The 54,998-nt window shown below is 40.2% G+C and overlaps 3 protein-coding genes across 4 annotated transcripts; 2 read left to right on the forward strand and 1 right to left on the reverse strand.

Annotated features, from left to right (window-relative positions):
* Positions 1-2,461: 2,461 nt before the first annotated feature.
* On the reverse strand, positions 2,462-10,070 carry LOC308410473 (olfactory receptor 6N2-like; the record flags this gene model as incomplete). Its single annotated transcript, XM_080903809.1, has 2 exons — positions 2,462-2,677; positions 9,147-10,070. 2 exons carry the CDS (start codon positions 10,068-10,070, stop codon positions 2,462-2,464), a joined length of 1,140 nt encoding a protein of 379 aa, XP_080759935.1.
* Positions 10,071-20,144: 10,074 nt separating this feature from the next.
* On the forward strand, positions 20,145-21,074 carry LOC308410474 (olfactory receptor 52D1-like; the record flags this gene model as incomplete). The annotated part of the gene is made up of 1 exon (XM_080903810.1): positions 20,145-21,074. One exon carries the CDS (start codon positions 20,145-20,147, stop codon positions 21,072-21,074), a length of 930 nt encoding a protein of 309 aa, XP_080759936.1.
* Positions 21,075-25,910: 4,836 nt separating this feature from the next.
* LOC308409683 (MAGUK p55 subfamily member 4-like) lies at positions 25,911-51,513 on the forward strand. Of its 2 annotated transcripts, XM_080902604.1 has the most exons (21): positions 25,911-26,038; positions 27,497-27,554; positions 28,504-28,625; positions 28,713-28,790; positions 29,600-29,683; positions 34,869-35,000; positions 38,576-38,657; positions 39,136-39,221; positions 39,537-39,608; positions 39,862-40,058; positions 40,364-40,422; positions 40,764-40,781; positions 42,282-42,323; positions 42,437-42,457; positions 47,456-47,494; positions 47,788-47,955; positions 48,496-48,576; positions 50,012-50,105; positions 50,285-50,393; positions 50,520-50,654; positions 50,819-51,513. In XM_080902604.1, the coding sequence occupies exons 2-21, from the start codon at positions 27,533-27,535 to the stop codon at positions 51,002-51,004; spliced, it is 1,827 nt and encodes a 608-aa protein (XP_080758730.1). In that variant the 5' UTR covers positions 25,911-26,038; positions 27,497-27,532; the 3' UTR covers positions 51,005-51,513. The 2 variants fall into 2 exon arrangements, with proteins under 2 accessions (XP_080758730.1, XP_080758731.1); XM_080902605.1 differs by lacking the exon at positions 40,764-40,781.
* The last annotated feature ends 3,485 nt before the right edge of the window (positions 51,514-54,998 follow it).

Raw genomic sequence — 54,998 nt, forward strand, 5'->3', positions numbered from 1 at the left:
GCCTACGGGTGGTGGTCAGAGGGCCCGGTGGCGCCAGTGTCCGGCAGCCTCTCAATCTTATATAAACAAAAGTGTCCAACACAATCTGAGTGCTTGTGGGCAAGAGTTTGTGTGCAAGTGGGTCGGGGGATTCAGTGAAAGGGCAATGGTAGAGCTCCAGCGAAGCCCCCATGATCCTCTCTGCTGCTTTCTTTCTCTAGAAGGTTTTGATCATGGGGGTTGAAGTTCTTGCTCTCCTCAGTTTGTGGAGAAAGTAGAGTCGCTGCTGGGCGTTACTAACCAGTGATGCTGTGTTTTTTGGCTAGGAGAGATCTTTTGAGATGTGCACACCTAGGAACTTTGTGCCGCTAACCCTCTCCACAGCAGCACCATTCATGGTTAGTGGGGTGTGCAAGGTGTGAGTTTTAGTTGTGTCACTTGCAAATTTGATGAATAGGTTGGAGCTGTGTGATGGTGTGCAGTCATGGGTCACCAGAGTGAAAACAAGGGTCTCAACACACGTGTTCAGCATTCTAGTGCATGAGGTGTTGCTGTCGACCTGTACTGTCTCCTGTCTTCCTGTCAGAAAATTTAGTAGCCAGTTAAAGAGTGAGGTGCTGATCCCCAGCAGATCCAGTTAGTGAATGACTTGCTGGAGAATGATTATGTTGAATGATGAATTGAAGGCAAAAAAATACTGAATACAATTCTAACAAGCTTGAAAGTCAATATGTGTTCAACACAGCTTGAACTCTTTTGAGCAATTTTTACTGAATTTCTTTAAATAGTCTTCAGGAATAGTTCTCCAGGCTTCTTGAAGGGCATCCTAAACCAGTAAGATTGAGGTCCTGGTGCTGTGGACATCAGTCCATGACTGACAGTGTTAAGCAGTGTTGTTGTTTTTTTCGTTGTTGTTGTTTTTTAAATCCAGGTTATTGAAAGCCATTGCTAATTAGATATTTTCTAAATTATATAAGATGGTGGATCAAACTCTGACATAACTTATGAAAGTGACCAACATTATTAGAGACAAGGAAACAGAAGCAGGGCTACAGAGTCAGAATACAAACAGACTAAAGAAGTCTCTCCATAAACAACCACTGCCCAGTATTTACATCATAAGTGCCAGAATGCTCAGAAATCAAACAAATAAGTTGGAATTTGTTTGATTCCAACTCATCCCCAGCAGATCCAGTTTGGAAGTCGAGGTATACCATCAGCTCGACTTCCTTCTTTTCTTGTGGCGTTCGTGTCGCATATATATGATGTCAGGGGACATTTGGCGACATCGCTTTTATGACCCCACTCGGTGGTACTCAATTTAAATTTAAACAAGCTGAGTCAAGTTGAGTTGCCTTGAGCTGATCCGAGTACTGTATGTACTGATTGAAAAGGGGTATTACTGTGATCTGTTTACACAAGAAAACATAGAGAACTACACAACCACTCTCCTGTTTTATATAAAGAACTGTCTGAATAGTGTCACTATTGATATTCTCCTGATAGAAGATTCACCATGGGCGTCTGTACCATGGGCTTGCTTACAAATCCAGGTCTTATGGAAATGTGGAAATTCTTAAAGGGAGATAGTATGTTAATCGTGTAGTATACCCTGAAGAACCTGGAGAGGTTAATTCTCAAACATCTCACAACTCTGGTGAGTAAACTGCTGGATCCCCTGCTGGTCGCTTACTATCCTAGTATTGGGGTGAATGATGCAGTCATGTACCTCCTGCACAGATCACTGTCACACCTGGAGAGTACTGGAAGCACTGTGAGAGTCATGTTTTTGTTTCTCCCTTCCTAACTGCCACCTCCAGAAATTCTCTGATGATACAGTCATTGATGGATGTCTGAGGGGAACGATCTAGAGTATAGGAAGATCATCACCGACTTCATCATCTGGTGTAAACTCAACCAACCACCATCCATCGCACCAGTGAACATCCATAGTTTGGATATTGATGTGGTCGACACATACAAATTCCTGGGTGTTCACCTTAACAAGTTCCATCTGCTGGGCAAGCTGAGGTATTTTGGGTTATGCAGGACATTGCTGAGGACCGTTTATGACACTTTGAAGGCTTCTGCTACCTTTTATTTTGTTATCTGCCCTGGAGGTGGTAGCACAGAGAGGGACAGGAAACAGACTGATAGACTGGTAAAGAGCGCCACCTCTGTCCTGACCACTCCCATAGATCTCATAGAGGAGGTGGGTGAAAGGAGAAGCCAAGCTTTGCCCATTGTGCACACTCAGCCCATGCATGAGACTGTGGAGGCCCAGAGCACCTCCTTTATCAGTAGGCTGTTACGGACACAGAAAAATATAAAGAGATAAGGAGAATCTTGGAGTATTTTATTGTATAAAGTAACCATCTGTACATAGTATAGTACTTGGTCTTTTTTATGTTTCTTATTCTTTTTTTCTATTATATTGTTTTCTAGTATATCTGTAATTCAGGGAACATTATGTTGCACATTATCAGGGAATACAGTTTCCATTAAAGGGTGTACAGTTGTCCCTCACTATAACGTGGGACAACTGTTTTTGCAGTGTAATTATCCTCTGCACAGCTTTCCTGTTCTCAGTAGTGGCCCCTTTGTACCAAACACCCAGGGAGTAGGAGACCACGCACTCTACTGAGGGGTGGTAGAAGGCCAGCAGCAGCTTCTGGTTCAGGTTATTCTTCCTCTGGTCCTGGCAGAATAGGACCAGAGGCATTGAGGCATTTGGGATGTTTTGATGGAGCCAGGATGGAGCCAGGATCCAGGATTCAGTTACAATCAGTAAACGACACTCATAGACAAATCTGTTATAGTAGGTTGTGATTGTAGCTCCTCCATTTTCTTTGTGAAGGATCTTGCATTGGTCAGGAAGATGAATAGATACATAACATGCAGGGGCCTGTCCGTCAATGATGGTCCTTCTCCTTGCTCCTCTTCTTTCTTGGGTTTCTGCTCCCTGAGGTATTCAATAAGCAGCTGTGAGTTGTGGACATTAAATCAGGAGAAGGAGCTTTCTTGTCTTGATGTTAGTGGCTTCTAGTTCCTTTTTTGGCTAGCTTATTATCCCAGCAGGGTATTTGATCACCAGCAGACAGTGTTGGGAAGGTTACTTTAAAAATGTATTCCACTACAAATTACAGAATACATGGCCCAAAATGTATTTTGTAACGTATTCCGTTACGTTACTCAACGAGAGTAACGTATTCTGAATACTTTGGATTACTTAATATATTATCATGCTTTTTACAACTACACAAATGTACTATTGCTGTGTGATTTATTACTAATACTGAAGGTTACTCGCCATATCAATACCAACTAGATTTTCAAATCTCAATATAAAATGAGTAAAATTAGGTAAGGCTGCACTTTTTGCAGCAATCTAGTATATAAAACTATTCCGCGCATATATAAAACAGGTCAGCAGCTCCAAACCGTAGTAAAGGGACCTCTGGCTAATATGTCGGGTTCCATGTCGGGGTCATAGCCAAAAACCTTTTGGTGGCAGTGGTTATTATTATATTCACATCTCCATCTCCCGTTTCTGGTCGGTGACAACTCGTACTTTTCGACTCTCCTTCTTCTCCCTCCCTCGCTCACAGAAACATAACAGGTATGGCAGTCCATTCTCCCTGCAGCATGGACTACACTGCCCATGAGACTACCTTCTTTAGGGCTATGTCTGCAACACTCTGCCTATTGCCTTCGTATTAAATTATTTTGAATAATAATTTTAAAAAATATTTCTTCAAGTCATTAGGCGGCCGCAAGTACAGGTGACATGGGGCGCGAGATTCAGACACAGGCATTAGAGCCTCTTAATGCGTGCTTTCTTTGGGTTTCCACTGGCGTGGAATTACCAAAAATAGAGAGGGCATAGCCTAATATATGAAACAGGGAAAGACCGCCGTGTAATCCATTTATTTCAATAAGGTAACTGTATTCTGAATACCACCTTTTAAAATGGTAACTGTAATGGAATACAGTTACTCATATTTTGTATCTTAAATATGTAACGCCCGTACAATTATTCCATTACGCCCCATCACTGCCGGCAGGGTGCAGGTGTTGAGTGGCCAGATGTTGTTCTTCCCATTCAACTGACTATTCAAAACTTGCTCTAGCTTGAAGTTGGCCTTTAGTGTTGTTCTGTCATGGTTGGCTGTGTGGCAGGCAGGCAGGAGTGGTGAACCCAAAATGCAGGACTCTTAGGAAACGAGGTTTAAACTGAAAATGCAGCTTTATTGCTGGAACAAAACTTCAACATAAAATAAAACTCACAAAAGCAAACAAAACTCTAACTGAGGTGCAGGAGGCCTGGAAGTCATGAACACACAGCAAGTTGAGGGTACGACAAGACAGGGAGCACAGGAAAACACAGGGCTTAAATACACAGGGGAGTAATTAGGAAATGGACAACAGGAGGGAGACACAGCTGGGAGAAATTAGGCTAACGAGACAGGAGAGAGGTAAAACTGAACACATTGACATGAGACATGAACTTTCAGAATAAAACAGGAAACTAACAGACACAGAGAACCAGACAGGACACTGAACTTGGCAGGCAGACTCACGAGCAGACACAGTGACACCATGGACAGACAGAGGGAACACAGGCAGGCATGAAACAAACACACTAACACATAGCAAACCTAAACAAAAGACAAGGCAGAATAAACAAGAATATAGAAGAATATAAAGAAACACAAAACACAGAGTCCTCAGACTCAGGACCATGACATGTTCGCCACATCCCCACTGAATTGAAGGCTCTTAGCATTCTATGCATTCCATTGAGTCAACGGCTTTCATTTTCATTTTTCTCCTTGTGTGATTAAGTCTTACCTGTAGGCCATTCTGTGGATACAGTGATGTTAAGGATCTCTGCCTGTAAAATCTCCTCAAACACATGCATAGCAAAGTAGAATATTACCAAGCTCTCAGAGCTTCGCGATTAATAATCAATACTCTTTTGATGTATTTGTTTCGCAACTACTTTCTTCTCCTTTCCCCGTTTGCCACTGATGAACTGATAACACTATCGGAGTTATTACTGTACAACTGTGACATTTAAGAAATCAAAATATTCATATTTTCATTCATTCTTGTGTGTGTGTGTGTGTGTGTGTGTGTGTGTGTGTGTGTGTGTGTGTGTGTGTGTGTGTGTGTGTGTGTGTGTGTACATGCGCACTCGCATATGCCTTAGAAGAATGAAAAAAGGTACTTCAAACTGTATGATGCAATTTACTTCATAATATCAACATGGCCCCTTAAGGCGAATTCATGACTTTAACATTTGGCTACACAAAGCTGCCCCCTGGTGAGTAAGGAGCCGGCTCGCGTTGTTCACTTCAAAGAGTTGGCTCTAAGAGCCATTTTTGTGCCATTTCGTTCGCGACCGACACGTCACTAATTTGTATTCAGCCAATCTTGATATCTGATCACTCAGATCACTGCAGCGTTGACCTGCCCCACACTAAGACTAGGGCCTCAACATAGTCAAAATGAACATACTGTCATGTCTTAATTTCCTTTTATTCATGTTGCCACTTCTCCCTCCTCTGTCTTGCTTTAAGAATATACACTCTGTGGTGTCTAAATTTATTTGGAATGGGAAAAGGCCATCAACATTGCTACAGTTTTACTACTGGTCATTCAAAATCAGGGTGCTTAGGGGGTTGTTACTACCAGAGATGGGCAGTAACGCGTTACTGTAATCTGATAACTTTTTTCAAGTAACGAGTAAAGTAAGGGATTACTATTGCAAAAACGGTAATTAGATTACCGTTACTTTCCCGTAGGAATGCTGCGTTACTGCGTTACTAAAACCGTGATTTTTTTGCGAGAATGTCTCATGACAGTGACGTAAGCGAGTGGACGTTCGTGACAACAGCTGTGTGCAGATCAATGGATAATATATCGAGTGTGGGAGAGAGTATGAGCATGCAGCGTTTAAAGCGTGGAAGTACTGACCTTACTTTAAGTTTGATTCCATAAAAAGTGACAAAAACATTAGTGTCCGTTGTGCGTGGGAAGAAAACTTCTTTTTACAGCGAAAAAAACCTCTAAACTTCCAAGCAAGCACCAAGTGCGCTCCGACGTAATGGGAAACTCACAGAGAAACTCGCGGATTCTTCCACTGACCGCTGCGGCACACCTGCACCAGGGTAAACCTCCGCCTACCCTACTCCTGCTTTACAGGTGAAAATAGAGCAACAGGACCGCTGAGTCTCTGACTTTATTTATTTTCTGCTGTGTTTTACTTGCATCTATTTGAAAGAGTGAGTGTAAACACACAAAAATATTTTATGTGCTGGAATGTGCAGAAAATAGGTTTAAATATTAAACAAATTTCTTCCAGTCAGAGAATGTTGCATATAATTAAATTTTTGCTTGATGCATAAAGTTAAAAGATTAAAACTAATAAAACAAGTTTTAAAAAGAGACTTTTCCATTTGATTACATTTTGTATGATGGATTATGTAGAAAAAGTAGAATTGGACTGAAAGATCTATCACTTTATCACCTATTCAGGTTGTAAATCGTGTTTTTAAAAAGTAACTAAGTAATTAATTACTTTTGAAAATAAGTAATCAGTAAAGTAATGGGATTACTGTTTTGGGGAAGTAATCAGTAATTAGTTACTGATTACTTTTTTCAAGTAACATGACCAACACTGGTGAGGAGTAATCCGAAGCGAACACAGCAGCCGCCCTGCACAGCGCTACCCTTCCAGCGCGTCACACAGACCCGCCGTGTTCCCCCGCAGGAAACAAGCATCGAAGGCGTTTGGAAAGGGAGGGGGATAAGTGTGTGTGTGTGCGTGTCCATAGTTCGCCCTGCCAGGCTAAGTAAACAGTCTACCAGCCAACCCAGGTGGCCTTGTATGGAGTGGGAAGGAACAGACTAAACACAGTCGTTATCAGGGTGTTTTTGTTCGGCTCCAGCCTTGCAGCTGGCGCCAAAGGGGCTATCCGCATGAAGTGATGGTGCTTTTTACTTTAGTGCGAACAGCTCATATGAATTTCAAAGCAGTTCTACAGTCCAACACTGGTCTCTCAATCTCCCGTTGGAGAGCCGCGAGCTTCGCCATACTTGCGTTCTTTGATGTTGTCATTTCTTGTGCTCATGATGTTGGTTTTGATATCTGTTGAGAGGGAAACATGAAGATGAAACCAGAAGATGTCCTTAAGTTGTCATGTGATGTAAACTGTTTAGAACTCATACATATATACCAACAAGACAGTGTACATCACTGTCACAACAGCATTTGTTGTCATCCAAAGGTTTTATGGTTTTTCCTATAATACCTTGTGGCCACTCTCTAGGCAAAATGCCCTGACCGATTTTTTGTCCCAGTCCAGCTGACCAGGTGGTCAAGGTGCGGCCTCATGGTCTCTTGCTTCTACAGCCGAACAGAGCAGGCGGGCTAAAACTTTGTTATCGGTAAGCTGAAGAAATTAATCTCTAACGAGTTAAAATGCCATCCAAACTGATAATGTTCACAAAGTATAATTTAGCTTACGGCGGTAAGCTAAATGTGGCTAATCAGACACGTGATGTGCGGAGTGTGGGTACAGTTGTTGGGTGTCTCTGAAACGCACTGTTGATATGCTAGTTAGATCGTTAACCAAGTCATTAACATGTGAAAAGCTGTAAATGGTTAAAACAGCTGAAAATAAGTTTATGAGAGATAATTGTAAGCAGACTTTATGCTGCTTCCTGCTTAATTTTTTGATGTCAATCATTTGTTTTACAATACAGTGGAACCCCGACTTAGGAATACCCCATTTAATGAAAAATTCAAGTTACGACGGCACTTAACGGCAATATTTCTGCCCGTGTTATGGCAAAATGCCCGTGTAACAAAATCCACTGTCTCTGATTGGCTGAGCCCAGAATGCCTACAATGCCCACAATGCCTTCCAAATCATGTGACAACCCCCTTGGCTTTCGTACTTGAGCTTCGCTGTTCCACTTGAACGACGTATTGTTGTTGCAGTTAGCAATTAGCCTATAGCCTACCATTCACTCAAAAGGCGCGATGGGTGCTTCGACTTACGAAAATTTTCGACTTCTGAAAGACCCTCGGGAACGAATTAATTTCGTAAGTCGGGGTTCAACTGTACTCAGTATTGAATACTTGGAGGTAATTTTTAGTGTATTTCCACTTGTACTAGTAGGCCTATGATACAAGCGGGATTAAGCACATCTATTCTAATACTCCTATTCGTGGACTGAGTCCTTGTGTTTACATGTTATTGAAATTATTTGCACTTTGTTCGGTTTCTGATAAGCGTTTGTGTATTGCTCCAACAATGACTTTATATCTGATGGATCTAATGAATGTTTACCATGAAAAGTGAATTATATGGTGACTATAATTCCTGAATGTTTGAAGCCCTGTAGATCATCTTTAACATTGCTGCAGGTTACAACTTCAGGTCTCAAAGTCAAATGAACACTGCAGCATCACTGAGAGTTAAAAACTGTATAAATTATTTCACCTTTAATAAAATGGGTGTTCTGTTTTACAAAGTGTAACAATTACATTTAACATCCAGGTATTCATGAAAACAGAATTTAGTAAATTTAACAGAGTTAGAAATTAGCATTGAATTTACACATTACACTATACAATACACTATATTATGTTTATAAATAATGAGTTATGGAAAGTTCAAAAGAATTTTTCATTAAAAAAAACTATATATATATATATATATATATATATATATATATATATATAACTGAGAAAACAGAAGACACTGTGATGAATATTCACATGCTTGTCAGCATCAAAGAGAGACTTCTACTAATTGATTCATTCTACTAAATTATTTTTATGTGAATATACAATAGTAAATAATAATCTATGACAATATAGAAGGGAAAATGTGAAATGCAGGCATATGAGATGTTTAGAATTTAAACATTACCAGAAACAGTTTAAGAAATTGTTTGTCTTTGTTTTATGACCATTATGTTGTCATCAATAGAAGAACAGAAATCAACATTTACATAAATGTCATGACATTTCTATAAATTTGATCTCTTTTCCTCTGTCTAGTATGTAAAATCGGAGAAAAGGTACTCCATTGTCTAGTTTGCATTACAATTTCAAATTATATGCCATACATTTGATAATAGGGCAGTAATACCAGTGTTATTAAACTTGACAACAATATTTTGATATGTTTGAAAATTTCATTCATTTTGAGTCCATATATGATTGGATTTAAAAGAGGATGGAATACAATTGACTGAAACATCAATGTCAAACGAAGAGTTTTGGATAGATCAGAATCCAGTCGAACTATAATTATATCAAAGAAAATAAAACAGGAAAAGTTGGTTAACACCAGCAGGTGGGGTAAACATGTCTTTACAGCTTTTTTCCTCACTTCTCTACAACAATGGTAAGATATTCTAAGAATCCTGATGTATGTAAAAAGTATGAAAAGCAAAGGTAGAAGGACAATCCTTATCAACATGACCACACCATATATAGATATTGCGACCGAGGGCACACACTGAAGCTTGTAAAGTGAATTATTACAAAAAATTCCTGTCAGAGAAAAGCTACAGAGTTTGACATTCGAATACAACACACCCATCACTGAGGTTTCAAAAGCAGGTATAAGCCAAGCTAAAATCAGACATACATAAATAGTTATTCTATTCATAATAACTGGATATTGCAGGGGTTTACATATAGACATATACCTGTCATATGCCATTGCTGCCAACAGTAAAAAGTCTGAACCAACCGAGGTGTAATATGATAAACCTTGGAAAAGACAGAGTGGATATGATATCATCTGTTTTTCAGACAAAACATCAGATAAGAGCTTTGGATAGATAATCATGCTGTAAAGAACAGAGTTGATTAACAAAGCTGCAATAAAAATGTACATTGGCTCGTGAAGGTTTTCGTGAGTCCAGATAAGGAAAACTATAGTGGAATTAAAGCAGAGTATCAGAATATAAAGTGTAAATATGATCACAAAATAAAGATACCTGTATTTGTGCAATTCTACAAACCCACCTAGAGTTAACAATGTTACATTTAATTCAACATCCATTCAATTAACAAAAATGTTATTTACTATACAACTAGATGACATAAATGGTATTCATTAAAAATCAAATGAAAAGACAAGTCTTAATGTATTGTAGTAATGCTTTTCCAGCACCGAACTAAGAAGTAATTGGCTCTGTGGCTTTGTTTTATCAGACAACTTCCCATTCTCAATGGGACTCATTAAGTTCTTCAAGAACATGTAAACAATTTCACCAAACTTCATCAGTTGATATTTTTGTCTGTATGATCTGTCATCATACATCATACCAAGGTTATTATTGTTAACAAAAACTAACGTAATAATGAAAACTAGAAGTGAAAAAACATTTTCGTTAACGGAAATAAAAATAAAAACAAAAAAAGGAAAACTAACTAAAACTGTAATGAGTGTTCACAAAACTAACTAAAAGTAACTGAATTTATAGCAAAAGTGTGTTTAGTTTTCATTGATGTGTGCGTGTCATACAATAGTCAAGGGTGAAAATGAAGTTTAGTTTCCAGATTTTTTCCTTGCTGTCTTATTATGCCAGCAGGTGGCAGTACGTTACTCTAGTCGTCTGTGTTGCTGCTCCGTCCACGCGCAGAATCATGTCAGGAAAAGTCGGGAGAAAGCGCCAGAGTCCAATTTGGGATTACTTTGAATATGACTGTGTTTTGGATAAAGCAAGTGTCTTGTAGTGGAAAGAGACAAATCATGATATCAGATTATAATATATGATATCAGATTGTGAACCACAGTGCAATGTGGAAAGAAAACAATAATTAATGCATTTTAGGAGAATTATATTTCTTACATTTTTTACTGTGGAGAGGGGAACACTTGAAAAAGTTAGCAGAAAAGTGTGGGCTTTTGCCACAAAAGAATGGCAAAGCAACAATCCACTCAACTTTGTCACAGATGTCTGAAGTTACAAAGAACCGTGGTTATCTTTGAGATTTCCATTTCATGTTATTCCCTTCTGACTGCTAGTGGCATTGAACAATGTGAAAGACTCATAACAGCAACTTATCTGTCAGACAGTGGCGTGGGCCCTGTGGTCACATGAACCTGGCAGAACATATAGAAGTTGTTGTCTGGGATGCTGCTGCACAGATTTTCTCCAGTGGAAAAACTGTTATTGTTGCATGACCACACCACAATAGTGACAGATAACAACTGAAAGGGAAGGTGTACCTGGAACTTCTTACATGGGCTTTATTGTGTCAACAGCTCAGTGGGAATTTCACTCTCTGGACAAAGCCTTTTCCCTGTTCTTCACATTACAAAAAACTAAGAGCCGCTCTTTGCATCTGAGTCTAAAAGACTCAGTGCAGTCAAATTCCGTCCAGCAACAAAACTTGCAAACCACAAAAATCTTTGATAACTTTCTCAAAAATTTGATATAGTATAACAATTACCAGTGATCAACTAACTGAATTGATTTGTTAGACTTACTAAGACATATTTTGAAAAACTAAATTCTGAAACTAATATTGCAATGCCCTGGCGTAGCGATCCCCAGCTTCCAAGAATAGCAACTGGGATATGTAACGTCACTTCTCTGGTGGGGAAGGAGCCTGAATTAGTGCATAAGACTGAGAGATACTGATCAGATATAGTTGAGCTCACCTCAATGCATGGCTTGGGCTCTGGAACCATTCTCCTGGAGAGGAGCTGGACTCTGTCTCAGTCTGGAGTTGCCCTCAGTGAGAGGTGGCGGGTTTCAGAGATGGCACGATACCACTTTTTTTTATGTCCAATACTGATATCATAATTTTGGATATCAGCCGATACTGATATGAATACGATGCAGTGTATTTTATAATCAATAAAACGTTTTAGGTTTTTTTTTATATCTTGCTGCATTTTGTGAAAGTTCATACTCAAGTTTTAAAAAGCAAAACACTAAAGCTATTAAAAAATACACTGCACCCAAAATATTTCTTTATTCAGCAATACTGATCAGTCTAATAAACTTAAACCTACACCATCCGCTCTAATCTGGTATTTTAAAGAGTACTTAGCAGAAATATTAAACACCCAGCAAAAGCCACCCCCACCCTCCGCCTCATAATGCTTATTATCGTGCGATTGTGGCTCAAGATTTAGGAGTTCGTCTTGTAATCGGAAGGTTGCCAGTTCGAGCCCTGGCTTGAACAGTCTTGGTCGTTGTGTCCTTGGGCAAGACACTTCACCCGTTGCCTACGGGTGGTGGTCAGAGGGCCCGGTGGCGCCAGTGTCCGGCAGCCTCTCAATCTTATATAAACAAAAGTGTCCAACACAATCTGAGTGCTTGTGGGCAAGAGTTTGTGTGCAAGTGGGTCGGGGGATTCAGTGAAAGGGCAATGGTAGAGCTCCAGCGAAGCCCCCATGATCCTCTCTGCTGCTTTCTTTCTCTAGAAGGTTTTGATCATGGGGGTTGAAGTTCTTGCTCTCCTCAGTTTGTGGAGAAAGTAGAGTCGCTGCTGGGCGTTACTAACCAGTGATGCTGTGTTTTTTGGCTAGGAGAGATCTTTTGAGATGTGCACACCTAGGAACTTTGTGCCGCTAACCCTCTCCACAGCAGCACCATTCATGGTTAGTGGGGTGTGCAAGGTGTGAGTTTTAGTTGTGTCACTTGCAAATTTGATGAATAGGTTGGAGCTGTGTGATGGTGTGCAGTCATGGGTCACCAGAGTGAAAACAAGGGTCTCAACACACGTGTTCAGCATTCTAGTGCATGAGGTGTTGCTGTCGACCTGTACTGTCTCCTGTCTTCCTGTCAGAAAATTTAGTAGCCAGTTAAAGAGTGAGGTGCTGATCCCCAGCAGATCCAGTTAGTGAATGACTTGCTGGAGAATGATTATGTTGAATGATGAATTGAAGGCAAAAAAATACTGAATACAATTCTAACAAGCTTGAAAGTCAATATGTGTTCAACACAGCTTGAACTCTTTTGAGCAATTTTTACTGAATTTCTTTAAATAGTCTTCAGGAATAGTTCTCCAGGCTTCTTGAAGGGCATCCTAAACCAGTAAGATTGAGGTCCTGGTGCTGTGGACATCAGTCCATGACTGACAGTGTTAAGCAGTGTTGTTGTTTTTTTCGTTGTTGTTGTTTTTTAAATCCAGGTTATTGAAAGCCATTGCTAATTAGATATTTTCTAAATTATATAACATGGTGGATCAAACTCTGACATAACTTATGAAAGTGACCAACATTATTAGAGACAAGGAAACAGAAGCAGGGCTACAGAGTCAGAATACAAACAGACTAAAGAAGTCTCTCCATAAACAACCACTGCCCAGTATTTACATCATAAGTGCCAGAATGCTCAGAAATCAAACAAATAAGTTGGAATTTGTTTGATTCCAACTCATCCCCAGCAGATCCAGTTTGGAAGTCGAGGTATACCATCAGCTCGACTTCCTTCTTTTCTTGTGGCGTTCGTGTCGCATATATATGATGTCAGGGGACATTTGGCGACATCGCTTTTATGACCCCACTCGGTGGTACTCAATTTAAATTTAAACAAGCTGAGTCAAGTTGAGTTGCCTTGAGCTGATCCGAGTACTGTATGTACTGATTGAAAAGGGGTATTACTGTGATCTCTTTACACAAGAAAACATAGAGAACTACACAACCACTCTCCTGTTTTATATAAAGAACTGTCTGAATAGTGTCACTATTGATATTCTCCTGATAGAAGATTCACCATGGGCGTCTGTACCATGGGCTTGCTTACAAATCCAGGTCTTATGGAAATGTGGAAATTCTTAAAGGGAGATAGTATGTTAATCGTGTAGTATACCCTGAAGAACCTGGAGAGGTTAATTCTCAAACATCTCACAACTCTGGTGAGTAAACTGCTGGATCCCCTGCTGGTCGCTTACTATCCTAGTATTGGGGTGAATGATGCAGTCATGTACCTCCTGCACAGATCACTGTCACACCTGGAGAGTACTGGAAGCACTGTGAGAGTCATGTTTTTGTTTCTCCCTTCCTAACTGCCACCTCCAGAAATTCTCTGATGATACAGTCATTGATGGATGTCTGAGGGGAACGATCTAGAGTATAGGAAGATCATCACCGACTTCATCATCTGGTGTAAACTCAACCAACCACCATCCATCGCACCAGTGAACATCCATAGTTTGGATATTGATGTGGTCGACACATACAAATTCCTGGGTGTTCACCTTAACAAGTTCCATCTGCTGGGCAAGCTGAGGTATTTTGGGTTATGCAGGACATTGCTGAGGACCGTTTATGACACTTTGAAGGCTTCTGCTACCTTTTATTTTGTTATCTGCCCTGGAGGTGGTAGCACAGAGAGGGACAGGAAACAGACTGATAGACTGGTAAAGAGCGCCACCTCTGTCCTGACCACTCCCATAGATCTCATAGAGGAGGTGGGTGAAAGGAGAAGCCAAGCTTTGCCCATTGTGCACACTCAGCCCATGCATGAGACTGTGGAGGCCCAGAGCACCTCCTTTATCAGTAGGCTGTTACGGACACAGAAAAATATAAAGAGATAAGGAGAATCTTGGAGTATTTTATTGTATAAAGTAACCATCTGTACATAGTATAGTACTTGGTCTTTTTTATGTTTCTTATTCTTTTTTTCTATTATATTGTTTTCTAGTATATCTGTAATTCAGGGAACATTATGTTGCACATTATCAGGGAATACAGTTTCCATTAAAGGGTGTACAGTTGTCCCTCACTATAACGTGGGACAACTGTTTTTGCAGTGTAATTATCCTCTGCACAGCTTTCCTGTTCTCAGTAGTGGCCCCTTTGTACCAAACACCCAGGGAGTAGGAGACCACGCACTCTACTGAGGGGTGGTAGAAGGCCAGCAGCAGCTTCTGGTTCAGGTTATTCTTCCTCTGGTCCTGGCAGAATAGGACCAGAGGCATTGAGGCATTTGGGATGTTTTGATGGAGCCAGGATGGAGCCAGGATCCAGGATTCAGTTACAATCAGTAAACGACACTCATAGACAAATCTGTTATAGTAGGTTGTGATTGTAGCTCCTCCATTTTCTTTGTGAAGGATCTTGCATTGGTCAGGAAGATGAATAGATACATAACATGCAGGGGCCTGTCCGTCAATGATGGTCCTTCTCCTTGCTCCTCTTCTTTCTTGGGTTTCTGCTCCCTGAGGTATTCAATAAGCAGCTGTGAGTTGTGGACATTAAATCAGGAGAAGGAGCTTTCTTGTCTTGATGTTAGTGGCTTCTATTTCCTTTTTTGGCTAGCTTATTATCCCAGCAGGGTATTTGATCACCAGCAGACAGTGTTGGGAAGGTTACTTTAAAAATGTATTCCACTACAAATTACAGAATACATGGCCCAAAATGTATTTTGTAACGTATTCCGTTACGTTACTCAACGAGAGTAACGTATTCTGAATACTTTGGATTACTTAATATATTATCATGCTTTTTACAACTACACGAATGTACTATTGCTGTGTGATTTATTACTAATACTGAAGGTTACTCGCCATATCAATACCAACTAGATTTTCAAATCTCAATATAAAATGAGTAAAATTAGGTAAGGCTGCACTTTTTGCAGCAATCTAGTATATAAAACTATTCCGCGCATATATAAAACAGGTCAGCAGCTCCAAACCGTAGTAAAGGGACCTCTGGCTAATATGTCGGGTTCCATGTCGGGGTCATAGCCAAAAACCTTTTGGTGGCAGTGGTTATTATTATATTCACATCTCCATCTCCCGTTTCTGGTCGGTGACAACTCGTACTTTTCGACTCTCCTTCTTCTCCCTCCCTCGCTCACAGAAACATAACAGGTATGGCAGTCCATTCTCCCTGCAGCATGGACTACACTGCCCATGAGACTACCTTCTTTAGGGCTATGTCTGCAACACTCTGCCTATTGCCTTCGTATTAAATTATTTTGAATAATAATTTTAAAAAATATTTCTTCAAGTCATTAGGCGGCCGCAAGTACAGGTGACATGGGGCGCGAGATTCAGAGGCATTAGAGCCTCTTAATGCGTGCTTTCTTTGGGTTTCCACTGGCGTGGAATTACCAAAAATAGAGAGGGCATAGCCTAATATATGAAACAGGGAAAGACCGCCGTGTAATCCATTTATTTCAATAAGGTAACTGTATTCTGAATACCACCTTTTTAAACGGTAACTGTAATGGAATACAGTTACTCATATTTTGTATCTTAAATACGTAACGCCGGTACATGTATTCCATTACTCCCCAACACTGCCGGCAGGGTGCAGGTGTTGATTGGCCAGATGTTGTTCTTCCCATTCAACTGACTATTCAGAACTTGCTCTAGCTTGAAGTTGGCCTTTAGTGTTGTTTGCCACATCCCCACTGAATTGAAGGCTCTTAGCATTCTATGTATTCCACGATCCACGAGTAGGTCATTGTGTCAACGGCTTTCATTTTCATTTTTCTCCTTGTGTGATTAAGTCTTACCTGTAGGCCATTCTGTGGATACAGTGATGTTAAGGATCTCTGCCTGTAAAATCTCCTCAAACACATGCATAGCAAAGTAGAATATTACCAAGCTCTCAGAGCTTCGCGATTAATAATCAATACTCTTTTGATGTATTTGTTTCGCAACTACTTTCTTCTCCTTTCCCCGTTTGCCACTGATGAACTGATAACACTATCGGAGTTATTACTGTACAACTGTGACATTTAGGAAATCAAAATATTCATATTTTCATTCATTCTTGTGTGTGTGTGTGTGTGTGTGTGTGTGTGTGTGTGTGTGTGTGTGTGTGTGTGTGTGTGTGTGTGTGTGTGTGTGTGTACATGCGCACTCGCCTTAGGAGAATGAAAAAAGTTACTTCAAACTGTATGATGCAATTTACTTATAATACTTACTTACTCATAATAATATTATTTACTTCATAATATCAACATGCCCCCTTAAGGCGACTTCATGACTTTAACATTTGGCTACACAAAGCTGCCCCCTGGTGATGTAAGCATACCTTAATGAGTCATTAATGACCTATACTGTGCCTTTGCATCTATCTCACTTGCACTGTGGAAAACAACAGGCCAGGCCTCAGAGGAGTGGCCTGACTACAGCCAGTCTCTAAACCTCTAATTATGACCCAGTGGCAACAGTGAGCTCATGGGATGTTCTCCCATTTACCTCTGTAATTACAGGGATCCAGTGGTATTGATCTAATGTGTTGTTTTATAATAACCATTCAGTACACCTTTGGGTTTTTATAACAGAGAATTTGTGGTGGTCAACAGGTCATTATGTCTTTTGCCTCTAGAGAGCAATTAAAATGCAGCTTGGTATTAACTCTCACAAATACAAGCTCTTCAACAACAACAATAAACGTACTGTTTATAATAGTAGTTTTCTCTTTCATAAAACAAGTAATGATGCAAATGCACCAAAAGTTTAAGGAGTCAAGTAAATGTTTCTGATTTTCAGAAGAGAGTGAATCTTATATTTTAAATGTAGACTTTCCACAGGTCTACAGCCAACATCTCTTTCAGAATTAATAAATCATTCTTCTTACAGGTTGTGTATAAATTACATTCAGCGTTTCATGTTTTTTATGACTTTCAGTCTCATGAACCTTGCAGTTCCTTTCTAGAGGGCTGGTGCTGGTAGGGTAACCTCATACTAAAGATCAGTAAAACTGAAAAATATTATGTTAACTTAACCAGAAAGTATCAGGGGAGAAGATGTGAGTTTTGTCACATCATTATGATAGTCAAAAAAGTCTGAACGAGTCTTGACCACTTCATGTATGCCCAAAGAGATTTTAAAATGTGAATCAGGATCCAGTATTCTCAGGAAATTGCAGTAATTTCACTGTAGTTTTATCGTAAATAAACACATGTGGTTTATACTGTATAGTAAAATTATTATTTTGCTGGACTCCCTTAAAACAGCCATGTATTATGGTGAGCTGTGTGACAGGCAGGGGTTGGACCCAAACGCAAGTCTCGGACACAAAAACGTAACTGAAAGCGACAGCTTTATTGTTGAAAAAACAAACTAAAACAAAAAGAGGTGAACACTAAGGACACTAACAAAAGATACTAGAACTAACAACTGGACGTGACATAACATGACATAACATGACATGGCATGACATGCCGGGAGAACACACAACTAACAGAAGAAAACACAGAGTCTTCACACACTCCCGTTCTCTGTTACCTGGTGGGGGGGGGGGGAGTTTGCTGTCCGATTGAGTCTGGAATGTGGGGCTTCCCTGCTGCTGCGGAGTCGGGGAGGTCTGCTTCTCTCCACCCCAGGGAAGAGGGTAACACCACCTGAGTCTGGGTGCAGTTTCCCCCTCTAGGGGCAAGGGTACCTAGACCTGGGGTATAAAGTACGCTTGGGGAGTGTGATTGTGTGTACAGTGTCTGTTTATGTCTGTCTCCACGTTGGGTGAGTGCTGAGTAATTGCATATGAGAGCATGAGGGTGGGAATGGATGGTTGTATCTGTGTGTGCCTGTTTGTCTGTGTCTAAATGTCAGGTTGGGTATCAGACGCCAGCTCTCTAGGGACATCTCAGGCCCTCCATGGTATGGAGGCCTATCTCCCTCCACCACTCCCCCTGCCAGTGGCAGACACCCTCAGTCATCGGTGCATTGGTGGTTCTTTGTGTCTGGGGATGGGGGTCCAGGTACGCACTGGCTCACTCCTGGTGGCTGCTTGTCAGGGCCTGGAGCCTGGGGCTTGTTCGGGCCCCTTCGGGGGGTGGGATGCCCTCGGCAGAAAATACAGCTAACAGGGAGAATGCAACAATGAACAGAGGGAGACCGAAGACTTAAATACACATGCAGGATAACAAAGGGATGGGAGACAGGCAGGAACACAGTTGGGACTAATCAGACCAGAAAACATAGGGAAGAAGTTAAACTAAATACAATGAACACAGGACAAAGGACTACGAAAATAAAACAGGAACCAAGAGACACACTCTAAGATGTGGAATGACTAAATACAAAGAACAGGGGGGAGCGAGAGACACGACAGGGAAACAGATCAATTAACACAGAAACAGAACTTAACATGCACAAGAGAGAGACTACATAAGCAACAGGGACACAGTGGAGGCACAGCACACTACCATGACTAAAACTAAACACAAGGATATGAATAAAGCCAGGAAACTGGATGAACGTCCCAGGACCGCGACAAATACTAAACAAAACAAGAACCAAAACCAGGGAGATGAACTACATTTTAGAATAATGTATAAACCATAATCTCAAAAAGAAGAAAACGGAAACGACACCATGGAAGAATCCTAATATAATAAATAATAAAATATTAATTCGTCCTGTAGGCCCATCACTCTACAGGAGGAATTAACAGATACTGTTCATAATTTTTATGGGTGTAATTTCTAGGCGTAACCAAGTGGTGAAAGGCTTCCGCTTGGGTGGTCTCAGAACCTTGTCACTTCTATTTACATATGATGTGGTTCTGCTGGCTCTAGGTGGTGGCCTTCAGCTTCCACTGGAGCGATTTGCAACCAAGTGTGAAGTAGTGGGAATGAGAATTAGCATGTCCAAGTCTAAGGCCATGGTCCTCAGCCAGAAAAGGTTGGAAAGCCCAGTCTGGGTCAGTGCCGAGTTGCTGCCCCAAGTGGAGGAGTTTAAGTATCTCGGGGTCTTGTTCACAAGAGAGAGTCGAAGGGATCGGGAGATTGACAGATGATTTGGTGCTTTGGTTGCAGTAATGCTCTGCTGGTCCGTCGTGGTGAAGAGAAAGCTAAGCGTAAAAGCGAAGCTCTCGATTTACCAGTTGATCTACATCCCTACCCTCACCTATGGTCACAAATTTTGGGGAAATGACCAAAAGAACATGATTGTGGATATTAGCAGTGGGAATGAGCTTTCTCTGAAGTGTGGCTGGCCTCTCCCTTAGCAATCTGCAGTCTACAAACAAGCCTATGATCAGAATCCCCAGTGTGTCAGCTAGGATATTAATATGTGGTTCTGAAAGGAGACATAGTTTCAGGAATGCAGCCGCAACACACGACAAATGATCCACTTTAACTTTTTAGGTGGTAGCTCGGAATAGTATTACGTTGTGGCAAGTTAAGAAGCAGAGTTTTTAATTGACATTATGGATAATGTTTCTACAGTGAGAATTTTTAATCTGTTAGCATTCAATGAGACAGCTAATTACAGAGCTGCTTTCTTTTCTGCCACTCTAGTGTGTTACTTTGCAATTGTATTTCTTAATGTCACAGTCATCATGATTATTGTCTTAGATGAAAGCTTACATGAACCTATGTATATTTTAGTATGTGTGTGTTGCATTAATGGGCTTTATGGAAGCACAGGTTTCTACCCCAAGTTCCTCATTGACCTCCTTTCATCTTCACAGGTCATCTCTTATAGTGAATGTCTTTGTCAGGCATTTGTAATGTACTCTTTTGTTTGCAGTGACACATCTATTCTTGCAGTCATGGCTTATGACAGGTATTTGGCCATATGCCAACCACTTCAATACCACTCTGTTATGACAAAAAAGAAGCTCTCCAAACTAGTATGCTTCTCTTGGTTAACACCTTTCTGCATTTTCTCCATTAACATTATGCTGACAGACAGGCTGATATTCTGTGGTACAGACATTCAGAGACTCTTCTGTGTTAATTGGCTGATTGTTAAAGTTGCCTGCCCTGGCATGGACACTCTTGTCAATAGTGCCTTTGCATATGCTACGCTTTCAATTTACATATTTCACTGGATTTTTATTGTTTGGACTTACATCTATCTTGTTAAATCATGTGTGCAATCAAAAAAGGACAAGGCAAAGTTTATGCAGACATGTGTGCCCCATTTGATCTCTTTGGTTACTTTTTTTGTAATTGTGATTTCTGATTTGATGCACATGCGATTTGCATCAAATGATGTACCTCAAAGTTTTCAAAACTTTGTCGCTATAGCTGTTCTCTTTATTCCTCCAGTTATGAATCCTTTACTTTATGGATTCAAACTATCAAAGATCCGTAACAGAATTCTTGTTACACTTCATATCAAAAGATGTTGACTTTTTCTTTTAATCATTATCAGTTACTTGTGATAAGTGGAAGCTATGGAGGCTTTATTAAAACATTTTTCTTAAATTGTAAATAGACCACTGTTTAGTATTACATGACACTGGTAACAGCCTTTGTAAGTCCATTGTATATAGCTTAGTTTAAGATTCTGACTTGACTTAAATTACATGAAAAAAAGAGGTTCAGAGTAAGTGTGTGTGATTTCAGAAAACTTATGCAAAAAAACAAAGCCATACCCTGCGTGTACCACCCTTTATCATTGAGTTATCTTAATATAGGTCACATTTAATCTTTATGCCATAATGTACCTTACATATCATATATATTTTCATAATTTGTGAACAATTGCTTTTAAATTTAAATTTTATTTTGCAAAACATGCCCACTTTAACTTTTTTCCTTGTTGTCCTTTATTGTTTGGTCATTTTGATTTCATTGATTAAAGTTAATTACAAAGAGTTTGTACCTCTATGAAACCTGAAGAGCTGAAAATCTTAAGACAGAAACCAAACTGTTAGCAGAATAAACAATTTGGTTTTAGTGTTTAGAAAATGTGTTTGTGGGTCTTTTATAGTGCAGAAGGTTTTGATTTTCTTTTCCCTTTTTCATTTATTTTGTCTACTTTTATTGTCTTGAATGTTTCTTTTTTTATTATTATTTTATAAAAGGGAGAAAGAAAGAGAGGTAGGGAAAGAAAAACAGCAGGGAAGAGGAACGGTGATAAAGGGCAAAAAACAAAAAACAACAAAACAAACAGACAAAAAATACATATATCAATCACCTGGATCACCTGTTGAGAAAGAAAAAAGAGAAAACAAGCAACAAAAAAAAGAGCAATATAATAAACAACATCATCGTGATAATCTATGTGAATATAACAGTAAATACTAAATAATGAATATTATTGTGCAGCACGTGGGATCGACAGCACACACAGTGTGCTTTGAGGCCCGTGAGCTCCGCCGGCAGCCAGCTGTGCCAGAGTGACCGAGCCCCAGGCCCAGAGGCCGAGGGCACCCCACCCCCCGAAGGGGCCCGAGCGAGCCCCAGGCTTCAGGCCCTGCCAAGCCAGGAGTGAGCCCGTGCGTACCTGGACGCCCATTCCCGGACACAAAGAACCACCAATTCATCGATGTCTGAGGGCGTCTGCCACTGGCAGGGGGAGTGGTGGGGGGAGATAGGCCTCCATACCGTGGAGGGCCTGAGATGTCCCTAGAGAGCTGGCGTCTGATACCCAACCTGACATAAAGACACAGACATACAGGCACACACAGATACAAACATCCATTCCCACCCTCATGCTCTCATATGCGATTACTCAGCACTCACCCAACGTGGAGACAGACATAAATAGACACTGTACACACAATCACACTCCCCAAGCGTACTCTAAGCCCTGGGTCTACGTACCCTTGTCCCTAGAGGGGGAAACTGCACCCAGACCCAGGTAGTGTTACCCTCTTCCCTGGGGTGGAGAGAAGCAGACCGCCCCGACTCCGCAGCAGCAGGGAGGCCCCACATTCCAGACCCCAATCAAACGGTCAACTCCTCCCAGCCTCCCTGTCCCAACAGGCAACAGAGAACGGGGATGTGAGAAGACTCCAAACCTCCCTCCGCCTGCCTGCTCATATGTAGTGTTGATGCATGTGTGTTCTAAGGTGCATTTAAAACCCAGGAGGGCATGGAGCTACCTGCCAGAGAGCAGCAGGTAAGCGCATAGCCCCTCCTGATAGCCCTCAATATATACGTGTATTTAAAAATTGAAAGGTGGGCAACGACGCCAGGGGTGAGGTTGTACATCCTGATGGTCTTCTGGATGCCCACCCCCAAGGTCCTATATGTATGTGTAATGAGAGTGTGAGTAATGTGAATGTCTAAGTTGTGGGATAAAATTGAGGCACAGGCAGCCAGAAGGGGACAGAGGGGGGGATGCCTCCCCTGCACCCTGGTGACATACCTGTTGTGGGTTCGAAAATGTTGAGCAATGGAACAAACCAACAGAGGCCCAGAAAAGTTCAGTCAAACAATGATTTATTGAGTACACGCGTGGGAAGATGTATACTGCCACACCAGCATCGATCTTCCCCGAAAAGGTCTATTCACAATGGTTTCATTCATCAGGGTTACGCCCCTTCATGCGTCACAAATGAACATAATATGCATCAGTTATAGTAAATGGTCAATCTTAAACCCCTAAAATTAGACAAAGAAGTTCCTTTTTCTATCACACCTTCCATACAAGGCAATAAGTTGCAAGCCTAAATGGTCCCTGAGGGCTTGTCCTTTTCTTGACTTGTCTTCTGTCACCTGTTACTAGGCAAGCTAAAAGGCAGTTAGAAGCAAAATGTATCTCAGGCCTTTGGCCTGGAATCAATACTTTCATGTGTGCTTGTAAGCGTGCATGCTTTGAACCTTCTATTGCTCCAAGTCACTTACACCATTGATCGCCTGGACAGTCACGCCACGCGAAGCTTAAGAACTTTAATAGACCGAACATCAACTCTCTAGAAGCACAATCCTGCAATGTGTGTATAAAATGATTATAACTGCACCTGTAATGAAAATGTTAATATGTGATTATGATAACACCTGTAATACAAGTTTTAACATAATGCCAACAGCTTCAATAAATGCTTTGATGAAATGATGATGGTTATGAATAGTAGCAGTAAAATATTTCCCTCATCTCCACACACCTTTACCCCAAGGCCCTGCATGTGTGGGTGATTGTGGTGGAGCGGGAAGAGGGAAGCAGCTGGAGATGGGGAGGGAAGGAAGGGAGGCCCCTCCCTGGGGCCAGCTCCCCGGCTGACCCAGTAGACACCCCCATACCCTGGAACCCACCTGGGCAAGGGGGCCCAGGCCCATCTGGACCATCCGTCTTGAATGTTTCTAGCTAATAATGACTATTTTAAAAATACATAAGCAATACATTTTCAGGAAATAACAAAAGTAATATCTTTGTCCACTATAAAAATATTGTGGAGATTCACAAGCATTCATGCAAAATGAAAATAATTATAAGGCAATGTAAATAAAACAGAATGCAATGATTTGTAAGTCTAATAACCCCATCTTTTATTCAAAATAAGATACAGGCTTATTAGACCCCCCCCCCCCCAAATTAACCCTATATTTTTATTGGGGTGGGGCTATCCCAGCTGTCTTAAGGCAAGATGCAGTGCTAACAAATAGACACAGACAACCATTCACACCCACACCTAATTTTGAGTTTCCAATTAACCTAACCCCACTAACTGCATGTCTTGGGACTGTGGAAGGAAGCCGGAATACCCGGAGAGGACCCTCATAAACACGGGAAGAACATGCAAACTCCACACAGAATGACCCCGGCCTGATGTTGGAATTGAAGTCAGGAAATTCTAGCTGTGAGGCAACAGTGCTAACCAAAATTTCATGAAAAATATTAGCTCATTTTGAATTTGATGGCAGCAACAAGTCTCAAGGAATTTGGGACAGGGCCATATTCACTACTGTGTAGCATTCCCTTTCTATAAACATCTGAAAACAGAGTTTTCAAAACCATCAAAAGCAAGAAAACACATAAGTTAGCTACTAAACAATGGAGTAAGTTGAGAAGGTTAAATGATCAAACTTTTCACAGAGTAAGCATAAACAGTCACACATCCACCTAACAGCATGCAAAGCAAAAAGTTCCTCTGGTACGGGAATGCTTTTCTCCTTGGACTTAAGCACTCCGGCCTAATTGCTAAATAGAATCAGCTGTAAAGAAGGGCAGCGTCTAAGACTGGAAAGACAGCAAGACCACACCCACTGAGTCAAAATCACAGAGGCCCTTATATGGCCCTAATAATCTCCCTTTATCCTAGTCATGACACGAAATCTATATTCCTAATTTATCACTTAATTTATCACTTGATCACGTATTGTTATGTGAATTTTGCAAAGAACTGTAGCTGGTCAGATATTGAGAAAGAATTGCTGGAAAAACATGGTACTACTTTTCCATGTTTTCTTGCATCTGTTTTTGTTATATGTCCTCTCTCTTTCTTTGTGTTTTTGTCTACCACTGATCCTTCAGAAAGCAGAATAATCCTGGAGGAGGTGACCCAGTGACCATTACCCTGCAATAACCCCCAACACACACATACACAAAGCAGACACAGGCTGGCCTCACCCAGATGTTGCAGTGGGATTTAATGCACCAGAAGTACTGTTATTCTTTGCTGCCACTCTGATTCTGGTTGGCTTGCTGACCTGCTGTTTGTATGTGCCAACAGTTATTGTGAGAATCAAGACCAATGTTCCGCTTATGAGGACATTAAAGATAAAGGATCATTTTGTTGATCTTCACATCGTGACAAACCTGCCGCTTGTCACGGCTATTTGAGGCTTTGGGCTCTGTCTTAGGCTTTGATTTGGAATTAAGGGAAGATTAAGATAAAGGGCAGGGTAATGCATTATGCCACAAAGGGTTCTCACAAAGACAGCTATACAAACATGTGTGATTATACTGTGTGTGTGTGTGGGGGGGGGGGGGGGGCTAAAAGCAGTGAAGAGTTAAGAAGCTTTGTGATTTGATGACTTACTTAAAGTGAATGAGAGAGTGAGTTGATGAGGATGGCTGAAGAATACAACGAGAAAGCAGGAACTAGAATAAAAGTGGACATGGGAACACTGACAGGGTTAGCGATAAAAACTTCAAGCTGATAACGAAATGTTTTTTTAAAATATTGCAAAAGTCAGCAAACAGGGAAGAGAGAAGGGGGAGCAGGAGACAGCGCAAGGGAGTGAGAGAGGGAGATTGGTGGTTGGTGGATTAAGTCGGGTCAGAGAGGATTAGTGTCAGTTCAGGTTTGGTAGTAAACTCACATTCATGTTGTTGGCGTTGACTGCTTCTGACACACTCGCCCTACTGGTTCCTTTCAACTGAGAAATCCCACACTGAACAATTGGACCACAGGAAGGGAATGTGAGTTTACCTTTTTTGACACTTCTGACTCTTGTAGTGCAATTGATTAAAAAAAAAATCAGACTAAGCATATACAGCCTTCCTGCTTGCTCTATGGGGCTTTACTTACAGCTGATGAGCAAATAAGCTGAGTGCCTATTTGCTCACTGTACTTTTTATATGCCTTTTTGTGTTTGCTTAGTAGCACAGCATTTGAAATACCAAGAACTTGAGGGATGAGGGATGAAGGATTTACGCACATACAGAATAATCACAAAGAAATACTAATAAATGCTGCCATCCACTATGGGACCCTCCTGGCGATAATGTAGACACAATAAAATATTGCATATTTTATATACAATAGCATAGCAACAAAGTTCTCCCTGGTGTATATAGGTCTGGATTCAATTTATTTTTTAAATGATAATATTTATCTTACATGATTGATAAGCGACACCAACAGAAATAGTCTAAAAGAAGTTCCATGAAACTGTGTAACGAGTTTCACAGAACCCAAGGTTTCGTGACTAATGGAAGCTCTTCCCGGACAGTGTAAGTGGAAACGGAAGTTGAGCCGAGATAAGCAGCTGAAGAATAGCCGTAACCTGAAATTAGTCCACATTTAGTAACCTGCTGCTGTAACAGGAAGTTCTAAAGTAGGATAAGCTGCATTTAAAACATTCACTTCATTCATTGTTTCCCTCTCTGCTGTTCAAAGGAACATAATTTTTAAACATTGCTCTGCAATTTTGATCATTTGTTGTTCTTTTTTTTAAAATAAATTTTAACATTAACATTTTATTTGTAAAATATTCATTTTATGTATTTATTCAAAGTAACCCCTAATAACGACCAAAACTACACAATAAAAAAACAAACAAAAACAATCACAGCATGATTTAAGTTAGTTATTTGGACACCATTTGAGGTAGAATGTGTATTACAACATGGTATAAAGATACACCTATTTTCTACAGCCATAACATTTAATCATAATAGTAAGACTTTGCTATGATCTCTCAAAAGTTACAGACTCTTAACTTTGAAGTACAATTAACTTAAAAACTACTCATTTTATCCAGCTGCAGTCAAATTGTCCAGGGCATCAAGATCTGTTGTTGATCAATTTTGAATGAAAATCATGGTTATCAGCCATAACTTCCAAACTCTGAAGATTATATCCATACCAAGTAGTAATTTTGAGTGTTTTTATGCCTTGAAAACATGAAGATCAACCTGATATTCTGCCTAAGGTGAAATGCTTTTGGAATGAAAATGTAAATGTGTCATCTTTCTTTGTCTGTTGTAATAAAACAAGATGATAGTCACACACAACATGAATTGAATTATGTTTAATAATGACATGGGTACTAACTAAAGATTGTTAAATTATCTAGATTTGTTTTATTTTTAATATGTAAAAAATGAGGTTGTTACATAAATCTGTTTTTTATTTCTTTCTCCATATCTTTTCAGTGGAATAACCCTTTCATTCTCTTCTGAACAATTACCATGAAACAAGCAATGGAGGATGGTGAGAAGCACATACACGTATACAGACAAATTCAGTAGACTTGAATTCATGTGTCTCAGTCATGAGTAGGTGCTTACTTGAAAAGACTTATTATAAAAGAAGGGTCAGGGCTTCTCTATAATGTTAATCCTGTCTGGTTCTGTCGGCTTTTCACCTTCTGCTCAGGAGAAATGTGAAACCTCAAACATCTGCTGTGATATTAAAGACAATTATATTAAAGACATTCATTGGAATCTGTCAGTCACAGTGTAATTAATCATGCGTACCCCAGTTTTAATGCCCCAATTCTAACTATTTCTGACAATACCAAGTGAAAGATAAAGAGACAGTTAAGCAAACACTGGAACAATACAGTAATCAAACCAAATTTGGACAATATGAGAGCACTTTTATTTTTCAATTACTAAAAAACTTTCTCCACTGATATTATTGTACCAATGTGAAATAAAGTAATATGGAAATGTGGTTTTACTCTAAGCACTCGAACCACATTTTAATGTCAACATTTCAGACAATGCAAATTTGTTCCCCAAGCTAACCAACTTGAATTAGCTATGTATGGATCACTTCAGCATCTGTATTGGATAGCAGTATCTCCAGTTTGTTTAAGCAAATATTTTATTTGTACGATTATTTATCTTCTGTGCTGCCTTGACTACACTCTAAAGCCTCACTCTATCCGCCTTAGTGCAGCTGCCGTACCATACTGTGATATATGTCAGCAGGCTCTCAATGAAGTGGTAGAAGGTCAGCAGCTGGTTGGAGTCCAGTTTGCACTTCCTGAACTGCTGCATAGGCATAAGTGCCATATGATTGTGTGTGTAATTTGATGAATTAGTTGCAAGTGCTTTGAGCGCTCAGCTGTGTAGAAAGGTGGTGCATAACTACCAGTCCATTTACCAAGAATTCCCTGTGTCTTCCCTAATTCCCTATGTCATCATTTGTTCAGGTGTCAGTGTGGTATTATCCAGTGTGGTGAAGGATGTTGACCAAGCTGTTAGCAGGAACATTAATGGTGCTCAGCTTTTGCATGAACTACTGAGTGCACCGTGGCTTTGTGCCCTGCTGAAGGTACATGATTCAAAGGTCCTGAGTAAAAGACACACACCTACCATCTGTCTGCAAACTAAAAGTTATCATTTGGTGCTTTGTCTCCAGATTTATGAGTGCCTGTTAAAGTTCCAGAGACTGACACCAAGCCCCGTTTTGCCTTATGCTGCAGGACTCTCACATGAGGTGTGTATATATACAACACAACAAACAAGCAGCCATAGACGAAATATTTAGATCCCTAAATATCAGTCATTAGTGTTCTGTAAAATATCACCTTATCACAGCTGATTCAATTGGAATTTTAATTCTGCATCTTGCAAAAGGTAACAAAATTAAAACTAAGTAAGCCTGATAATGTAATCAATACAGAAACCAACCAGAACATGTCTGCTTTCTGTAAATAATACAAAGCACAACAGGAGACACCCTCTCTACATTTACATTTAGATTTAAACCTTTCCTTTTTGAAAAAGTTTTTAGAGGATGTGGATCAAGTGACCAGATGACTGTGATAAGTCATTTTAACCTCCTAGGACCTGGCGTCCACATATTAGGACATCACACTTTGGGTTATTTAGACCAAAATACTCAATTTTGCTCTACAAGGGCCTGATATCCACTTATGAGGACATTATGCTGCTACTGTTCTTACGAAATTTTAAATGGATATCCTCATATGTGGCTCTCATTTTTCTTAGAAACAAAAATAGGGTAAAACAAAAAACTGGTAATCCTTTGTTTTTACATTCATCGGGTCCCAATATGCCCAAATATCAAAGAGAAATTAAAATGCATGCTCTGGAAGAGTTCGGGTCGTAGGTGGTTAAAGTCATTAAAATTATGTCTGGATCTAAAGTTTCTTCTGGAAATATTTCCATAGAAATCAGTGTTTTTAGGTCTCTTGCTTTCCTTTTACATATGTCTGGTATTCTGTCTTTCGAGTATAATGTAATTTAACATCTGATTCAGGAATCTTCTTAATTTTTCATTAGGTCATAACTGCAATACTGACAGCTCAAAAGCCTTCAGCTCCAGCTAGAGAGTTGTGCAGCCTCCTGAGCTCACCTCATATCCAGGTACATACACACACACACATATATATATATACATATATATATATATATATATATTAGGGGTGCAATGATACACAAAATTCATGGTTTGGTTTGGTTCGATACTTTGGTGTCACGGTTCGATATTTCTTGATACAAAAAAAAATGTTCATGCTTTTTTAATTTGTCATTTATTAAAATTATAAATATATATTTTAACTCAAAAGTACAGTTTTTAAATTTAATGTTGCTGAAACAACAAAGTAATAAAAAAAATAAATCTATCTGATCGAGAAATCACTCATCTTTGGAAAAGAGAGTTTATTACAGAGAAATGGCTCTTTCCAAAATAAAAGCGATTCTATACACTTCTTCTGGGGTATACTTTCAGCAGCATATTAAACATATCAGGTCCCCATAAGGAGAATCATGTGCTAACTTCTGTCTAAATGACTCGGGTAAAGTTTGTAGCATGCGTGCTTGTTGTTTTTGTCTGCTTCCACTTGTCTTTGCACTAGGATGATGTCGGTGTAAATGTGCAGTCATATTCATTGTGTTCCTACTAGTGCTGTCAGCGTTAATCTCGTTGAAATGACCTTAACGCCACAACACACCAAATCTCCGTTAACGAGCTACCGCGGATCGCCCCGTGCGTGGGGCTGGACAACCAACACATTAACGAGCTAACTGCGCTAACGCAGTAGTTCCCACCCATGTAATTGAGCATTGCGTGGCACATCCGACATACTATTTTACTTTTGTCCATGACGCGCTTACCTTCAGGGTCATACGTCACATGAAAACCAAAATAGTTCCAAACGCCAGATCTGAATGAGGGTGGGGGAGGTTAAATTTGCTATGTTGCAATGAGAGCTTAACTTGTGTCTCGCGAGCTTGCCCTGGGCTCAGTGAATCTGCGTTCGACTACTCCGCCTAGGCTGCACTGCTGAGTGCAGATCCACTGAGCGCTCAACACAGACAGCATCGTCAGAAGAAAAGTTGATAAAATAAATTAAAAATTTTGTATTGTTCGATACATATGCGTACCGAACCGAAAGCACTGTATCGAACGGTTCAATATCGATACGAGTATTGTTGCACCCCTAATATATATATATATATATATAGATAGATAGATAGATAGATAGATAGATAGATAGATAGATATAGATATATAGATATATATAGATAGATAGATAGATAGATATATATATACAGTGGGGCAAAAAAGTATTTAGTCAGCCACCGATTGTGCAAGTTCCCCCATTTAAAATGATGACAGAGGTCAGTAATTTGCACCAGAGGTACACTTCAACTGTGAGAGACAGAATGTGAAAAAAAAATCCATGAATCCACATGGTAGGATTTGTAAAGAATTTATTCGTAAATCAGGGTGGAAAATAAGTATTTGGTCACCTCAAACATGGAAAATCTCTGGCTCTCACAGACCTGTAACGTCTTCTGTAAGAAGCTTTTCTGTCCCCCACTCGTTACCTGTATGAATGGCACCTGTTTGAACTCATCATCTGTATAAAAGACACCTGTCCACAGCCTCAAACAGTCAGACTCCAAACTCCGCCATGGCCAAGACCAAAGAGCTTTCGAAGGACACCAGGAAAAGTATTGTAGACCTGCACCAGACTGGGAAGAGTGAATCTACAATAGGCAAGCAGCTTGGTTGTGAAAAAATCAACTGTGGGAGCAATCATCAGAAAATGGAAGACATACAAGACCACTGATAATCTCCCTCGATCTGGGGCTCCACGCAAGATCTCATCCCGTGGGGTCAAACTGATCATGAGAACGGTGAGCAAAGATCCCAGAACCACACGGGGGGACCTGGTGAATGACCTGCAGAGAGCTGGGACCAAAGTAACAAAGGTCACCATCAGTAACACACTACAACGGCAGGGAATCAAATCCCGCAGTGCCAGACGTGTTCCGCTGCTGAAGCCAGTGCATGTCCAGGCCCGTCTGAAGTTTGCCAGAGAGCACATGGATGATACAGCAGAGGATTGGGAGAATGTCATGTGGTCAGATGAAACCAAAGTAGAACTTTTTGGTATAAACTCAACTCGTCGTGTTTGGAGGAAGAAGAATACTGAGTTGCATCCCAAGAACACCATACCTACTGTGAAGCATGGGGGTGGAAACATCATGCTATGGGGCTGTTTTTCTGCCAAGGGGACAGGACGACTGATCCGTGTTAAGGACAGAATGAATGGGGCCATGTATCGTGAGATTTTGAGCCAAAACCTCCTTCCATCAGTGAGAACTTTGAAGATGAAACGAGGCTGGGTTTTCCAACATGACAATGATCCAAAACACACCACCCGGGCAACAAAGGAGTGGCTCCGTAAGAAGCATTTGAAAGTCCTGGAGTGGCCTAGCCAGTCTCCAGACCTCAACCCCATAGAAAATCTGTGGCGGGAGTTGAAAGTCCGTGTTGCTCGGCGACAGCCCCAAAACATCACTGCTCTCGAGAAGATCTGCATGGAGGAATGGGCCAAAATACCAGCTACTGTGTGTGCAAACCTGGTAAAGACCTATAGTAAACGTTTGACCTCTGTTATTGCCAACAAAGGTTATGTTACAAAGTATTGAGTTGTATTTTTGTTATTGACCAAATACTTATTTTCCACCCTGATTTACGAATAAATTCTTTACAAATCCTACCATGTGGATTCATGGATTTTTTTTTCACATTCTGTCTCTCACAGTTGAAGTGTACCTCTGGTGCAAATTACTGACCTCTGTCATCATTTTAGGTGGGGGAACTTGCACAATCGGTGGCTGACTAAATACTTTTTTGCCCCACTGTATTAGGGGTGCAACGATACACAAAATTCACGGTTCGGTTCGATACTTTGGTGTCACGGTTCGATATTTTTTCGATACAAAAAAATGTTCATGCATTTTTAATTTGTCATTTATTAAAATTATAAATATATATTTTAACTCAAAAGTACAGTTTTTAAATTTAACCCTAACCCTTGTGCGTGTTTTTTATTTTGACAGCGAATGCGCACCTGCGGACCACTTATGTGCAGCCCTGGTTATTTAGCTCATCATATTGCAGCCACAGAAATTCTTTTGTCCATGAAACCATAAAGCTGCACTTTCTTTTTGCCTTATAGTCTGATTTGTCATAACTTCTCCGTTTTGTGGTAAGCTTTTCTTTGGCTGTCACTTCTTCACCCTGACCTGTCTTATTTGGCTCAGCAGAACTGAAATGCTTTTACACGCTCACTCACGTAAGCTCAGCGATTCTCTGCGCGATCAACCTCTCACATGTTTAAGCTGCGGGAGATTTCACTTGTCATGTTTGCATAGTAAGCTAACGATTAATAAGACGATGTCAGAGGAATTGGTGCACAAATTATCATCACTCACAGATCAGTGCTGTCGCTCTCTATACACAGTTCGCACGATTGCAAAGTGAAAGCAAAAAAACAAGCGCAAATTCAAACGCGACTTCAATATGTCACATATTGACAGTGACTCACCGATGCCAATGACATAATTACCCAGCTACATTTCTGAAAGAATGCAAAAGCATTGACATATATTTTTCCTACAATAGCCCGATGGGCAGGGAAGAGATAGATTTTGGTAGCCCGACTGAAAAAATCGCTAGCTCCGGGACGTCGGGCTAGCGATATTGCAAGCCCTGTATCTGATTGAGGAATCACTCATCTTTGGAAAAGAGAGTTTATTACAGAGAAATGGCTCTTTCCAAAATAAAAGCTATACTATCCGCTTCTTCTGGGCTATATTCTCAGCAGCATAAGGAGAATCACGTGCTAACAGCTGTCTAAATGACTCGGCTAAAGTTAGTAGCATGCTTGTTGTTTTTGTCTTTGCACTAGGATGATGTCGGCGTAAATGTGCAGTCATATTCGTTGTGTTCCCACTAGTGCTTTCAGGTTAATCTCGTTGAAATGACCTTAACGCCACAACACGGCAAATCTCCGTTAACGAGCTACCGCCGATCGCTCCGTGCATGGGGCTAGACGGCAAGCACGTTAACGAGCTAACTGCGCTAACACACTAGTTCACACCAATGTAATTGAGCATTGCATGGCACATCCAACATACTGTTTTACTTTAGTCCATGACTCGCTTACCTTCAGGGTCATACGTCACATGAAAACCAAAATAATTCCAAACGCCAGATCTGAATGAGGTTCAATTTGCCTGTTGCAAGTAGAGCTTAACTTCTGTCTCGCTAGCTTGCCCTGCTCTCTTCCTTCTGACTATGCTGTCTGTGTTGAGCGCTCAGTGGATCTGCGCTCGACAGTGCAGCCTAGGCGGAGTAGTCGAACACAGATTCACTGAGCGCTCAACACAGACAGCATCGTCAGAAGGAAAATTGATAAAATAAATTACAAATGTTGTATTGTTCGATACATATGCGTACCGAACCGAAAGCACTGTATCGAACGGTTCAATATCGATACGAATATCGTTGCACCCCTAATATATATATATATATAGATTCGTTTTATAGATTCATTTTAGAATCCATGTTCATCATGGCATGCCTTTCTTAACCTCTGGGGGGTCCTAGAAAAATGCATACACTATTGGGCTTAGAGCCACAAATCGACCACGCCATGAAAAGTGCCATAAAATATCTATATATTAATATTTTTTTCCACTTTAAATTAGCCAATCTTTTAGACCTACTTCTCCTTGAAATATTCATATCAAGTTTTAATTACATTTCACGGATTTTAACCCTTTATATCCCGGTTTCGTCACATGGCCGCACTGTTTTTTTAGCCCCAAAAAACAAAGAAATCAAATATTTCCCAAAAGATACAATTCCAAGGCCCGGACTCCCGAGTACCACCAACATTCGGAAGATGGCCCATTATTTGGTTGTAATGACCGTGGAATGGGAAATAGCGTTTATAATGGGTTTCAATGGGGCACAAATCGACCACTAGGACCAATAGTGTAAGTTTATCTGAAGCTCAGCCACTGAAGCTAATTTAAGGGAGTCAGACTGGAATTTTGAAATATATGTAACCAGACTTTTTTTTGGAAAAGTTGGCTATATTCCGTTCAACACAGTGCAAATGGCGTGTATACGAACAATGAAAAATGGCACAAATCGACCCAAGACCACCCAGAGGTTAACTTATAACTTATATTTGAAGTTTCTGGTTACCCATTACTGATTATCTATCTCTCTGTATATCAGGCTCTCTTGTCATCTCATGACAGTGTTGCACAGTCAGACTATGAGCCTGTCTTACCCCCTCTGCCTGATGAAATACCAGAGGATGAGGAGGCAATGAGGATTGTGTGTCTTGTAAAGAACAACCAGCCTCTGGTAAGACATAAGCATTTTCCTCATAAATGTAAACTTTTGCTCAGAAATACAGTTTCGTTCGTGTCAGCTATAGAAACCTATAAATATACATAAATGTGTTTTTGTCATTTTTTGTCCTTGTTTTTTGTTTTAGATAAGCTAAGGTAGCTTAGCTTTCTATTTACATGGCGTTATTAGTCTCAATATCTATGTCGTCCAAAACTCTCTGAAAGAAAAATGACAAAAAACATTGCTTATAAGCACAATCCAGAGAGTGATTACATTTTCAAACAAACCAAACAAATTAGTAATATATTCCTGTAAGAAAGGGATGCAGAAATGATCACTTTTGTTAAACAGAATCTATGAAGTCAACAAGATGGCTTGTTGACTTCATAGATTCGATGACAAATCTGAAGGTAGCCTTGCAAGGTGCCCTCAGATTAGTCATAAAGTAGTTAAGTCTTAAATTGCTTAAATATAAATTACATTATGTTAACTTTAAAATGTTCTAATAAACCCTAAAAACTCAAAGTTTCTCATCTTTCATTCATTAAGAGTGGAGAAGAGTGTAGAAGGAGTGTAGGAGAAATTCACAGCCGCTGGAGCAGCCTGCACCGCTTTACATTGGAACGCCTCATCCCTGCAAGAAGAGCTCAGTCAGGGGAGGAGCTCAGAGTGCCCGAAAGTGAAGCAAAGCTTCCCCTTGTTCATAAAGACGGCAGGTCCCACCCCTTTCTCCCTCGCTATGAATCCACAGGAAGTTGCTATTTGTGTTCACCAACTGTAAAACTTGGGAACAAAGGACTCAATCAGTCAGCTCCCTCTGTTTTGAACCCTGCTACCTGCACTGGTAAGAGGAGGAAGAACAGATGATGACAGTCCATACAATCACCAATCATCTGACCATTTTCATTTGATCATTCTTTGTCTGTATTTAAGCCATCAAATATAAAAAACAATGGCAACATATCATAGAAACGCAGGCCATCCATCAGTACCTTCACTAATCATAATCGAGGATTCATTCTTTCTTGTATCTAATCATTCTAGTATTTGGTACTTTCTGGGCAAATATTTTCATATGTCTAGCAATGGCAATGAAAGGCAACAACCACTTCATCTATCTTGGTGTCATTCCTCAGTGCAACTAAGTGTTCATTTCTTCATGAACCTGCCATCATCTGGCAGTCTATAAGTCTTTTGGGCTTTCCTGCCATTACATTTCTTTTCAGACATAGTTTGCTAATGTCTTTCTGTTCTCTTGAACTGCAAATTTATTTGGTGGTTCATTTTCAGAGGAACTCAAACCCAATGGGAAAGATGGTGCTTCAACCAGAGAGAGCAGTGATGACTACGCATACCCACCTCCTCCAATCCCAGCTTACAGTTTTAGCCTTCCCAACTCTCCTGTGTTGTACAAAAAAAATTCTACAGGAGGACAGTCAAAAAATATCCCCACACCTGGAAGGACCTCCTCTTGTCGTGGCATGAACCCTCTTAGATCTCGCACTGCTCCTTCTAGTCCTGCAGCTAGAAGGAGTACTCAGGAACAAGGGGTCAGCACTATCTCCATAAGAGATGGTTGTCAAACCACTCAAACCAGACCTCATAACACACATCAGGAAGAGTCTTTAAATCATCCATTAATGTTCCACTACGCTACAGCTCCTCGTCACAATGAATGCCAGAACATATCAAAACGTAAACAAAATGCGCAGCAGCAGCAATCAAGACACCATAATCAGCCTGCTGAACTCAAGAAACAGTGCAGTGTGGAAGAGCTTAGGTCCACTGTTCAGATGGTGGCCAGCAGTATTGAACACAATAGTCAGGATGTACGCCAACTTGGTGAGAGGATGGTGGCAGCATCAGAGATGATCACAGACAGCGTGGAAGAGAACGCCCAGGCACTTAACCTGCTTGCCGAGGTGGTGGACAAGCTTCAGGGGCTAATCGTAACCAAAAAACACCTCGAGTCATCTCCTTCACAGACAAAGACACAACAATATCCACCCTCACCTCCTCCAAGGGTCTCCTCATTATCTCCAAAACTTGTCCGCAAATCTCCAATACCATACCCAGGCCCACTCTCACCATCTTCTTCCACTACTTTCTCCTCTTCTTCATCCACAAGTTCTTGTGCAGACGACTTTACAAGATCTAGGAGTCCAACACAAATTAATGGTGGATCCAAAAGGATGGTGGCAGCTCCTCAGAGGGCAGGTAGGGGTGGTAATAATGGACAAGTGAGGTTCAACACTGGAACCATTTCAAGAGCTCCTCTGGAGGACCAACAAGACTGTAAGAGTACAGGCTGCTTAAAAACAAAGAAGAAGAAGAAGAAAGAGTAACTAGACTAAAAACAAAGCTTTTCATCTCTTTCCAGCATTTGTACTGGAAAAGCTGTGACAGTGACAAAAATACCTAATGTTTTAGTCTAAAAAGAAATATCAGCTACAACAACATATGGACTTTTTTTTTTTAATTTGAAGACTTTTTCGATTTTTCAAACAATCACTCAAAGGAACAAAAGCAAACAATATAAAGGTACAAAGCAATTTCTTTCTGTCTTATTTTCGTCATCTAGTCCAACTATTCTTAAAATGTATGACAGCTTTCATTTTTTTCATCAGCTCTGATTTATTATTTTGGGTTCTTGACTATGATGGTCTGAATATATACATTGAGCAAAAAAGGAGGAAAGTGTTTAGGGTTAAATTTATTTTTAATAATATTTGTTATGGATTATTTTGTACATGTCGAACTGCATTCATCTTGACTTATTGTTTGTATATTTACGTGGTATCTATTGCACATCAAATACAGCAATAAAACCCTGTGGAAACACCTAAGAAGTTTTACATTATTCCACATATAGAAACATCAAAATTAATTTTCATGAGCACTGTTTTAGCGCCTGGTTGGAGCTTATGTAATTGGCATTTTTTTAAATAATTTAGCATTTTCATTTCCCAAAACTATGGTAGCAAATTTGCAGGACTACTAAAGTTATCCTTAATTTTCATGAGCCCTTGCTACCAGTTTGCTTCTAGCAATGGCCTGTAGTGGACATGGTATTGTGTTGATAGTGTTTACCTTTAGAGTCCCCATGATATTTTGATGTAATGCAAAATGAGTTAATATCAAATGCCCAAGCATTAAAATATAAAGAAAAAAACCCTTTAGTTATCTATTTAACTTTGATCTACCACCAGCACTAAACTGTGTGGCTTTGAGTTGAATGTATGTTCAGCTGCTGGGTGTATTATGTTAGTGTGTATATTGATATTCCTCACAAAATGGCACAAAAATGGAAGGCCTTATAAAAAAAATAATAATAATAACTGGCGTACAAGAAGAGCTTTTACTTAATTTGCTGATTTTTTAATGAGGATCTCATGAAGAGAAAATGTGTTTAAACAAAGTATTTATTATTTACTTTTAAAATCGTGTACTTTTAAAAATTAATTTAGTCAAAATTTTCCATTTGCTAATCTTAGAAAACATTTTGCCTTTGCCTTAAGATCTCTTGTCACTATTTTTGCTTGCTTTTTACTTTGTTGTTAAATTTTGAACAACTCTCTATCTGTTAGGGTGCAACTATAAGAAAGGATGAGGCGACGGGAGATATCTCTATTGCCCGGGTGATTCATGGAGGATTGGCTGACCGCAGTGGTATACAAGTATTTTAAGTGTGTGTGTGTGTGTGTGTGTGTGTGTGTGTGTGTGTGTGTGTGTGTGTGTGTGTGTGTGTGTGTGTGTGTGTGTGTGTGTGTGTTACATGTTTAGACAGCTTTGTGAGGACAGAAAATTGACATGCCACTATACTTATACAGTCGCTTATAACAAAATGTCCGTCCGAGTTTGAAGGTGAATGTGGTTTTAGTGTCAGGGTTACAATTAGGTTATGGTTAGGTTTAGGCTGAGGGTTAAAGAAAGCAGTATGTCAATGAGATGTCCTCACTAAGATATGAAAATGTGTGTGTGTGTGTGTGTGTGTGTGTGTGTGTGTGTGTGTGTGTGTGTGTGTGTGTGTGTGTGTGTGTGTGTGTGTGTTGCATGTGCATTTTTGCTTATGTCTGTGTGTGAGAGATGAAAACATCACGCCTAGCAATAATATGTCTTAATAAATATGGGTTTTTGCCTGTATCAGGACTTCTACATCCTGGAGACCTATTAGTGGAGGTAAATGGAAACCCAGTGGTGGGCCTGGAACCAGAACAGGTCATCCATATACTGGTATGCTATCAGCATCTGCTAAAAATAAGAAAAACATTATTTAAAAGAAAATACTATTATCAATGCTATTGTATACATTTTAGAAATATTAAAGGCAGTTTTTACCACCTCATTCAAAAGCCATTTAAAGTAAAAAAAAAAAAAAAAGAAAAGAAAAGAAAAAAAAAGAAAACGAAAATGTTAAACACAAGCTTTATAGTATTAATAATATGTATAAATGATAGTATGACAACATGCTTGGTGAAAGCGTGTACATTTGATTATTAAAAATAATTCTCACCATGTATACTTCTTGTGTATGACTTTCCCTGTCAGGCCAATTCCCAAGGCACTATCCTGTTTAAAATCATTCCAAATCCATCTCAGGCCATCCTCAGCCAGACACCAGTAAGAAACACACACTTTATCACTTTACCTCCAGTATCACTTTATTAAAAGCACATTTTGTTGACATTAAACTTACTTATGAGCAGGAAAATCCCTGTACAATTACTGACATGATTCACTGATTGTTATTTTCCAGGCTGGTGTTCCAGGTTTAAAAACATGATTTCCCTCAGTACATCTGTGAATGTTTCACTTTTTGATTAATTGATTTTTTAATCTGCAATAAAACAAAGTTTATCTGTCTGTCTTCCAGGTATGTATGAGGGCAATGGTAGACTACTGCCCTCTGCAGGATTTTTCCATCCCATGTCCAGATGCAGGAATGGCATTCAGCAGAGGAGACCTTCTTCAGGTGGTTGACCAGTCAGATGGACAGTGGTGGCAAGCCAGGAAACTGCCATGTGCTACATCCTGCGCTGGTCTGATTCCCTCGGCCAGCATGCTGAAGAGGTGAGACGCACTCACATACTGTGAAGATGTGACGAACTTACAGGCCGCAGCCAGAGGAAGCGGTTAGTTTATAGATCTGACATTATGAGAGTAAGAAAACATTTATAACATAATTCTAAGTAACTTTAAAGGGCTACATCACTTTTATTCTGCACATTTAACTGATGGCAAAGCCTTAACACTGTTAGGTAAAGTTAGCTTATAATAATGTCAGAAAGAATATATCTTTGCAGTTTGGCTCCATGATTTTAGCTTAAGACTCTAATACATTGGTTGCATTTAACAATTTATTTCTCTTTCTACAGTAAACAGAGGGAACAATGGTGGTGTCAGCCTTTACAGGTTCATACCTGCATCAGACCACGTGAGGAATCATGGTTGTTATTATTAAACATGTGCTTATTTAATGGTTTATATATTATATGTACATTTATTGCAGAGTTGTTTGTAACTTGGATATTTCTCAGTAATGCCTAAAGTTTTACAAACCAGTGTGATTACATGAAGCACTTTTAATGTATTTTTTAGTCTTTAAAATATTTGAAAGATAAGTCAGTCACTACAAAAATAATTTGTTATTTTAAGTCGGTGTGTGCATAAAAGTTTTTTTTTCTCACCTGTGTGTAAATCTCTACCTGCTGTGACATAAAATGAGCAATGCTTTTAACGGCTGTTTATTTTTTCTGTTAACCCTGCTGCCCTTAGTGACCCTGACTGCTAACGGTGGGTGTGACATGTGAAACATCATCCATAATAGTCATTTAATGTCGTAGTTTAGTTCATTTTATTTTTCTGAGTGTGCTTGTTTGTTAGCTTGTTTTGATGACACCTTTTTTTATTATTATTATTCAGCACTAATTACTGTTATCTGCACTAACCTGTCAGTCAATTCCTAACACAGAGAGGTGTCGCTTAGGCTAATAACAAACCACCAATAACAAAAACAAGAAACCACAGAAGACTTTTTTTAAAATCATTGAATAAAACTATAATAATTGAGGTCTCTGAGACTATTAACAGAAACAATAATCTATACTACTGGTATACAATATCTCCCAAACATCACTTGTTCGTCATGTTAGGGAATATCTTGTAGTCAAAACCAGCTATCCATGCATGCATACTTATCCAGAGTCAATCACAGCTTTCATAGGATGAGAATTCTATGAGAAATCTATCCACAGGTCACCAATCTACCAAAGAGAGAAATACAACCATTCGCACACATGAATCACCAATTGAACTACAGTGTTAATTAAGCTGCTTCTGCAGCTGCTTATTTCATCTTCTGAGAGATCTCAAAGGTAGAAACAAGAGCTAAGATCATGCCAGGCTGCTCCTTTCACAGTAACTGAAGTGTGTTATGTTGTGTTACAGTCTGTCACATTAACACTTTCAACCAAACATAGTTTTTTGTGCCTTTCAGCCATACAGTATGTTGTCTTTGTTGGTGTATTTAACCTTCCTGCCTTCTTGGGACCTTTTTGTGCCACTGCTATGTGTTAAATGGCTGCCATTTCCACTGTGTTCAGTGGAATATAACCAAACTTGCCACAGGATAGTTTTTACCTGTCAATGTTAATATTCCAGTGTGAATTCCTTAAATCAGCCTAAAATGGCTGAGCAGCAGAAATCCCCACACCCATCACCCTGGGGACCATTTTCTGCCCATTGACTTCCATTATAAACGCTATTTTTCAACCCCAAATTATCATCATATGATTTTATTTTTTCTTCTTTTCTTGGATGTCAATGAAGACTCAGGGCCTTGAAGTTTTAATTTTTAAATTGCAAAAAAAATGCAAAAAAAATAATGGCAGGTCAAAATGTATGTTGGTGCCAATCTTTGGTCCATCTAAAGGCCTACTTATAATGACAATCACATATTACTTCAACTGGTTTTTTGTGGAAATATTTAGTTTCGTTTTTTGGTTTTTGGGGCTTATAACACAGGGCGCTCATGTAATAACACTGGGATTTGAAGGGTTAAAACAACGAAAATATAATTAAAACTTTACATGAATATTTCAGGGAGAAGTAGTTTTACAAGGTTGGCTAATTTAAAGTGGAATAAAATATGGATATATGGTCTTTTTATGGCGTGGCTGAGAATGGTCCCTAGGGTGATGGGTGTGAGTTTTTTAAAGGATGGCAGGAGGGTTAAACCCAGCTACATGTATGTGAAAATAAGCTTTAACTAACTTTTCTGTTATTTTGTTCCAGAGGAAAATCCTGCAAATTCTGATGAGAAACATGCAATAACAGGTGAACATAATAAATACATATTCATATATATTTTAAATATTTAGTTTTTATATACGAAAGCTATGCATTATTCAACAACCCATTGAATGTCACTATTTTTTTTTTTTTTTCAGATCTGGAGGAAATAAATTTTGGTAGGTAAGTCTGTCCAGTGATGAATGTGTAAAAAGTGCAACCTTTTGATTGCATGACACTCATTGCTGTTCCTTTCTATTTCTTAGTGGGGGTTTTTCTCATATTTATGTCTATTGAGTTTCTCATCAATACTTTAGAGTGACAGACAACCAAACAACAAATTCTTTACACATGAAGTTGAAAAGATAAATTATTTAAAACAAACAAACAAAAAAATATATGTATAATATAAAAAAAAAAAATCCCCACTCGCCCCTGTGGGCAGTCAATCCTTCAAGCTCGGGTCCTCTACCAGAGGCCTGGGAGCTTGAGGGTCCTGCGCAGTATTTTAGCTGTTCCCAGGACTGCGCTCTTCTGGACAGAGATCTCCGATGTTGTTCCCGGGATCTGCTGGAGCCACTCGCCTAGCTTGGGAGTCACCGCACCTAGTGCTCCGATTACCACGGGGACCACCGTCACCTTCACCCTCCACATCTTCTTGAGCTCTTCTCTGAGCCCTTGGTATTTCTCGAGCTTCTCGTGTTCCTTCTTCCTGATGTTGCTGTCATTCGGAACCGCTACATCGATCACTATGGCCGTCTTCTCATGTTTGTCTACCACCACTATGTCTGTATCTGGAAGTCCCACAGGATCTTAGCTTGGTCATTCTCCATCACCCTTGGGGGCATCTCCCATTTTGACCTCGGGACTTCCAGGTTATACTCGGCACAGATGTTCCTGTACACTATGCCGGCCACTTGGTTATGGCGTTCCATGTATGCCTTGCCTGCTAGCATCTTACACCCTGCTGTTATGTGCTGGATTGTCTCTGGAGCATCTTTACACAGCCCGCACCTGGGGTCTTGCCTGGTGTGATAGACCCCAGCCTCAATGGATCTTGCGCTTAGTGCTTGTTCCTGTGCTGCCATGATTAGTGCCTCTGTGCTGTCTTTCAGTCCAGCTTTGTCCAGCCACTGGTAGGATTTCTGGATATCAGCCACCTTCTCTACCTGCCGGTGGTACATACCGTGCAGGGGCCTGTCATTCCATGATGGTTCCTCGCCTTCCTCCACTTTCTTGGGTTTCTGCTGCCTGAGGTATTCATTGAGCACTCGGTCAGTTGGGGCCATCTTCGTGATGTATTCGTGGATGTTCCTTGTCTCATCCTGGACTGTGGTGCTGACACTCACCAGTCCCCGGCCCCCTTCCTTCCGCTTAGCGTACAGCCTCAGGGTGCTGGACTTGGGGTGAAACCCTCCATGCATGGTAAGGAGCTTTCTTGTCTTGATGTTAGTGGCTTCTATCTCCACCTTTGGCCAACTTATTATGCCAGCAGGGTACCTGATCACGGGCAGGGCGTAGGTGTTGATAGCCCGGATCTTGTTATTACCATTCAGCTGATTCCTCAGGACTTGCCTGACCCTCTGCATGTACTTGGTGGTTGCAGCTTTCCTAGCGGCCTCTTCATGGTTCCCATTCACCTGTGGGATCCCCAGGTACTTGTAACTGTCCTCTATGTCGGCAATGTTGCCTTCTGGTAGTTTGATCCCCTCCATTCTGACTACCTTCCCTCTCTTTGTTACCATCCGACTACACTTCTCCAGCCGAACGACATTCCGATGTCATTGCTGTATATCCTGGTGGTGTGGATCAGTGAATCAATGTCTCGTTCACTCTTGGCATACAGCTTGATGTCATCCATGTACAGGAGGTGGCTGACAACTGCTCCATTCCGTAGTCGGTATCCATAGCCAGTCTTGTCATTTATCTCTCTGAGGGGGTTCAGGCCTATGCAGAACAACAGTGGGGACAGAGCATCTCTTTGGTAGATCCCGCACTTGATGGTGACTTGTGCTATGGGCTTGAGGTTGGCCTCCAGTGTTGTCCGCCACATCCCCATTGAGTTCCTGATGAAGGCTCTCAGGGTCCGGTTAATCTTATATAGTTCTAGGCATTCCAGGATCCAGGTGTGGGGCATTGAGTCATAGGCCTTCTTGTAATCAATCCAGGCAGGACAGGTTGGTCAGTCTGGTCCTGCAGTCTCAGCTGACTGCTTGGTCTGCCAGTAGCTGTTGTTTTGTGCCTCTGGTATTCTTGTCCATCCCTTTCTGTGCCCCGCTTATGTGTTGACCCATGTGCCTGTTCATCTTAGCCACTATGATGCCTGACAGGAGCTTCCACATGGTGCTGAGGCAGGTTATTGGTCGGTAGTTGGAGGGGACCGGTGCCTTCTGGGGGTCCTTGAGGATCAGGACTGTCCAGCCTTCAGTTAGCCATTCCGGGTGTCTCTCGTCAACTAGCAGCTGGTTCATTTGTGCTGCCAGGCGCTTGTGGAGTGCAGTCAGCTTCTTCAGCCAGTAGGCGTGAACCATGTCAGGGCCTGGTGCTGTCCAACTCTTAATACTGGAGACCCTTTCTTGGATATCTGCCACTGTGATGGTTACTGGACCCTGTTCGGGGAGGTCGCTGTGGTCTGCCTTCAGATCCACTAGCCACTGAGCATTGCCGTTATGGGTTGCGTCCTTCTTCTATATGCTCTTCCAGTATTGCTCCGTCTCCAGACTTGGTGGTGCTGTTCTCTTATTGTTCCCTTGCCACTGAGAGTACACCTTTGCTGGTTCTGTGGAGAAGAGAGATGGACCGATCCGATAGTATCGGTATCAGTCCGATACTGACCTAAATTACTGGATCGGATATCGGAGAGAAATAAAAAATGTAATCCGATCCATTAAATATCAGAAAAGCACCTCACAAAACTTGCAACACGGCGTAACTCGACTCATAACCGTAGCATGTCGGAGCAGTGTGTTCACGTGATAGAGCGGCTATGTGTATTTGTAGCCTCGCTACAAAACCAGAATTTCATCTCCGATGAAGTGATCCCAGAGAGAAGTAAAGCAAGTGTGTAAGTTCGTCTCTGAATGTTTGTAAAGCATTCCAGTGTTAAGCTTAACAACTGATATATGGAGCGACTGCCTTTTAATGAATAATTATCTGAATCTTACACCCAAAGTTGTAATCTTGTGTAAAATATATAGAAGTCCATTACTGTATATAGTAACTATTAAGTCTAATATACCCTAATAAGCTATACTACCTTTTCCTTTGGGAAGATACCATTTGTGCAGTCTGCAATTCTGTAGAAGAAAGATGTTGAATCTATTTAATTATTCTTGAAAAATAATTGATTTCTGTGCATTTTTTTTCTAACCTGCATCAAATTAAAGTTGATTAAGTCGATTAAGCATCATGAGATGGAGGGTGGGGGGTGGTTCCCTATTTTTTTTGCTGGGAGTTTGCAACCCTATTAGTTAGGTTGCTTAATATTTCTACTAAGTACTCTTTAAAATACCAGAATAGGGAGGATGGAGTAGGTTTAAGTTTATTAGATTGATCAGTATTGCTGAACTATGAAATATTTTGTTGTATTTTTTACATACAGGTATAACAGAATAGCTTTAGTGTTGTTGTTTATTTAAACTTGAGTATGAACTTATACAAAATGCAGCAAGATATTAAAAAAACAGTTTTATTGATTAAAAAACACTATATCAGATTCATATCGGTATCGGCAGATATCAAAATTTATGATATCGGTATCGGACATAAAAAAGTGGTATCGTGCCATCTCTAGTGGAGAACAGCTGGTTTATTCTCCTGCCTTCTATCTCTCTGGTGTACCTCCTCAAGTGGCTGGCCAAGGCTGTGAGTCTTTGCTTGGCAGTTTCCAAGGCCTCCGGTATGGACAGTTTCCTGTACTTCTTAGGCACCTTCCTCATTGCGCCTTTCTGCATCTCCGATAGTTGGCTAACCTCCCTCCGTGCTACTTTGATCTTAGCCTCTAGCCTCCTTCTCCATGGAGGGTACTGCCCCTTGTGGCTGTTCAACTTGTAGCCAAGCATCTCGCTGATCACTGCTGCCATATTGTAGATCAGCTTGTTAGTGTCGGTAATCATGGCTGTAGGTATCGTCCGTAGTGCTGCATTAACATCATCTAGCAGACCTTCTGAGGGTACTTCACGTAATCTTGGTAACCGGCTATGGGGGGTCCAGGTTTCAAGCTTGGCCATGATCCTATCTTTCAGGTCAGTTCATCTCGCACTCAACGATCCTTCTCCTATCGCACTTGGGGCATGGTACCCAATCTCGAGTGGCCCCCTGACCTGGCGTCCTGGTTCCCCCTTGCCGTAGAATTTATGTTGTACCTCATCAATCTCTAGCTGTGAGAGCAGTCCCTTCTTTCGAATGTTGGAACACTGAGCTACTAGTTGTTTCGCCGTGTAGATGTTGGGTATCGAAGAATCCATAGGTCCCTCATCCTATTCATCTAACCCCTTCCGCCAGGGTTACTTGCGTAGTAGCATTCCAACAACGCCTTGTTTTTGTCTCTTGCCCACCGATGCCTTCTTGTTCCAGTAGCCCACTTCTCGTCAGGGTGCCCTGGTTCCTCAACACCTGACGCGGACCTTGTTGAACTTGTACTACTGGAACTTATTGAGGACGCGGCCAGGAATCCCGTCCGGACCAGTAGCTTTGCGTGCGTTCACCCTCCTGAAGCACTTCTGCACATCCTCCTCAGACATAGTGTTCGCGCGAACATCTCCAGGGTTTTTGATTTGGGAAGGATTTAACTGTTCTGGATGGGACGACATCTTCCACGCATTTTCTGATGAATCCGCAGACTGAATCTGTGTACTCATCAATATCATTAGCAGCCACGTGAAACATTTCCCAGTCCGCATGATCAAAACAGTCCCACAGCGTAGACTCTTTTTGTATATGTACTTGTTTATTCCGAGTCATAATTCGATAAAATTATTTTAATGAAAATTTTAAATGGCGGTAATTTAGGTGCATTTTTAATATGACCATGAAAATTAAGGTCAGGCTTACAAACAAAAAATAAAATGTAGTAAATACATATAAAAATAAATGCTTACTTGTTTCTGTACTTAATAAAAAGAAGAAATGTACTGCCTGGTGATAAATCTAGGAGTTTGAATGTTTCTTTCCTTCAGATGAAGCTGAATCTGATGTTACTGATGGAATCTACCTGGGTAAGACATATATGCTATTCAGATAATTAGGTAGTATTTAAGTAGTCATTAAGTGGGTAGCACTGATAATAAAATCTATACTGAAGGATGGATTTAATAAGACAAGTTATTATTTAATAATAAATTCCTACAATCTAATGAAATCATATCTATAGAAAATATATATTATCAATAATAAATCATTTTACTGCTGTCTCTAAACTTTGGTAACGTTCACCTTATAAGGAGAAGTGTGTGTGAGAAGTGTGTCAAGTTTATTAAGTGAAACTAAAAGTGCTCTTTAACCTCACCAGCTGGTTTCCGTCGAAGTTTCCGTGTCTGGAAGAGGACTTCCTACAGGAAGCGACGACAGTCGTGCACCACCTGCTCCCCCAACACCAATGCTTTGTCCACCCCCTATGAGGAAGTGGTTTTGTACCAGCGCCCTCCTCAGGAGAACCACCGCCTCATCATCCTCGTTGGTGAGATGAATAACTGCATTAATAACACATGAATGCTTCCATGAGAAATCAATCACTGCCTCCCAGCTGACCCTGAAATTATGGAATGTCGGTAAAGTGTTTCAAATAGACCTCCCACCTCATGTCAAAAGACAACTGCAGCACAAAATTGCTGAACAGAATAAAGATTAACAAAATCTGAGATTATCAATTGATCTTGAGACCCTCTGTAATAGAAGCCTCTCTGTATGCTTAGATTTTTCACTGGTTTCTTGAATACTGAATTGCTGGCATAACTACAGTAGTCCTTTGAATTAAGTACTTATCTAATTATAATACATACAATAAATAATGCTTTACTTTATGTACTGTTCAACACACTGGTCTCATCCTTGTATCAGGAGAATGTTTGAAATTGTTTCACTTCTACTGTAACAGCACCTGCTGTTTTCTCCTTGTTTGAAAAAGTTTATTCTCCAGCATTCTTGTCCGTCTCTGTATGTATATCTTTGGAAGTCTGAAGGAGATTCCTACCAGTTCATTATTTGTTCTTCTGCACAGGTGCTTCAGGAGTTGGAGTAAATGAACTTAGGAAGAGACTCATCAAACTGAATCCTTCGACATTCCAGGGACCAGTGCCTCGTATGTGCCTTTTACTTAACACGTGTGAGGTTTTCCTAATGAAATCAAATGAACCTGTTCTTCTCATTTTAAATGACAATAAAAAGAGGGCTCTACATTTAAAAAAAAAGAAATATATGTTTTTGTTTTGTTTGTTTTTAAACATCTGGAATATTATCATGGACTGTGTGTGAGGATGGTTGTGAGATTTGAAGTCACCTGTTGGTTTGCAGTTGAGCCCAGTTTGGTATAATTACTTATGAGAAGTGTCTTGTGACTTCCAGATAAGAAGCATGACTTACTGGCTTTGACACTCTTGAAAAAAAAATATTTAGCTCAATAGCGGAGGAGGTAGTAAAGTCATGAAAGTGATTTTACCTGCTTTACATAATTATTAGGGGTGCAACGATACACAAAATTCACGGTTCGGTATTTTTTCGATACAAAAAAATGTTCATGCTTTTTTAATTTGTCATTTATTAAAATTATAAATATATATTTTAACTCAAATGTACAGTTTTTAAATTTAATGTTACTGGAACAACAAAGGGATAAAATAATAAATCTATCTGATCGAGAAATCACTCATCTTTGGAAAAGAGAGTTTATTACAGAGGAATGGCTCTTTCCAAAATAAAAGCTATACTATACGCTTCTTCTGGGCTATATTCTCAGCAGCATATTAAACATATCAGGTCCCCATAAGGAGAATCATGTGCTAACTTCTGTCTAAATGACTCGGGTAAAGTTTGTAGCATGCGTGCTTGTTGTTTTTGTCTGCTTCCACTTGTCTTTGCACTAGGATGATGTCGGAGTAAATGTGCAGTCATATTCATTGTGTTCCCACTAGTGCTGTCAGCGTTAATCTGAAATGACGTTAACGTCACAACACGCCAAATCTCCGTTAACGAGCTACCGCGGATCGCCCCGTGCGTGGGGCTGGACGGCGTCAACACGTTAACAAGCTAACTGCACTAACGCAGTGGTTCCCACCCATGTAATTGAGCATTGCATGGCACATCCGACATACTGTTTTACTTTTGTCCATGACGCGCTTACCTTCAGGGTCATACGTCACATGAAGACCAAAATAGTTCCAAACGCCAGATATGAATGAGGGTGGGGGAGGTTAAATTTGCCATGTTGCAACGAGCTTAACTTCTGTCTTGCTAGCTTGTGCAGCGCTCAGTGGATCTGCGCTCGACAGTGCAACCTAGGCGGAGTAGTCTAACGCAGATCCACTGAGCTCTCAACACAGACAGCATCGTCAGAAGAAAAGTTGAAAAAATAAATTAAATAATTTTGTATTGTTCGATACATATGCGTACAGAACTGAAAGCACTGTATCGAACGGTTCAATATCGATACGAGTATCGTTGCACCCCTAATATTTATACTGCTGTTTTCACTGTGACTAATTATTAATATAAACGTTCTGATTGGTCTGTTCTTCTAGACACCACTCGCTCAATCAGAGCAGGGGAGCAGAACGGTAGAGAGTACCACTTTGTTACCAAAGAACTGTTTGAGTACATGGTCTGCAACCACAGGCAAGATTTTATTCCTTTACTATAAATTTTGCTAATGTTCTTGGTGTTGATTGTCATGATTTTTGGGGCTTTTTGTTCAAATTTTAGGGAATTATATAAGTTTATTATTTATTTAACTATAATTGTATGCTGTTTTTGCACGTGTGGATGTATGAATGTGTGTGTGTACATGTGTTCAGATTTTTGGAATATGGGGAGAGTAAAGGTCAGCTGTATGGAATTAGCACTGATGCCATTGATGAGGTGCTAAAACGAGGGCGGATGTGTATCATTGACGCCGAGCCCCATGTGAGTCTCATGTAACACAGATTCACTTATTTCATGTATTCTGAACAGTCTCTAAGTTTTCTGTGAAGCTTTTTGTTGGCATATGATTGAAAAAGCTTTGGTGTTAATATAGTATTTTATTTCCAGAGCATCCAGCTGTTGCGAACAAAGAAATTTAAACCCTATGTAATTTTCATCAAACCACCCAGCCCAGACAGACTCAGGGAAACTCGCAGAGATGCTCGAATCATCACCAATTATGCCATCAACAGAGTTTTCTCAGTAAGAGCATAAAAAAAAAAATTATATGTGTGTGTGAGTGTGAGTGAGTGAGAGAGAGAGAGAGAGAGAGAGAGAGAGAGAGAGAGAGAGCAGCTGCTTATGAAAAAGAAAAGCAAAAGCATGAATGTTATTTAAAACTGACAATAATAATAATGTCGTTTTAGGAGGAAGACTTTGCAGAGCTTGAAGAGACATCAAAGCCGATTGAAGCAAAGTACAAGCAGTTTTTTGACAGTGTCCTGGTGAACGATGACCTACAGGACGCTTGCATAGAGCTCTGTTCCATCATTCAGCAGGCACAGGATGAACCACAGTGGATACCTGTAAGCTGGGGAAGAGCAGAGGATTAGCACAGGGGAAGAATAAAATACTAAAGAGATACAAAATGACAACGTGAAAGTGAAATAAGAAGAAACAGGCAGAAATAAGTATTTAAAGACACGGTGAAATCCTCAGAGCAGAACATAAGGATAATACATTTATAAGGGATGAACAGATAATCAGTCATATGATTATGATGTGACACTATCCATGATGTCATATCTTTGCAATTTGGGAACAAAACTCTTTATTTGTATCCAGTGGTTGGTAACCCTAGCAACAGTTTGTTGTTTCATGTTACATGCTGTTACATGGTGTTGAACACTACACTTTAATTATATTTCATATAATCACTCCCACTTTTGATGCTGTTTTTTTCAGTGACAGCTGTTCAATGTATTTACTTTCAGTCTTTCAGTCTTTGCCTCTCTGTGCTGTAGTGATATCTTATTGGTATGTCATTGGTATGTTGTGATTTAGAGGCTAAGTAGGCTGCATTTTTAATTTGAAATGTACAGTGGGCAAAAAAGTATGTAGTCAGCCACCGATTGTGCAAGTTCCCCCACTTAAAATGATGACAGAGGTCAGTAATTTGCACCAGAGGTACACTTCAACTGTGAGAGACAGAATGTGAAAAAAAAATCCATGAATTCACATGGTAGGATTTGTAAAGAATTTATTCGTAAATTAGGGTGGAAAATAAGTATTTGGTCACCTCAAACAAGGAAAATCTCTGGCTCTCACAGACCTGTAACGTCTTCTGTAAGAAGCTTTTCTGTCCCCCACTCGTTACCTGTATGAATGGCACCTGTTTGAACTCATCATCTGTATAAAAGACACCTGTCCACAGCCTCAAACAGTCAGACTCCAAACTCCGCCATGGCCAAGACCAAAGAGCTTTCGAAGGACACCAGGAAAAGTATTGTAGACCTGCACCAGACTGGGAAGAGTGAATCTACAATAGGCAAGCAGCTTGGTGTGAAAAAATCAACTGTGGGAGCAATCATCAGAAAATGGAAGACATACAAGACCACTGATAATCTCCCTCGATCTGGGGCTCCACGCAAGATCTCATCCCGTGGGGTCAAAATGATCATGAGAACGGTGAGCAACGATCCCAGAACCACACGGGGGGACCTGGTGAATGACCTGCAGAGAGCTGGGACCAAAGTAACAAAGGTCACCATCAGTAACACACTACAACGGCAGGGAATCAAATCCCGCAGTGCCAGACGTGTTCCGCTGCTGAAGCCAGTGCATGTCCAGGCCCGTCTGAAGTTTGCCAGAGAGCACATGGATGATACAGCAGAGGATTGGGAGAATGTCATGTGGTCAGATGAAACCAAAGTAGAACTTTTTGGTATAAACTCAACTCGTCGTGTTTGGAGGAAGAAGAATACTGAGTTGCATCCCAAGAACACCATACCTACTGTGAAGCATGGGGGTGGAAACATCATGCTATGGGGCTGTTTTTCTGCCAAGGGGACAGGACGACTGATCCGTGTTAAGGACAGAATGAATGGGGCCATGTATCGTGAGATTTTGAGCCAAAACCTCCTTCCATCAGTGAGAACTTTGAAGATGAAACGAGGCTGGGTCTTCCAACATGACAATGATCCAAAACACACCGCCCGGGCAACAAAGGAGTGGCTCCGTAAGAAGCATTTGAAAGTCCTGGAGTGGCCTAGCCAGTCTCCAGACCTCAACCCCATAGAAAATCTGTGGCGGGAGTTGAAAGTCCGTGTTGCTCGGCGACAGCCCCAAAACATCACTGCTCTCGAGAAGATCTGCATGGAGGAATGGGCCTAAATACCAGCTACTGTGTGTGCAAACCTGGTAAAGACCTATAGTAAACGTTTGACCTCTGTTATTGCCAACAAAGGTTATGTTACAAAGTATTGAGTTGTGTTTTTGTTATTGACCAAATACTTATTTTCCACCCTGATTTACGAATAAATTCTTTACAAATCCTACCATGTGGATTCATGGATTTTTTTTTCACATTCTGTCTCTCACAGTTGAAGTGTACCTCTGGTGCAAATTACTGACCTCTGTCATCATTTTAAGTGGGGGAACTTGCACAATCGGTGGCTGACTAAATACTTTTTTGCCCCACTGTATGTCATATGGAATGTAATTAAGTACTGTCATATAAAGGTACTTGCACTTTACTTGAGCATTTCCAAATTGGTCACCTTTGTGCTTTTGCTTCACAACATTTCAAAGATATACACCACAACATTCACTTAAAGTCTTTGGTATTTGTGTTAATATAATATTCAGATTTTACATATCAAACAAGTCAGTTAAAAGTTTAAAGTGTTACCAGCAGGAGCAGCTACAGCAGTTAAATGATATCTGAACATTAATTCAGCAGTAGTTACATATTCTTGTCCTGTAGGCAAATTCAGTATCTTGTTGGCTTTTTTGTAAAAAATAATGGTGACCACCAGTGCTACCGCTCAGCCTCTTGGTAGACACAACTATGGTATCAATTTCAAAATCCTACGCCGCCTTGTTCTCAAGTTATCGCATTCACAAACTTAGGCGTCTATGCTGCCTGCCTGCCCAGCGGCATGACTGAGAATGTTGAAAAGACAAAATTTCCATTTCTTCAGCTCAATAATAAGAAATAAAGAATATCTAAGACAACAAAAGGAATACACAATGAGAATATCTCAAAGATACATTCATGTGAAGATAAGTGACATACATCCATATTACACAGTACCCAGTATGTGCTGGTAGTAGTATCCACACAAACTCCACTAATTCAGCAGTCTGTCATGTTTCACTGACTGGTACAAAAACATAGCAGAACGATTACACTCTTGTGTAACAGTTGCCAAGGAATCCTTTTCATCAAATTCTAATGATTTAAAGGTGTAATGCAGTTAGTAAAATGGCATTCATTTGTGATTAGCCTTTTCCTTCTTGAATAAATATAAAACAAGACCTTGAGAAAAATATTTTTCTTGACTGATTTTATTTGTAGCTCTTTGGTCAAGAAAATAACTTCCTTTTGCTATGAATGTAGAACGTCTTATTAACACAGTACATATGTTTCATCACAGCAATTGTATTTTAATGGCATTGCATTTACATGTATATGATACAATAAAGTAATTAAAACCAAAATGTTACAAATAATAGTAATAGTGAAAAAAATTGTTGTACTGTCATGTAAGTTGCACACTGCTGTTACATTAACATCAAACTGGTCCTATTCCTTCACCTAAAAGTTACCAAAACTTAAAATTAAATCAACGGGGAACTAACTGCTTTTGATCTTCACATTGTGTTAAAACATCTTTGCAGACAGTTAAGATGTTTAATTACCTGACCTTCATAGAAGCAAAATATAAAGTATTCACTGTACCTGTATGATGGACGTGACTGAAACTGATAGCTTACATTTCTCCTGTGATGTTTTGCATAACGTCCAGGTTTTTCTACTTTGGAAAATTTGCAGCACAAGGGGATAACACATCTTTTTGTCCAGTGTATTAACGGTTTTCGAGAAGCTTTTATTATTTGCCATGTTTAAACAACAGAACAACCCAGGTTGTTCATTGTTGGTCTTAAAGGCACAGTTTTATCATTGTTTAAATATCTATCAGAGAGGTCCTTTTCTGTTACTATTGGACAATACTCCACTTCCTTTGCCCCAATTTGTTGTGGTGTGCCTCAGGGGTCTGTTTTGGGTCCAACTCTGTTCTTGTCACAGTCTGGCGAGGGCAGACTGTATGAATTGATGAGAAGGACCCAAAACGCAGACCCCAAGGAACAGGGAACAAAACTTGAATGTTAACAAAAAGCAAGCTGTTTAATGAGGCTGGTAAAAGGTACAAACAAAAGGCAAGGCAAACTGAAGAAAAATTTACACAAACCTAAACTGGGAAATCTAAACAGCAATATGAAAAAACCTGGACATGAAACCTGGTGTAAGGAACATGGCGTGAACAACAGACGACCTGACAAGGAATGAACAGAAACACACAGACTAAATACACACAAGGGTGA

This window comes from Rhamphochromis sp. 'chilingali' (assembly GCF_963969265.1).
Source record: "Rhamphochromis sp. 'chilingali' genome assembly, chromosome: 14".
Taxonomy (NCBI): Eukaryota; Metazoa; Chordata; class Actinopteri; order Cichliformes; family Cichlidae; genus Rhamphochromis; species Rhamphochromis sp. 'chilingali'.

Coding starts and splice junctions, on each gene's coding strand:
- LOC308409683 (XM_080902604.1), top strand. CDS start 27,533: ATGAAACAAGCAATGGAGGATG. Junction 29,684..34,868: donor TGAGCTCACCTCATATCCAG/GTACATACACAC, acceptor TCTGTATATCAG/GCTCTCTTGTCATCTCATGA. Junction 39,222..39,536: donor AACAGGTCATCCATATACTG/GTATGCTATCAG, acceptor TTTCCCTGTCAG/GCCAATTCCCAAGGCACTAT.